We start from the raw sequence: 71,599 nt of genomic DNA, 5'->3' as shown, positions 1-71,599 counted from the left end.
ACCACCTCCATTTGCCCATTCTAGATGAGCAACAACATTCAAGTAAGAAAGGACAGCCCAGGGGACAGATGTCCTGGATGTCAAGAGCTAGATGCTGTGTCGACTGTGTATTATTGTAAATAACTGTCACGTGCACTGTCATTTTAGGCTACAAATTCATATACAACCCCTCATTTTTGCCTCAATAAGTGTTCATGCTCCAAGAAGCCATTGCCACTTATGCATGTCCACAGTGAGCTTGAATGGAGGGAACTCTGTAGCTTGGCCAAATTTATCTTTTCCCAAGAAGCACTGTGTGTGCTACCCTTTTCTAGGATCCATGTAAGTATCAACGCAACTCTGTTGAACAAAGAGCTGAGACTTGCAAGCCCAGAGAGACTGGAGCAGTCTCTGGAACATGTGTATTGCCCCCTGGAGAGCCCACGGATGTCTACACAGATTATGTAACATAACAAGCAGGACTTGGGAGAGTGTCTTATTAATCTTCCAAAGCTATTAACTATCTCTTTAAACTGTAATTGCATCGCTCTTAATTGCTTTATTAGTTCCCCAGCTTCATTATTCATCTTGTCTCATTTCTATTCAAAGCAATGCAGTTGCTCTTCTTTTCTCCTCTTTTCTTCAAAGTGAGAGGAATCTCTCTGTCTCTACACCCCAGAGAAAGGAAAGGTGATGACATGCTGGCTCCACACAGACTTGCACAGGCCTTATGATGACAGCTCTCTCCCTCTGGCACCCTGGTGTCCACTGACCTGTCTCCTTCCCATCACCTCCTCGCTGAGCTAGTCACGGCTTGGTCAGAGGGAGATGTGCCCGGCAGCTCATCAATGATTTGCCCACAAACCTTGTTGACACCTAGAGAGGGGCCCATGTGTGCAGCTCCAGAATCTTCCCTGGCCTCTGAACTGGTGCTGCCTGCCTCAACTTCCTGGATGGCACTGGACATCTGTGAGAGCCCCGCCCCAGCAGTCTCCCTGTGGCTGTCTCCTGCAGACTGAGGCTGGCAGGCTCAGCACCCACTCACTTCACAGACATTTCCTGTACTGCCATCAAAGCTGGGGGGGGGGAGGAGGGGGCGGGGGGGAGGGGAAGCACATTTTATTTTTTCTATGAAATAAAAGCTTATCTAAACATCTGGCGATTCTTGGTGACTCAAAAGCTGACAAGATGGCACAGGAGCCTGGTGTGGTGCCTGGCAGACGTGTGAGGCAGCTATAGTGAAGTGTCCCACCCCAGTGCCAACAACACTGGCTCCTCCCACTCCACCGCTCCACCTGGCCCTCCTCCCTGTCTGCGGCCCAGGAGGCACCAATGGTAAAGGAGTACAGCCGTCCAGAGCCCTGGTGCCTCGTCTCCCGCATGGATGAATAAGGGCACAGTCTCTGAATGCGGGTCATGTGGTGGGTGAAGTGCACAGTGAGGACTCTCAAGCCATGTCCGGACCTGTTTCCCAGACAAGGAGGTGACAGTTGCCTCTTGACCACTGATAAATGTGCTCAATGAACCCTGAAAGGCAAAGCACGTGGGTGGGAGCCCACAGACGTTTCCTAGTGAGATCTGAGCTTGCTTTACCCAGCAGGGCTGCATAAGGGATGGACTGACCACATGCATAGTTACCAGGTGTTTGGAAGGGTCTGCACTTGACTGTGCTAGGGGAGGTCTTTTGCTTCACCCCTTCACATTCCTTTAAAAAGCCCTTTAGAAGAGACAGAAGGGGCCGGTGGATTCGGATCCAGGCCCTCCCGAGGCTATCCTGTGCTTCTGTCTGTCTCTCTCCCCCCTATATTTCTATCTAAATCTCTTATCCCTCAGACCTCACGAGTACCCTGGGGGGAAGGTGGGGGCGGGACACACACACACACACACACACACACACACACACACACACGCAGTCAATGGGGACCTGCTTAAGCTGTCTGCATTAATGCTCTTGCACACCATGACTTCCAGCTTGCTCACTACAAACAACCTTCCAAAGGAAACAGGAGAGTCTCAAAGTTACACTTCAGGCACTTCTGCTTCCTCCTGAGCCTCCATTCTGCCCTATGCTGGGCCCCTCAAATCCACCCTCAGGGAGATGATTCACAGAGAACCTGCTGGTCCACTGCTACTGCTTAGAATATAATAGACGCCTGCTTTGTATGTACCAAATGGAACCAGAGTCCGGCTTCCCTCCTAGGAATTTAGAACATACTCCCTACACGGAGCCCAATTTACCTAGAAAGGAAGCCTTGCCCTCAACAACAGTGAAGGGAAAATAAGTTGTGTTAACTCTCAAATTCAGAAGCAGACTTCTTGACCTATTTTCACTCTTTAGGTTGGAACTTCTCTGGGGTTCTTTTTTCCAGAAATTGGGCAGAGCCTTGGCACCTGACACACCTAGAGAAAGATTACACAGGGAGATGTTTAGACATGAAACATCCAACATGCTCTATATTTTGAAAGGAAAGAAAAATTCTCTGTTTTAAAAAGGCACCCAGGGTTGGAGAGTTGGTCTGGCAGGTAAGAGTGCATCCCTTAGAGAGAACCAGAGTTGGGTTCCCAGAACTCTGGCTGGCTGGCTGGCTCCCAACCACCTGTAACTCCTGCTCCAAAGGATCTGATGCCCTCTTCTGGCATCTGTGGAAACTGCACCCACATGAACAACCCCACACAGACACACAAGCATGCATATTATTAAAAATAAAACTCAGGTCAAGTGTGGCAGTGAATGTCTTTCATCCCAGTGCTTGGGAGACAGAAGCAGGCAGGTCTCTGTAAATCTGAGTCCCACCTGGACTACACAGTGAGATCCAAGTCAGCCAAGGCTACATAGTGAGACCCTGTCTCAAAAAAAATTTAAAGCAGCCACCTTGATTAAGGTCATTCCAAGATGGAGCAGTTCCAATGTCCCTTCAACACTCTCTAGGGCGAGCATGGCGCTTCAACTGCAGTTATGGTTTTTGATGATTTTTTCCACAAACAGGTATGGTTTTTTATTATCACATGTTCACTAGCAAAGGTGAAACTTTTGGTCCTTAGTTTGTAGCCATCAAATTTCCCTACATTACCTGAACCATAATTCCTTCACTTTAGAAGACCTTGCAGATTGTTCTCTCAAGGCCAAGGAGGATGGGAAAGAATTGCATGATTCTAATAAACAGCCAACCATACAGAATATCAAAACGGCATCAATCTGCAGGGGCAGTGGAAAACTACATGATGCTTTTCAATATCACCTATCAGAAACATTAAGCAAACAAGTGATTTCTCCAGTAATTCTCAGCCCACAAACAATGTGGATGCACCTAAGTGTCAGCGTTACAGTCCTACAAATGCCCCTGAGTTGTGTTTGGAGCTCTCCTTTATTTATTACAGATTTTTAAAGTCTGACTTCCTATCATCCAGTCAAGTTAACCATCAGGAAATAGTTTCTACTGCCTCATATTCCATTATCAAAAACAACTTGCACAAAAGCTGGATGTTTCAATTGCAGTGTGTCTAGATCCACATCTAGACCCCACAAGAAGCACAAAGCATCAGTATGTGGTGGCACGTGGCTCTATAATCCCCGCACTGAAGAAGCTGGGGTGGGCAGATCACGGGCCTCCAGAACTGCGGGACAGGATCCGCCGTTCAGGAGCCACCGAGCCGCTGTTCTTTGGTTGTAACAGCTCAAATGAACGAACACATCATGAGGCCCAATCTTGTTGCTACAAAAAAACGAGCAGTCTGCCACACCCACACCAGCAGTGCCACAGAGTGTCTCCAGAAGCCAACTCCGTTCCTTTCGCTAATGCATTGTGGCATCCCAGAGAGACAGCTCACGCTTACGCTGCACAGAGCAGGCTAACTGGGTCATCTAAACCACGCTGGCTGTCTCTCTCCTTACCTTCTGTGCTACAGGGAAGGTTCCCAGGAGGCAGAGCTTTCACCAGAAAACACTGCAAGGCAGTGTTAAAGTGGTAGCCGGGGTCTGATGGGTCCTGGGCCCTGTTCTTTTGGTGACGGGTATACCTTCCTTCTTTGCTCCACAACTTGGCAAGGATCCCATCAAATATACATCTTTTCAGGAAAACCCCTAGTTCATGTTTCTTTAACCTCTGATTCTGTGGCCCTGTCCAGAGCTATGCCTGCTGCCCAGGGAAAGCTAAGGTCCACAGCCAAGCTGAAATTCTGTCCAGACTCAGTCATATCCCTTCAAAGCTCTGGAGAGAGCTGAGCTCCAGAATTCTGAGACAGAAGGGCAGGTAGCCAGCCAAAGGTGAGGCAGATTAATGACATTTTCCTAACTGACCAATCGGCTGCTTCACGCGATCCTGGGACCCGGAGGCACCGGGTAGACATTTGCATTGGCACACATAGGTTAGGATGCATCAAAGGCAATTCTCAGTCTGTGAGCTGGCCGGCCATGCCCACCAATCCAGTTCTCCCACACTATGATAAAGTCGACAGAATTGTGGACATGACAACGTCCGTGGTTCCCAGTGGCCCCTGGCGGAGGACGCTGACAGTGCTCGCTCAGTCCCGCTGGTTTTGTCAGGCTTCCACAGCCCGAGACACCTTCGACAGAACTTCCTTCTAGGTGTAGGATGTAAAGTCGCTGATCTAGAATCCTTTGGCCTCAGCGTTAACTCAGCTTTGGAATGTAACCCCTACTGTCTAACATCTTCCTGGCCTCTGTCACCACCAGTACAGCTGGGACACGGTCACTGTGCTGAAGTCTAAGCCAGGTCCCAGCTAGCTGGTTGGATAACAGGCTCCTCTGAAGCACAGAAACTGGAAGACACCTAGCTGGTAGCAGCCTGTGATTTTCCTGATTCCGGTGTTTCCTTTCCACCTCCGGGCACCAGCCTCCAGAGATGCCCTGCTCCTCTCCTCTGCTTCCAGCCCCATCTTCCTGTCCTGCTCCTCACTGGCCTCGTGGCATTGCCCTCTTAAGTCCCCTCGTTTGGGCCTCCCTTCTTCCATGCCTCCCCACAGACGAACCCACCTGCCAGGAACCTGTGGCTTGCTTGCACACACACAAAGCCTTTCGAGAGCTGTGTTACATAATTCCCAGCAGGCAGAGTCATTTCCTATATTCCTGTGCCTCTGCCAGTATTTTTCACACCCGCCTTAACTGTCAACAGCCAGCCAGTGCTCTCCTAAGACCAAGACTCCTCCTGACTTGTGTTTGTCCTCATTGTGTTAGACTGTTTCTTTTGAGGGACATACTAACATAATACACAATGCATACGTGTACATATGTAGGTTTGCAGGGAGATACATATCTCACAAAAATGATTTCCAGATCTCTCTCTAGACTATTTCCCAGATTCAATCTCTCCCCAAACAAACAAACAAAAACAAAAGATATAGTTACTTCTTCTGTGGAATCTTCTGGGGTGGGCTCTGTGTCCAGGCTGAGTTCCTCCTCTGTGGTCTGACAACAGAGACACAGGTTAATATGGTTAGTATCTCAAAATTTGCATCAGTAGCTTCTTATGTGTAATCAGCACAGCTGTAACTAGCTTGGTAGGTGGTGGGGTCTGTATCATGGCTCCCCTCACACCTAAACAGTCCCCTAACTGTGGAGACAGGTGTTTTACATCCAGGCAGTGAGCATTCATGTCTAAAGTCACAGACTGCTGAATCAATGAAGTGTATAACTTCCAGCACAATCCAAAAGAGGAGGCCTTTACATAGTCTTCAACCAGCCAGAGGCAGGAGACAAGCTCACACGGAGCTCCAACATCGGCATGGTGAGGGCGGACACAGCCAGGCAGCAGACGAGACTGTCATCATTCCTGTTTGAATGGAACAAATCAGGCTCGTGTCACCTCTGGAAGAAGAACTGGGCTTTGTGGTTTTGTTTTTTAGAGAGTGTCTTGTGGAAACGCTAGCAGCCTAAATTTTGCTATATGAACACATCCAGTCTCACAGCAGTCTTCCCACCTCTGCCTCCTGGGTTTGGGGATTACAGGTGTGTGCCACCAAGCCCAGCTTGGAAGGATTAATTAAATCATAGACAGTAGAACATTCTGGGCTCACAAAGGCCGGAACAACATCTGTGTAGCTCAGGGTTTAAACAGGAGGGCAGGGGCCGCATCTTTGCTCACCATGCAGTGGCACAGACAACTGCTCAGATGACCTGGTTCCTCACCACAAAGGTGACAGCCCCTAACGCCCTGAGATGCAGAGAGGACTCAATGAAACATTCCCACCCATCTCTAGCTCTCATGGGCTCTGATGCTCTGGGTTAGCTGCTGACATCACTAGGATTGCTAAGCCAGCAGCCAGGCTGGGTTAGAAATCACACTAACTTGACTCTGAGTTGCCAGGCGGATGTGCAGTGTTTGAAAACCAAGATTTTGCTTTCTCTAATGCACTGTGACATCCCAGAAAGCTCACACTTGCTCCTGCAAAAATAAGCTTAAAATGAGTCAGCTAAACCTCACAGATGGCTTCACACACTGGCTCTCTTGGTGCTGCTCACCGTCTCTCCAGAGCATGGCTGTGGCCACTGAAACCCTGCTGAGAACAGGCACCCTGGAGTCCTGCTTCTGATATATGCCTTTAGCCAGTGAGTACAACTCACAGAACACCACTGCCCCCCACTTCATACTAGTGTTCAGGGGTTCTCTAGAACCTCCAGTTTTTAATTACCCTGTTTTCTTACTCCATTCATGGGTAAAATATCATCTAAAATATCCAAAACCAATTCATAGTACCACAGTTAGTCTCCTTAGATGGGCAATGTGTTTCCTCTAGTCTGTGTGCTGGAACATTGCTGGTTCTATAAAGACTATACCACATTCTACTTGAGGGGCCTCAGAGTCCTAGATTTCTTAGGCCTGTGGACATGAGAACAACTGGGGAGAGGAAAACAAGTGTAGCCATGTTAGGCTAGAAGAAGAATCCAGGAGCACTGGTCTTCAGCCAGTGATGTCAACATGTTCCACAGACAAGCCTATCCATGCGAGGTCAGACTCCAGGTGTGTCCCTCCCAGCTCTGCCCACCATCTTGATCTGTGAGTTATTTCCATAGCATAGGACATAAAACACGGGCAAAACAAGACAATGAAGTCAGCTTAGGTATACTGTGACCCAGGGAAGTCACACTCGAGGGCATGGAATGTCCCTCGAGAGCTGGAAACTTCATGCTTTCAGTATTTCAGCTTTGATCCTTCTGTGGAAACAACTCTCGGTTCCCTTAGTTCCAGATTACTAGCAATTGAATGCCCCATCCTGACTCTGCATACTCCACAAGTTTCCTGTTCTGAAAAACTCACCAGAAAGCCTGAGGAAACGTCTTCTTTCAAGGCTATTTAGCCCATCTGAATCTCCTCATAGTATCAGACAGACTGACCACAGAAACTCACAATCCTCTCCTCTGCTGGACAGCAGAGCAGTGCAGGTGCGATCAACTCTGCTTCAAGGTTTTAGATTTGCAGGTTTTCTTGGGTGATGACATATTTTCATAATACTATGAGTCTGCCTGTGGCTACTTCAGAAATATTGTCAACACAAGCTGCTCTTAGAAGCCTCTGTCCTGGTGGTAGTGCCAGACTCAGAATTCTAGCCGTGCTCAACATTTCCTCCATTCCCGCCTCTCCCCATCAGTCTGGCTCTCCCCAAAAAGAGCTCTACGTTCAAGAAGCCAGGCAGATGGACATCAGACCACAAACGCCGGAGTCAGCTACAGGAAATAAGAGAATGTCTGCTCTCATCTTTTGTTCATTCATTAGTTGAATTTTTAGAAGAATCAAATATCTTTTTAAAAATATAGACTAGAGTCGTCATCTAGGGAATGAGTGGCTTTGTCTTCAGCTGCAAGGCAGCATCAAGTACCAGCAGAGTAATCAGCAGCAGCGGCAGAGCTGAGTGTCATCCTCGCTCACCAAGGCAACTCGCACCAATCCTCAGACTCTGGCTGCATCCACACAGCATCTGTGAAAGGCTCTACACTCTGTTAATACCAACACCTATTCCAAGCACTTAAAATATCTACACTCATTTATTTATTTGGTCTCTGCCTCTCTCTGTCTGCCTCTCTCCCTAGCCGTGTGTGTGTGTGTGTGTGTGTGTGTGTGTGTGTGTGTAGAAGTCAGAGGGCAACTTTCAGCGATCAGTTCTTCACTATTATCACATGAGTTTAGGAATTCAGGTCATCAAGCCTGACAGCAAACACCTTCACCCCACTGAGCAACCTCGAAAGCCCTATTCCAAGTATTTTTATGGGAGTCTAGCTGCTTAGGAAGTCTTCAAAGTAAAATACCAAATAAGCTGTCTTCTAAAACAAAATCATTCAGTTTAAAGATTCATTTATGTGACAGTCTCCATGTCACTCTGATGTGAAAGCAGTCAGCATGGAATTTATAACCATAAGGTTAGATGAGGCACAAATTAAGCCTGAGCTTATAAAACAATTATAAAAATTGGCCATTTCGGTTGCTCTTGGCACAGTACGTGTCCATCTAAAGATGCAGTCAGTCTTAACAACTTAGGAAAACTTTCAGGAAAATCTCTGATGGTCATGGGGAACCCAAATGGAGCAAATGAAATCCCTGGCAACGGAGGCTTCCACATGCCGAGGAGAACGCGTCACCCGCATCTTCCCCAGGCAGCCCCAGCACATCGGCGCCTTTCCCAGGCTCTCATTGCTCCCCGAGTCCATGACTGTCGGGACAGCACTGCCTCTGCGCTCTGGTCCTCCTAGTAGAGCTGCTTGGCCTCTGCAGCAGATGGAGATCTAGACCATGATCTAGACCACTTGTTGAAGGCAGAGCCAACGGGTGCCGACTAGTTGACAAAAGGAGTACTTCAGAGCACACCACCACGCTGCAAGAAGCGGCCAAAGGGCGTCTGTCAGCAGCAGGGCGCGCTAACACCACACTCACTGCCACGGGCACACAAAGGTGCAGGTCTGTGTGGCCACACAAGTGAAACATGGACCTAGAACGTCCATCTCTGCCGTGCTAACAGTCACTTGACAGTTGTGCATTTTTCTATTGAGTCAAAGTCCATTTGCTACATACAGTCCAGCGGGCACTGTGGGAAAGTGCATGCTTCCCTCTCCCTACTCACCTCGATCTCCATGGGTTCCACCTCGATCTTCTTCCATAGTTCCAGCAACTGTGCAATCGGCATTTTTTTTTTAAACTTTCCTTTTCTTCCAATCAAGTGTGGGTAGTAAGAAAGAAAATAAACACAGGCACCAAACGGCCGGCCACCCCGGAGGATCGGCTGACAGGATGTCAGAGGCGGGGGCCGCAGGCCAGGCTGGAGTGGAGAGTGGGAAAGAGCGCACCGGATGAGCCTCTGGGCCGCGGAGGGTCCTGAGGTCTGTAGTGTGGCGGCGGCGGCTCAGCCTAGTCAGCAGGCTGCAGCACAGCCAGGCAGGGAGACTGACTGCAGCGGCGGCGGCTGGGTGACTGTGCCTGTGCGTCTGACAGAGTAAAGCTTTGCTTGCAGCCTCCAAGTGCTTCCCTGCCTCCCAGCTACGTTGCCACTCTGCACCCTCCCCTCACTATTTTACCTTAATTGGCTCTAAATGAGGGTGAAAGTTGAGTCTGAGGATGCTGCTGCCATAGAAACTGCTTAGCAACGGAGGACCAGTGAGGGAGAAGGAGGGACGGAAGCTCAGGCTCTGCCCTTCCCCTCCTCTGCGACACTGCCTGGGACCCACACCACCACCCGTCAGGAGTTCTGCTGAGGCTGGCGGCCAGACGCAGCCCTCCACATCAGGGTTTCAGAAAGCCGCATTGGGGACTGTGCTGATGCCTGCAGCCGCGTGGTGCAGCGATTCCCCGCTGTCCCCAATGAACAGATCTGTTCAGGCATCGGGCAGGCGACATCCAGAAGGAAGGAGTACCCCCAGGCTGAAGGGGCTGGGCAGGTTGTGTACCTGAGAAGCCAGTCTTTGACCACACTTCTGCCCTAAGCAGGAGGACAGGACTGGCTGTAGGAACCTTACATGAGGCATCCCCGACCTCTCTGCAGGAGAGGGCAGAGACTGACAGTTTGAACTAAGGCAGGACCTGCGGAAAGCAGGAAAAGGATGTTTGGGGGTGAGGACAGCTGTGACTCCAAACATTGTGCATCGGGCACATATCTCATTTATTTTTTCCACCCAGCATGGGTATTTCAGTCCCATTTTACAGATGAGGAAATCCCATGGCTCAAAGAGAAGTAAAGTACCCACAGACACAAGGGTGAGATCAAAGTCAAGAAGCCCTGGCTTGTCTGCCTGAGGCTCAGAAACTCAGCTTCTCCGAGGAGGGAGTGTGTTCTAGGGTTCCTTGAGGGTGGGCCTTTGGTCTGTTCCATTTCTACCTTGGAATAAGAAACACATGCGGGAGATGATGTGTTCATTTCTCCACGCTGAGCCTGGATTGATTGGGTTCCTCTCTTGGGAAATAGTGTCCAAGACGAACAAAGTTTAGCCTTGCTCTGAGAGCAAGCATCTCCATTTCTGTGTGCCCTTCTCTTTGAGAACAGCTAAGGCAATGGCTCCCTGGTACAGAACGTTATCATGTCCTTTTCATCTTTATAAAATCACCAAGAAATGCAACTTCTTAAAGGATGGAAAGGGGCCCAAATCTGGCACACTTCGCATTTTGCAGCAGAATACTTCATCTGACATTAACAGGGGGGGCTGGGTGGCATTGACAATAGGCACTTCATACTCATCTTTTTACAAAATGAGGCCAGTGGGACCTTGAAAGTTAATTCCACTCAAGATAAGAATAAGAGCAACGTTGTTCATTTTACATTGGACACCCACTAACTGGCTGACAGAGCAGAGTGAGGGCATCCTGAAAGCTGACTGCAATAATAAAGTCATTTAAGGCACAATGTAAAAGGTCACAAGCTAACAACAGACAAAATGATGTGGTTTTTCTCTGTAATAAAGCCAGGAAAACCACTCACAAAAGACTTCTGAAAAGATGTGAAAAGCATTTCATCTGACCACTTAAGACCTGAAACTCCCACAGGCAATGGAAGGAGACACAATAGTTTTCTTGCTGTGTTTTTACAAAACCTCCCATTTCTAGAACATTCTACAGACACGCCAATACGGAAAGATGGAAAGGAAATATTGGTCCTTCCCTTTGAGGGAGGAACAAAGATGAAAGAAGTTTAGATCGGCCTTGGGGTGAGCCGTGCTTCCTTAGAGACTGGAGTGAACCCGAGTTTCCAGGAGGCCCTGAGTTAAAACTCTTGCCAGAACTTGCTGTCATCAAATGCAAAAGAATGAGTACTTAAGGGTGTGTTGGGTGTTGCCACAAATATGGCTCATAATTCAGCATCCCATCTCTTCTCAGTCCCTGCTCCATGAGCTGAACCCCATCCCGCCATCTTCTAGGTGAGGCAGAGAAGGCTGAAGAAACAGTGTGGGAGAGAGGGTGGGATCTGAGTGAGGCATGGGAGCCGGGCTCAGTTCACTGTCCACGGCTGCCTTTGGAACTTACAGCAGGTTACTCGAAGCAAACAATTCGGGCACCCAGGAGTACAGCAGAGAGAGGCTGCTGTACAGGAGCAGGAGAGGACTGGGAAACTGATCACTGAGGACCTAAGAATGAAAAAGTGGAAAGGGAAAGTTACAAGAGAAAATTAAGGACCCAAGAAGATGTTAGCCCCATTTATAAAGCTTTCACTACCCAGAATAGACAAATAAAAGAAGGAGCGGGACTTTTCTGGGAGAAATAATTACACCTCAACACCAAAGAGGGTCAAGATTGCAATAAAGAACCAAATTATTTTGGATGAGTGTTCAACTAAATCCCAAGAAAGCTCAAATGACTTGTTCAACAGAGTGACACTTTAAAAATTCAGTTTCCAAGAAACTTGCTTATAGACATCAGTTTGCAAGGAGAGATCGTAACTAGAGTGCCCTTGCTGAAAACGGTCTTCAGTGGATCCAGCTCTTCAGAGTAAAGGTGATGGGAAGCGCTGCTGGAGCCCCCAGCCACCGGATCACGGGGACCATGAGAATGATAAACAGGCATCGAATGCAGAGAACTCCAGCCCCACAAACCCTCAGCACAAAGGGAATAAAAGCACCAGTGCGCTCGTACCCCTTAAGTCTGAGAACATGTTTATTTGCTCACAGAAAGGAAGGGAATGAAGGGGCGCCTGCCCACCCCCTTGACTTCCAATAACTAAGGAAGTAGGCTCTTCCCTAGTGTGGAGAGGTCTCGGAGCCCGTGGTTGGTCCACCGCTGGCACTTAGAGCTGTCCTGCGTAGTTCAGCTTTCATCATGAAGCCACAGCATGCTGCATGAGCCGAGGAAAAAAGCCTCCACTGAATCTAAGCCACCTGGTGTTTGAAATAATGAGACACTCTTGGCCTCCATTTTGTCCTTGATAGTCATGAGTCAGATGACTCATGTTCTATCCCGTCATATTCCACCTTGTGGTTGACGATAACAAAGGACTTGGTAAAAATAAGACAAATTGCTCATTTCTAGTGGTGTGGTCTCTTTTGCTAGTTCCATATTCTAGTGTTTCACAGAATTCTAAAAAAAAAAAAAAAAACCCACAACAATAACAAAACACCTTAGAACCAAATTGATTGTAACAAAAAAGCAAGCTACTTCCTTGTATTAGCCGATTTCTGTGCCCTCAAGTACATCATTAAAGTCTTGAAGTCCTGCCTCCATCCGTTCATAACATAGAGTTAAAGGGCCATGCAGAAGCCACGGTGGAATGGGGTCACTGATCCTAATAACTGGAACCCTTCAAGGAGAATCTTTAAGTAGATGCAAACAGCATATGGAGAACACCGCACAGAGCTGAAGTCTTCCCACCAAAGGTCAAGGAACTACACATTCTCCAAGAAGCTAATGGAGACCTGGGGACCTCCAAGGAATACCACCATACTGCCACACTTGAATCTTGGACTTCTGACCTCCACACTGTGAGAGAATACACTCCTAAGCTGGTGCCTTGGTGTTGTGTCACAGGAGCATAGTGATGCCTCCACTGGGGGACTAGAGAGAACAGAACAATAAAGCAGATACTGCAATACCACCATCCCACAGAATTCCATAGAAAGAAACATGAAGATCTTGCACTGCCCTCCCTTGCACAGGAGACATCCTGTCGGCTGGCAGCAGTGAGACCTCAGAGCAGCCTCCAGAGGCTTCGAGACCCACTTCACGTACTGGCGCTCTCCGGTGGCTCCAGGAAGGTGCAGAGGCACTGAACCCAGGCAGCCCTTACAGGATGCTGTCGGAGCCTCATTCCCAGCACAGTGGCATCATGACATACTTTACAGAACAGCCACGTTTGTTTCTAAGAAAATTATAAGGAAAAAAATTTTAAAGGCTGAGCAGAGAGTAAACAGCTTCTCTTTATTGTGCAAAGCAAATTATAAGCTCAGGGGGATTTTTAAAGAAGGAACTTGCCAGCTTCCCAGCTGATCCTTCCATCTCATCGGTGAGAAGAACCATGGTAACCCAGTTGCCCAAATAGGACCCCTTGGTCTTTCCACCGGCTGCAAAGGCTGTCTTCCTCCAAGCAGCAGCACAGCTCTGGGCCAGCACTTCCAGTGATACCAACGTGCACACATGGGCGCACAGAAGGACGTGGGAATGATGCCGTGCTACCAAGACACCCATCTTTCTGCCTACACATATTTTCCAGGAATTAGTGCAGGTTCATGACATACACACCACACCACTGACCAGCCTTCTGTCGGAGTCCAACCTCACCGGTTCTGGAGAGATCAGTATCAAAGCTATACACTTCCCTGAAGCATTGCCATTGGCAATGAATGCCCATTAAGCAACTCCTAGGGCTTACTCAATTATCCTCCAGCGAATCATTTATTTCAGCCTTCGGGATTCTGATCATCCAGCAATGCAGCTAGGACATGTGAACAAGCCATCATCAGGAAGACTGGATTTCTGCAGTTCCCTGAGGCGGCGCTGAGAGATGCTACCCCATTCAGACACACCCGGCTGTCGAGTTGCAGGAAAGCATGCATGACTTCCGCAAGAGTTTCAACTCAAAATGAATAGAGTTGTAGAATTTTAAAATGTGTTCTCTACTGGACCAATTCAAGTTTTCTTTAAAATAAAAATATTTATGCATATATCTATGACCAAATGAGGAAATGCAAAAAAAATAATTAAAAAATATCAGTATGGTGCTGATAGAAGCTGTAGAGATAAAGTAGCTGAGAAGTGAAGTGTCATGAGCCAGGTTTGACCAACAGCACCATGTTTTATTAATCCTTGCTGCATCTTCATAATGGCTGAGTGTCTTTATTACAGAAGAAGTTCTCAGCAGTCATTAGTGCAGAACTGAACCTGGGGATGCAATTCAGCCGTAGGGCACTTAGCTAAAACTCGCAGCCCCCCACAAAAACTGACTGAAGAGGGCAAGAAACAAACACATGGAGTTGACTAAAGAGCGTACGGAGTGAATCGGAGACTGCTCTGTACTCACAAGGCTCGGAGTGAATTGGAACAAACCTTCACTGTAGTTGGTATTTACAATAGAAAATTAGACACGAGCACAAATGAGCCTTGGTAAATTCTCCAAAGCACAGCAGTTACGCTCTCAGAACATGAGTAATCGCTGAAAGCGTGGTATTTATAGTAATCTTCCAAATAATCTGCGGAATAAGTTATCTGCTCGTGGCAACAGCATCCGAGGACCCTACCAGGTTCACGGACTACAGAGTAACACCGTCAGTGGTACAGAATCCTCCCTGTGGAGGGAAACGTCTCGAGGGGGGCCTGCTACTTGACTCTACAAGTGAGTAGGCTTGAGAGAAGTCAAGGACAGGAGAGCTTCCAGAAGGAAATGTAAGCTGTGCCTCTGAGCCACACCCAAACACAGGTGCCAGAAGTCCAACCCTGGCCCTTCTCTTAGCCATGCATGCTTGTTTCTTTTTGATTTTTGACTGGTACATAAAACCATGGAATTTGTACACATTAACGAGTGCCATATTATGGCCTTATACAGGTTTGCCTTCGGTAAATTACTTAAACCCATTTAAACATATTTATTCTGAAATATTTACCATTTTTATGGCTAAAACCCGAAGCCCTTTCCTCTGGCTTTTGTAGTCCTATCGTGCACTATTGTTCGGACTAGGTTTCTCACGCTCTTGACTTTCACGTCTGCTGGTTTTAAAAAACAAAAAGCATCAACCCATCACGGTGGTGCTCTAATCCCAGAACTCAGGAGGCAAAGGCAGAAGGACCGGAAATTTTAGGTCATCTTTGACCACACAGCAAGTTCAAGGACAGACTAGAATGCATGAGACCAGGCTTCAAAAAAGAGAAGAGAAAGAAGAAAAAAAGATCGGTGCCTGCTTGTCTTGTCGGCAGACTAGGAACAGGGGCAACCTTGACGCAAGGCCTTGCAGGAAAACAGGTTTCTGTGCTTGCTCTTTCTCCATGAAGTGTTCTGTGTGGGAAATGCTTAGCACGGAGAGGTGACAGAAGCGCTGTGCATCGGTGAAGAGAGATCACAGAGAGGCGACCACAGAACAATAAATTAGCAAAACCAGAAAACGGCAGCCAGGCAGCGAATGTGCTGTTGCCGGCAGGACCACTAAGCAGGAATTGTAGTCTTTTTACAGAAGAAGCGGGCCAGGATACATGGGGTAGATGTTAATCCCTGAAGCAGTGTCCAGGCAGTGGAGGGAACCACAGAAGGCCCTCCAGACTAGAATGGCAAGATCCTCACCAGAGTGTGTGGGAGGAACCGTCTGCCCAGCGTTCACACTGGTCGTGAGCCAGACAACTAGCGTGTAACTTCATTTCACCTCTGTGAACTGTTTACTTTACTGACACAAGTGTCGATAAAGCACTAGAGGACAAGCCGTTCAGTGCTCACTAGAGCACCCAGTGCAGGGCTGAACTCAGTAAGTACTTAAGAATCAGTGGGGAGGAGGGGTGCTTGCTCACGTGCGGTGTGGGCATGCACACACCAAGGCATGCTGGCGGAAGTCAGACAGCCTGCGGGGGTCAGCCCTCGTCTGTCCCCCTTGTTTGGGATGGGGTTTGCCATCAGCACTAAAGCCAGGCTGGCCCGGGGGCGCCTAGCGGCTCTCCCGTGGGCTCCTAGCGGCTCTCCCGGCTCTGCCTCCCCTTTTGCTGTAGCAGTGCGCTAAGACTGCAGACTCTTACATCACTGCATCTGGGTTCTGTGTGGATCCTGGTCACCTGAAATCGAGCTGTTAAACTTAGCCGTCCAACACTTGTACCCACAGAACCGTCTCTCCAGGCCCATGAGAGATTTCATATGCGTCTCTGTGTTTGCACACATGTGTGAGGGCATTTCCTTAAAGACAATAAAGGTTACAAGAATTTTCCCGAGTAGAGCTCAGTGGGAGAGAGCACCTACCTAGCATGTAAGCGGCCCGAGGCTTCATCCCGAGCACGACAAAGACTACAGTAGTCCACAGTTCTCTACCCACTTTGGATGATCAATGTCCACACAAAAAAGTAGGTGCTCGAGCTGTGCCTGCCACCCAGTGCTGGCTGGGGCAGCTCTGAGTGTTCCTGATGTCTCGCCAGGGTCAAGCAGACACCGGGTTCAGTCTTTGGACACATCTGCTAAACAAGGGGAGGTTTGAAAAGGGGGTGCTGGAGAGAAGGCATAGGGACGATGGTTAGGGCCTGGCAGAGATTCTCCCAGTGTGAATTCATCAATTTCAGGGACGATGGTTAGGGCCTGGCAGAGACTCTCCCAGTGTGAATTCATCAATTTTTTATTTTCTCTAAGTGTCATAGGGGGAAAAAGTAGTTTATAAAAAAAAATGCTGAGGGATTAATATTGAGCATAGTATTGAGAATACTGGAAACGGAATTATTGTAGCAGATTCTTTAATTCCCTGTAATATGACTACATTGTTACTTCAGAATAGTTTGATGTAACTTGGAATTTTTAGGATCATTTAAAGACTGAAATTAGATTTCTTTAAGGAAAAAAAAACTTTTCCCTTCTTTCAGAGAGTTAAAGGTTACACTGAGGAAATCTTGGGGAAAAATACTTTTGGTTCCTCCCTAAGGCCCCAAAGGACCCTTCTATACAGCCCAGTGGGAGGCCTGTGGCCACACCCCCGATAGAGCAGATGGTGGCTCCGAGAGTGTCTGAGAAGGCAGCTGTGGCGCACGCCTTCAATCCCAACACTCGGAGGGCAGAGCCAGGAGGGTCTCTGTGAGGTCAAGGCCAGCCTGGGCTACAGAGTGAGTTCCAGGACAGGCACCAAAACTACACAGAGAAACCCTGTCTCAAAAAGAAGAAGAAGGAGGAGGAGGAGGAGGAGAAGAAGAAGGAGGAGAAGATGAAGACGACAGTTGTGGGATCCTGTAAGGAAGAGTCAACGTTGAGGCTGTTCTACATCAGACATTCACATTTTCTGTCGCCTCTTGTGCCAGGTTCCTCTGCCCTGGAGCAGGAGACAGGGTCTGAGAACAACCTGTGTGGCCCCACTGCTCTACATCACACAGGCAGGACACCGTCTAGGGCTGCTCAGGAGTCTGGGACAAGATGGACCCCTGTCCTCCTCTCAATTAATGTGATTTAAAAGAAAATGAATGGAGGAGGAGGAGAGTGGAGAAGGGGAGAAGATGAGAGATGGATGGGGGAGAAGGAGTACAGTGAGGGGAGGGCAGGAGAAGAGGAAGAAGCTGGACCGGATGTGGTGTATCCACCTGTGACCCCAGAACTTGGGAAGTAGGCAGAGGGAGCATGAGTTCAAGGTCAACCTCAACCACACAGAAAGTTGGAGGACTCCCTAGGCAACATGGAGACCCTGGAAAGATGAGTGACAGGAGGTATAATGATGGCTTTTAGCGCCCAACGTGTTGGCAAGAGTTTCCACCTAAAACCTGAGTAAAAAGTTTCTAAAACGGAACTAAAAACAGTTCCTGGTTGTCTCCTTCAAGTTAGGAGCAGCCTGCGTGTTTGAGCTACTATGACGGGTTCCTGGCGTGTGCTCTACCTGCAGTATGTCGGGAATGAGGCATCTGCAAGTGGCACATTAAGCTGCGTGGTGGATTTAGCCTTTGCTGGTACAAAACAAAAAAAAAAAAAGAGGTTTCTGGGCTACACGCTGCTTTGATAGAAACATAGACCCACTATTTCTGAGAGTTGATGGCTCCCAGAACTGGTGGAAAATGTACCACTGCCATGTTGGGAAGCTGAAGTGGGCAGAACCAGCAGCCACAGCTCTGTTTCAGTCTTAAAATGCTGCAGTTTAAAGCAGTAGGTTCAAAGTAATATAAAAAATAAGCCACGTCAGCAATTAACCATGCAGCTCACACACGTTTGAGCCGGTATGATAATGAGTATTCAGAGATGGGTAATTCCTGGGGGGCACTCACCAACCTAAGACAGAGCACCTGTGTGGCCTGAGCAGGTGTCTCCATGACGGGTAAGGTGACCTGCTGACGTCCCACGCAACCCAACTCAGAAGCTCATTTTTTAATAAAAGGGGAACCTGCAGGGCCCTGGCTACCATTTTGGGTAACTGCTGCCTTGCTTGCGGACCTTGACCTTGATATCCTCCCAATGCTAATTCCCTACCAGGTTCCACCCTCCTGAATTCTTAAGGGAAGTTCCTTGTCTGTGTATCCTGAATAATGGGCCTTAACAGCTTAGATGCAAGATTGTAAAACATCAGTAGCGAACTTCTGCCCTCCGGGGTCCTCCCATTGTGCTGTAAGCCTGTAATTAAGACCTCCTACCCCCTTTAAGAAATGACATTCGACATTTAAAATTATATATATATATATATATATATATATATATATATATATATATATATATATGAATGAATACTGCAAATGTATTCTATGAATACCACAAATGTGGTTAATATCATGAGTGTAATTTAATAAATAAATAAAAATAAGCCACGTAAAGATGGCTACCACACAGAGAATATGGATTATGTTCTCTTTGATATTCATAACTGAAGAAAAACATTTGATTGCAAAAGCTGTTGAGTTATGCCAAAATGTATATTTTAAAGGTACCTTGACTTCAAAATTTGGATGTAAGGATATGTTGCTTTGGAAAAGAAGCTCTGCTTTTGTTTCCACAGAAAGCCAGAGGCTATGGATTTGTTCCAGATTAAGACACATCAGGTTTGACCAGTCAAGACCCCCTGAAAGGTCTCTGATGACACCAAGGCCCAGATGATCCAATATCCAAAACCAAAGGCAACTGGCTCAGACGATACACCCTCACGAACTACTCCATAATCCTAAAATTTTCTTTGTGTCCCCATAAGATACAGCACCCCCCTCCAGCAGGAAGCAGTAAGAGAAGCTACGCCCAAATTCCCAAATATACCAAGCTGGCTTTGGAGATGTGTAAAAGTTAAAACCTTCCTTTAAAAAAAAAAAAGAAAGAAAGAAAGAAAAGAAAAGGGGAAGTGCTGTGGGATGGTCTGTATGTCAAATCTGTTGCTCTGATTGGTCAATAAATAAAACACTGATTGGCCAGTAGCCAGGCAGGAAGTATAGGCGGGACTAACAGTGAGGAGAATTGAGAAAACAGGAAGGCGGAGGGAGACACTACCAGCTGCTGCCATGACAAGCAGCATGTGAAGATGCTGGTAAGCCACGTGGCAAGGTATAGATTTATAGAAATGGATTAATTTAAGATGTAAAAACAGCAAGAAGTCTGCCACAGCCATACAGTTTGTAAGCAATAAAATTCTCTGTGTTTACTTGGTTGGGTCTGAGCGGCTGTGGGACTGGTGGGTGACAGATTTGTCCTGACTGTGGGCAAAGCAGGAAAACTCTAGCTACAGGCTTTTGTCACAGTGATAAAACAGTGACCAGAAGTGACTTATGAAGGAAAAAATTTATAATCCCAAAGGAGGAATCCATTATGGTGGAAGCATGGAAGAAGGTGTAAGAAGCTGAGAGACCACATCTTCAACAACAAACGTGAAGTAGAAGCTCAAACTATAGCAGGGTGAGGCTGTACACTCTCAAGGCCAGCCCTGTGATGCACTCCCTCCAGCAAGGCTCGCCCACCTAAAGCTCCCAAACAGTGCCATCAACTAGAGACCAAGCATTCAAGCACATGAACCTAAGGAGTGGGGCATTTCTCATTCAAACTACTGTATGAGGTGAGAGGGGGAGGAAAATGGCCGACAGGAGTTGAGTTTCCTACCCACAAGGCAGCAAAGTGAAGTAGGTGTGGTGGTATTGTGGTCCTCAAAATATTGTGCACCCTAATAAACTTATCTGGGGTCAGAGAACAGAACAGCCACTAGACAGACATAGAGACCAGAAAATGGTGGCACACATGCCTTTAATCCTAGCATTCCAGAGGCAGAGATCCACCTGGATCTCTGTGAGTTCAAGGCCACACTGGAAACAGCTAGGCATGGTGACTCACGCCTTTAATCCCAGGAACTGATGGCAGAAAGCAGAAAGGTATACAAGGCGTGAGGATGAGGAACTAGATGCTGGTTAAGCTTTTAGGCTTTTGAGCAGCAGTTCAGCTGACATACATTCTGGATGAGGACTCAGAGGCTTCCAGTCTGAGGAAACAGGATCGGCTGAGGAATTGGGGAGGTGAGGTGGCTGTGGCTTGTTCTGCTTCTCTGATCTTCCAGCATTCACCCCAATACCTGGCCTTGGGTTTGTTTTTATTAGTAAGAACATTTAAGATTCGTGCTACAGGTAGGTGTCGCTCCCTGGAGGAGAGGCCATCCTTGCCCAAAGGAGACTCCATACATAGAACTTCAACCTCATCCCCATGCGAGCAAACCTCAACCAAATTAACATGTTCTTGTGACAAATCGGGAGACTCTGCCAATCATAATGGTGGAACTTCTGTCAACTGCAGGCTGCCAACTGACCCAACCTTGCCCAACAAGGACAATGCCCAACTGTAGCCAACCAGACTGCTTCTGTCTGTCACTTCTGATCCATGAAACAAACAAACAAAACAAAACCTGTGATTCTCTCCATGTAGCCCTCCCAAATCCTACTAACCTTGAGAAACGAACATGTGTCAATCATTGTTTGTCCAAATAAACCATGCTAAACTTAATTTGTTCTAAGTTTTCCTTATAGTGAGCATCTTCAATAACAAAATCACATGTGAAGCTGAGCAAATTTGACCACCCTTGATAATCATGAAGAAAGTGTTTTTTCTATTCTGGCTAACTCTTCCCTAGCATGTAGTATCCAAACTGTACTTTAAATGATGTCTGCTTAAGTGAGCATCTCCCCTCTTCCCAGCTGTACTGGAAAATAGATCCACATGGAACTATGATTGCTAGAGCAAAAGCATTCACACTTTCTGTCAGTGACTTCACTGTGCATCCATAGACCTGGACTTCTTTCACATAAAATACTCAAGACTTAGCTATTTAGAACAAGCCAAATAGCCTTCTGATTTGCTCATTTTATCCAGATCTTGATTTCCCTTGAAAACAGCATTTTTGTCTCTTGTCAATCTGTTTTCCGACCCACAGCTGGTTACCATCCTTTAGATGCGCTGTGCCAGCTGAGATCACTTCCTCCTCAGTAAAAATAGATGTCTGCTGGTTGGAGCTAGTGGAAGCTCTCTGTGCCGTCACATGCTGAACGCTTGTCAGCACAAATCTTTTCTTTTTTTAAGGGGTGTGTGTGTGTGTGGTGTGATGTCAGAAGACTATTTTCAGAAATTGATTCTCCCCTTTCACCTTGACTTCTGGGAATCTAATTCAGATCATCAGGCTTGCACAGTAAGTAGATTTACCTGCTGAGCCACCTCACCAGCCCTTAAATGTTTTCTAACTGAACGTGGAAAAGCCAGAGGAAAGGGAAGTAATGGACATATGGGAATGCATTATTTTTGACCTATAGAGTGTGTGTAAACCATGTCTGAAAGAAATGGCTAGCGTGAGGCACTGAGATGATTGGCTTTCATTGGCCTTTGACTGGATTTACAATTCCCTGGGACACACACCTCTGGGTATGTCTGTGACAGCAAGCTGTGGAGGTTTAACTAAGAAGGATTTAACTGAACTTAGGTAGCACCATTCCAGAGACTGGGGTTCCAGGCTGAATGAAAAGGTAAAGGGGGAGAAGGAGAAAGGCGAAGGACTCTTGCATTCCCCTTTCTTGGCTTCCTGTTCAAATGAGGTGTCGGCCAAAAAGCCTCCCCCCCCACAACGAACTTCATCTCCTCAAACTATGATCCAAAACAAACCTGTTTAGCCCTAAGTTGCTTGTCAGTATTTGATCATGATCACGAGAAAGGCATACAGGCACCTGATGGAAGGAGGTGACCAGCATTGTGTCTACAGAGGCCACATGACACATGTGAGCAGGGGGACTCCATCTACAGTGACCTTTCCTCTTTGGTATCATCTTTCCCCTCGCCTCAATGATACAAAGTCTACAAGCCTTGGGCACATGACTATGAACGTGAACTATACTAGAGAAGGAAACCTGATTTATTTCCCAAATACACAAAGTTAGTTAGGGATGATTGTAATCATTATCATAAAATGTGAAGAGAGGACCGGAAGACAGCTGAGCAGGTAAAGATGTTTGCTGCCAAGCCTGATGACCTGAGATTGATCCCTGGGATCCAGTCCATAGTGAAAGGCAAGAACAAATACCTGCAAGCTGTCTTCTGACCCCCATGGACATGCCACAGTAGCTTCCTCTGCCCCTCTGTTCATGCACAAACAGAGTAAATGTTAAAGTTTTACAGTGTGAAACACAACAACGAAGAAGAAAATACAGGTAACTATCTATGTGACTTAGAGAATAACTTCTTAAGCATGCAGAATTAGAATTTGAAAAGACTACATTAAAAGGCGTATCTACATACAAAGTATCTTAACTAACAGCAAAGGGCAAGAGCAGTTCCCCCCTGGTGTCTTCTACTGGGTAAGATTTGACAGGTAGACAGGGCTGGAAAGATGACCTCGCAGTTGAAGTGGGTACTGCTTTTGCAGAGGACTCAAGCTCAGGTCTCAATACCCACGTCAGACAGCTAACAACTGCCTGCAACTCCAGGGGACCTGACACTTCTTCTAGCCTCTGCAGGTATTGCACTCACGTGCACAAACCCACGCACGTACACACATAATTAAAAATGGAAAATAAGATAGGCAGGCAAATCATCATGAACATATGCATGAAATCTTCCTTTAGCAAGCTTAGGATGAATGCTTCTTCTACCTTTCTCCTTATTCGGAGTAAATGACTTTTAAAACATGAGTTCTAAGTACTATGCATAGATTTTATTATGTGTCTGTAACACTTTTGATATTTTCCATTATGTTTTAATGAACCATCTGTCTAAAATTTATTTTCAAAAGTTGAACCATTAGAAATTGGGTAAATTATATTCTTGTTAGTGCTTGTATTGTGGATCATGGTTTAGCTGTGGTCATCTAAGCTAACTGCTCTGAGAAAACGGGATGCAATTATGGATTAAGCAGAGACACAAGATAAGCAGCTTGAGAACCAGGCTCAGTGCAAGTGTGGACATCCAGCCCATGGCTCCTCTCACAAGACAGAAATGCACATGGCTGTGTAGCCGTAAGGAAAATCTCTGAGGTGATAAGAAAGAAAAATAAGTAAATAAAAGCAGATTCAATTGAGCAAGAGCTGAAGGAAGAGAAAACTCCAAATAAGGTCAAGACTCAGGGAGAGGTGGGAGCCATCTCAGCCCATGACACCAGAGGCGGTGTGAGTAAAGCCCAGTTACAGAAGGACCAGGACCCCTGGAGGGAGAGGGACTCCTTTATCTTCTGTCATGTGACCAGATGGACTCTTGTGCTTAGTCCACAGAACCAGGGCGTTTGTCATGTGACCAGATGGAGTCTTCTGCTTAGTCCACAGAACCAGGGAGTTCCCTTTACCACCAGCAACAGTAAAGCTTGGGAACGTGTGTGTGTGTGTGTGTGTGTGTGTGTGTGTGTGTGTGTGTGTGTGTAAGTATTCAAGATTCCCAACCACAGAAGTGGTTGAATTCTCCTACCTCTGGGGCAGACAGGAAGAACAATCTCCCACTTAAGCCACAGCATGGGAGCCAGTAATTCAAAAACCCAGAGCCAAAAAGGGAGCATTTGCCAAGCTACAAGAGACAAAGCCTCCCAGCAATGGTGTGTAGAGCAGGGTCAGGGAGCGTGGGCAGCCGTGGGGAAGAACGGCTCACCAGGTCAAAGCAGCTGTGTTCTCAGGAGCGCCACACACCTGCTGCCCCCTTGTGGGTGGGCATTGCCAACTGGGATAGGAAAGAGGGAATTGCTACCTCTCTCAATCTCATTACATCATCGTGGGTGTTCATAGGTGCTGCAGCTGGGTAGGACTGCTCAGTTGCTTCCTCCCTTGGCAGCTTATATAATATTTTCTGGAACTGTGGAAGCTAGACTGAAGGAAAGAACGCTTTCAGGTCAGATCCAGCTTGAATCATCCACGTCTCCTGTCCGGAAGAGTTCAGTGTATTTAACAACAGGGCCCACCCTCAACCCGAGAGGCAACTTGGAGCTATGTCCATAATTGATACTGTTTTGAGAGTCATTTGGACTACCCTGACCAACCAGGCGGTTTCTTGTGCCTGGTACTAATGGTTTTTTGTTAATCTGTGGTTCTTGTGGGGAGCATTGCTGGCCAAGTGGCTTAACTTCCATATATATAAGTTTTATAATTTAGAATATATATTGCAATTTTAGGTAAATATAAATTATGATTCCTTGAGGCTTTAGCAAACAACCTTGGTGTTGTCTGTCATCACACTTCGGTATGGACTTACCTACCTACTCCCTCCCCAGCTGGCCACCCCTCCCTGCTTTTCCATTTCACGTGATGATAATGATAATAAGAAGCAGATATCAACTGAGGCGGGAGGCATGGGAGAGGCTCAAGAGGGGTGGTTGGGAGGGGCTGGGGGAAGAAAGGGAGAGGGGGAAAGTGATATAATTATATTTTAATGTGGGAGTCTGTGGGAGACCAGCTCCTACCTGTTCCCACCTTTCAAGGGGTTCTTGGGTGGAGGAGAGAGGAGTGAGGAAATATTAAGTAGAAAGATAGAAAGACAGAGACACAGGACAGCTTCGGGAGGGCCTGCATCAATACCCAGTCGTACCAGGCATTTATCCCAATTGGCTTTTTATACAAATGCCAAGGGGAGAGGAAAAAGACCTCCCCCTTGCTAGATCAAAGCACACCATACAGCCAAATGTAGACCCTTCAAGACACCTGGTAACCACGCCTGTGGTCAAATCATCCAATTATGCAGCCTTGCTGGGTAAAGCAAGCTCAGATTCTCTGACCCTGAGTAAGGTCTCACTAGATAGCCTCTGTGGGCTACCACATTTCAATTAAAAACATGTTTTAAAAGTCAGAAAAAAAAATCTAAGATTTTTGGCCATATTGTTATTGATTCTACAAACACTGATTTTTCTATCCTGTTAGCAAATGGTTGGTCATCCTCTCCCCAAAGTTCTTGCTTCTTAAGACATCCCTGACTTCTCCCAAGGCCGCAGTGGGCTGTTGTCCAGATACAACACTAGAGAGCTCAAGTCTGCAATGTTAGGAGTCACCAGTACTGCCTTGGGTGCAGCCTGCGTGGCTGTGAGCAGCAGTCTGCTGACTAGATCTATCCAGGACTCCTAACCCCACGTGCCTTGTTAGGCCTTTATGACAATGTCCTCCGTGTGTCACATGACTTCCCGTTTGTCCCCTGGGGCTTTGCCTCCACTTGTTCTCTTTCCTCATCAAGAATTAATGTGGGGAGATGAGTTCTCGGCTTTTTATCCCTAATGTCCTCAGAGTGCCTAGAAATTTGCTTATAAGAGTAATAAAAAGGGTTATTACGTATTATATCATGAGAGCTACTCTTACTGCAGAATACGAAAATCCCCTTTAGGGAGGGACTAATTGCCAAGTTGTTACAGAACTCCACTGAACAAGCAGCTCAGCAGCTGAACAAGACGGTGGGAAGAAGCCACGTGTGTTACCTAAACCCACAGCTGTCAACTTTCCTAACCCCGCAACCCTTGAATACAGTTCCTCATGTTGTGATGCCTAACCATAAAATCATTTTTGTTGCTACTTCATAACTGTAATTTTGATTACTATAAGTTGTAATATAAACATCTGTATTTTCCATGGTCTTAGACGACCCCTGTAAAAGGGTCATTCGACTCCAAAGGGGTCATGACCCACAGGTTGAAAACTGTTGACCTAGATGGAGTTCAACTTTTAAAACACTCAGAGTGATCAGGGACATGCTTGAAATCTCAGCACTAGGCAGCCTGAGGCAAGAGGACCAGTCCAGTCTGAGCTGCACTGCAAGATCCTGGAGGCCGGTGTGTGTAGATAACAGCACAAACCAGAAGGGTGAGAAGGTATTTGTACGGATCTGAATGGAAAATATCCCCCATAGGCTCAAGTAGCTGAACACTCGGTCCCCGGGTGGAGGCACTGTTTAGGTAAGTGGTACGGCCTTGCTGGAGGAAGTACACCACTATTGTCCAGGCCATGATACAAATGAGTACATGAGTCCAAGTGAAGTTGATGCACACCTCTGACGTGCATCTTGCTGAATGCCAATCTTAAATTTTTATTATAGCTTTTACTTATTTGTGTACACGTGTGGACGTTTTGTGTGTGGGGGGGGTGTACGTGTGGAGTTTAGAGGACAACTTGTAGAAGTCAGCGCTCTCCTTCCACTATAAGGGGCCCAGGTCTTGAACCCGGGTCCTCAGGCTTGTCGACAGACTCCTTTATCCACTAAGCGGTCTCACCAGCCTTGTTGGATGTAAACTTGACATTAGGAGTAAAAGGCCAAACAAGATGGAGATCCAGTCAATGACAAGACGGGGTGTACTTTGTTTAAGTGTAGACGGGTGGCTGGAGGGATGAGTAAGGACAGATGTATAACCAAAACAAGTATCACCTGGTGGAGCCAGGGGGGCATGCTCAGAATGTGTGGGCTTCCATCGGCACCCTCCATGATGGCTCAGAAAGTCTACCAATCTCAATCGGGATTGCCTCAGCATTTGTCCAGTTTCTAGCGCTGCCCTATAAAACTCCTGGACAAAGGAAATCCAAGGGCTTCTTTCCTTCCTTGAAACCCCTCCCACTCCTGGGAGTTGCTCTCACTTTTCCTCAGTTTTCCACTTTCCTGTAATAATTCTTAATAAAGCCTGCTCTCACTTTGCATAATACCACTATGGCCTGAGTCTCTAATCTTCTTTGGTGTGAGACACAAAGAACTTGGAGTCACTGCTCACGGTCTTTCTTTGATGATTCTTGAGTGTCCAGCATTTCAGGTCTTCAGGTGGTGCACTACTAGGCCACAAAAGGGCCTGTCACTCAAAAACCCTGCATCACACAGATGGAAGCCTTCCTGTTGCTGTGTTCCAGCGTTGTTGAGAGGAAGTACAGCATGATCGTTTTATGCGAGTGTCTAAATTGATCCTTCTACATCCTCTGGGTGCTTTTCCCTGTTTCTCATGATCACTCTCAGCATCAAGCGTCCTTCAGGCCAGAATCAAGGACATTTTTCTTAAGCACAGGGAGTAAACGCTCTTGCTAAGCCTGACAATCCGAATTCAGTCCCCAGGATCTACATGGTGAAAGGAGAGACTCCCAAAACCTGTTCTCTGACCTCCACATGCATGCCATGTGTGTTCACACACATAAATTAATACCTACACAGCAGATTTGAGACTCCGTGTACTCATTTTCTTAATGCCCCTCTCCCCTGTGGCCTTTGTGCTGCCCCCAGCCACATTCTCTGCTTTCCACTCACAAATGCCAACTTAGTATCACTAACTTTAAAATGGCCCTTATGAATTCCTATTATTGATGGCATTATTAGTTGTCATGGGTTTTCTTGACACAGGAACATCCAGAAGCATTCATTTGTTCAGGATTTCCTGAACTTCTGTTTCTGTCCACGGCTTAACCATCCCAATAGAAAGCACATGCAACTTTAAAAGGATAAAACCATGTCTCGGAATCAGAGAGAAAATGGGGACGTGAACTGTGGCTGGAGACTAGCTTTGGTATCTGCTCTTGGTCCACCAAACAGCTTACAGAAGACACGGCACAGCTGGTGAGGGGCTGAGGTCAGATTGGTGATGACTTGGTAGCACCTTGGCAAAGTCTTGCCTGGGTCCTGGTACATGACCTAGTTTCACCAGAGACCTATATAGGAATCGTGTTTCTTTTACTGGCTTCTCGTTTGGGGAGAAGACAATAAGGCATGGCGCACAAGCAACCAAACTGAGATACTGACCATGCAGTAATTGTCCATCATTCTCAAATTTGGCTTCCTCCATCTGCTCCTCAGAAGTCTGTAGCAAGTCAAAGAGGAGGGGGTCTTAGAACATGTGGGAGCCCACAGAGTTTCCGTAATGAGATCTGAGCTTGCTTTACCAGCAGGATTGCGTAAGAAGATGACTGGACCATGGGCCTGGGTACTAGGTGTTTGGAAGGGTCTGCACTTGGCTGTATCTAGCAAGGGGTAGGTCTTTTGTTTCATGGCTGTATCTAGCAAGGGAGAGGTCTTTTGTTTCACCTTGTGGCATTTTTATAAAAAGCCCTTTTGAATAAAGTCCTAGGCCATTGGGTATTGACCCAGGTCCTCCCGAAGCTATCCAGTGTTTCTTTCTTCTCATTAGCTAGGCCTATCGTTCTGCCTAATATTTCTTATTTGTTTCTCCTCAGGAGCACCCTGGAAAAAATGGGGGAAGGTCCCTACAAAGGCAACCACCACCTACCATAAGGAAGGTCTAAGAGGAAGGGTCACCATAGAGCCATCCTGGAGAAGAGTATGCTGAATGGAAGATTCAAACTTCACCCACATGTGAGGAGGCCCCAGAGCTTGGACATGAGTAGTGTGGCTGTGCTGTGCTAAGAGACTCCGAGTACAGACGTCATCACAGCAGCAGCGTCTCTCCAGCAGCTCAAGGCCGTTTCTCTCCTGCCAGCTCTTGACAAGGGAACATTGCCTGTTAGCTCGGCCTTCCCTTGAACCCTCCCTGTTCCGCTGACGAGCTCTGTTGTGCTCTGCTGCCGGAGGCTGCCTGGAGAGCGGCTTCCATCTTTCCACGGGGTTAGGGAGGTACACAGTCCAAGAGGGCTGGGAAACATTAAAAACAGCAGGCAGAAGGTAGAAACAAGTTATGTAAAAGATGGTATTGAAGCATGGTAAAAACACAGGGTCAAGAAACAGGTCATGTTCCTTCAGCTCTGCAGAGGAGGGAGGCAACAGCCCCAGTCCTCAGCCTCCAGGGCTTCTCGATGTGAACTCCACCCTAGAGTCCATCTACGTGGGGGCAAAGAAATGTCCAATGCAATCTTCCTGCACTTATCCCTCTGCAGAAACTTAGAGCAGGGTGTCGAGACAAATGTTCAGCTGAGTACGAGCTCTTAGGGCATATCTAGTATTGCTACACATGTACCGTGCTCTCTGATGCTACTGCTTGCATTTTACATCTGCAAGAATTTTAGTTCCTGGGGATGCACGTGATAAACTCTACAGGTTGTGAAAATGAAGCATTGAAAGTTGGTAACATCTTCCTTCCTTTTCCTGGGTATCAGAGACTCGGGATGGTGAAGGATGAAAGCAGCTCAGTGTGGAGTCAGAGCATCCTCATCTACATGGTGTGGCAGAGGTGGTCAGTGTGGAGTCAGAGCATCCTCATCTACATGGTGTGGCAGAGGTGGTCAGTGTGGAGTCAGAGCATTCTCATCTAATGATGAGGCAGAGGCGATCAGTGTGGAGTCAGAGCATCCTCATCTACATGGTGTGGCAGAGGTGGTCAGTGTGGAGTCAGAGCATCCTCATCTACATGGTGTGGCAGAGGTGGTCAGTGTGGAGTCAGAGCATTCTCATCTAATGATGAGGCAGAGGCGATCAGTGTGGAGTCAGAGCATCCTCATCTACATGGTGTGGCAGAGGCGATCAGTGTGGAGTCAGAGCATCCTCATCTACATGGTGTGGCAGAGGTGGTCAGTGTGGAGTCAGAGCATCCTCATCTACATGGTGTGGCAGAGGCGATCAGTGTGGAGTCAGAGCATCCTCATCTACATGGTGTGGCAGAGGCAATCAGTGTGGAGTCAGAGCATCCTCATCTACATGGTGAGGCAGAGGCAATCAGTGTGGAGTCAGAGCATCCTCATCTACATGGTGAGGCAGAGGCGGCAAGCAGGAGCTTATCTCTAAGCAGTGGATCCATCAAATAAGCAAAGACACCAAAGGGACTAAGAGCCAGGTTTACTAATAGAGAAACGGGGGCTGAGACGGAAAGGGAAATGATCATAATAATCCTCTTGCTAATAGATCAGAATTGGAACTGGCATGAACTTGTGGTTTGCTGCATATGCAGGTCAATTCAGACATAAATGTGTGTGAAGAACAGTGCCTGTCTCCCTGGAAAGACAGGATCTGGGAACACATGAGAAGCAGACACAGACACCAGCTGGGGACTCCCACTGGAACAACCATGAAAATAATGGATCTTAACTCAGAATGAAATAGGACACCTGAGTCCACTGACTTCCTAGGAAATGAATACAGACTATGATGAGGAACATGATATTTACATAACTTCAGAGCAAATGCAGAGGTTGAAAGAAATCTTAAATGAATACTCATTCATGGACTCCAAGGGGAAAACGATCTGCTGGACCTCATCTCAAGTCTCAGTCGGTCAGGGCATTAAAGCCACAGCGAGAATTTTCCCGGTTATTGGAGCAAGTGTGTCCCAGGCCATCCATGGCAGGAAGGTGCATTCCGGTATAACCCTTGGTGGGCACCAGTGGGGCCAGTGGAAAGCAGTGAACTGTAGGCTGAAAACCCATCCTCTGGGGGACAGGTGTCCAGAGCGGCATTTGCAGTGTGAACACGGTTAAGCTTGTAGAACAGCCCAGGTAACAAACTGTGAGGCTCTGAACTAAGTTGGTGAATGGGACACAAACATGTATGATGCTTTGCCCTTTCAAACAGAGCGGGTGTGATGTTCAGCTGATAGGTGGGGAGAGCCATCAAATGCCAGCTCTGAGAAGGACGTAAGGCGAGTTCCGATCACTCAGCCCACATCATGCAGTTACCTGAATGGGAGGCGCTGCTCCAGGGCTGGGCAAAGTATCCTGGGTAGGATACACACACACCAAGGCAAGAGGTGATGGCAGTGTAATTGTGGGTGGGAGCTAGTTTGGGGGACAATCTCCATGCGTCTGTTCCCTTCAGCGTCTACTTTCTTACCTTTAACTCTGGCCATCCTCCAGGTCCAGCTTCAGGGTCTTCCTTTCCCCGATGCTCCAGGCAAAAGGACCGTCCTTCCCTGAACAGCTGCCTTCCTTCCACACCCCATAGGATGGACTGGTCCCAGGCTCACAGTGTATGTGCAATCCACCCTAATGTAGGTTCCCACCCACCTGCGGGCCTGTCCTAAACATCCCTGTCAAGTTCACAGGGAGAACAAGGAGGTCAGAGGTGCTTTAGTGAGCTCATGTTTCCTGACTTCGGAAACCAGCATTTGGAACTGGTCTCTCCACATCTCCCCTGGCTCATCAAATCCCACACTTACCTGACTTGGCCAAGGCTATGGAAAACTTACTACCTGGTGCTGTGCAGGAGGCCAGAACACAAACAGGAACAGGAAATGGGAGCACTGGTCTAGGACAGCGCTGAGACCTGCTGTGCTATCAGCAGGACTGCATTGTGTTCAGCCTGCAGGAGGACCACAGGACTGCAGCACATGCACTTCACATGACCCATTTCATTTCACAGCCCACACCTTCCCATCACGCCAGCCTATTTGAATTCAGGCTGCTCTTAAGAAATATGCCAACTAGAATTACAAATATGCCCCTTTTGAAGAAGGATGACTTGTTTCAAACAGAAGCAGACTAAGGTAGAGTGTGGGGGAAACTACAAGCCCTGCCTCTCTGGCTCCTCCAAGAACACGAAAACAGTTGTAAAGAGGAGAGACAATACAACCTCCTGCAGAAACCTTTTTCTACACAAGACCAAGGCACACAATTCCCCCACAAAAGGACACCAAAGGAGCCAGTCAGTCCAGACAAGAGACAAGCCCCTTACTTACCCATGTTTCCGACTGGGCCCTCCCCACAGAGAGCAATACACCCTCTGAAGCACCAGTGAGGGGCACTAGAAACAGATATGCCCTTGGGAGGGGCAAAGGCACAGGTCAGGAAGAGGGGACTGCGGTAATGTGGGGCACAGCATAGGCCAAGGCCCCAAGGCCATATCCCTATCCCAGCAGATAAGCAAGGCCAGCCCCTTCCTCTAACACAGAGAAGCTGAAGGACCGCTTCTGATCAAATCCTCGCTAACGCCTGGTCACAGAGCAACCGTATAAATTCACATCCTGTGCGGGGGAGACTGGGTCCTGCAACCCCCCCACAGTGACGGCTGTTTACCAACCCATGCACCAGGTGAATCCTGCTAAACGCACTGCACTTCAGGAGTGTCTCCTAGAGACACCAAGTCTTCTGAGCCAATCTGAAAGCCTTTAATTGGTAGAGACAGTCACATGGATCGACACAGACGTTTTTAATGATGCCGTTTTTGAAAAGAGTTGTTCTGAGGATAAGCAAATGTAAAATGTTTTACCACTCTACCTGCACCACTGTCTGTTACACAAGCAGGATGGATGGGGCCAGTGCAGCGGCTCCGTGGAAAAGTGCTTGCTGCACTGATCAGGACTGGAGTAACGGCTGATGTCGAAAGGACTGAGCACTACACTTGCTTTGGAAACATCATGTTACAAAAAGGAGTCTGCCTCTGACCTAACTCAAATATAAGTGCCGTACCGGCCACACTTGTCAGAAACTTTAGGAAAACTGCGTCTCTGACACAACTGAAGTTTAGGTTCACTGAGACTATGTTTCTGCTAGGATCTGTTCACTTAGACGGCCACCTCCCATTAGTCCCTATTCCCAAAACAAAAAGGACAACCTTGGCACACAGTAGGTCATCAGGCCCTATTTGCTATCAAAAGAACATCTCTACCATTCAGGTCAAAGGGGTGTGGCACTGGAAAACAGCTGCCTATAAAATCCTGGCCCTCTTACGAAGAACATAATTCTGCCAGACAGGCAGATGACCCTGGGTAGCAATTACTTGCAAAGAGCAACATTAATCTATTTCAAAAATAACTGTATCCTTGCACTGTAAAATGACAGTATCCTTGCTCTGTAAATCTACTGTCCCACCAAAATGGCAAAACTTGCAGTGTCTGTCTCTATAAAACATGTTTAATTGCTCAAAGTTAACTCACGCAGGGACTTAAGGGAGGTTTACAGATGGCAATGTATGCGCCATGTTACAGCCCAACATCTATATAAACTGTCAAGTATTTCTGCCCATGGTCAGTCTCTTGGCACTAGCCAGGCTCCCAGACCAGACACACACTTTATTAAAGAGTGTCCTTATAAAGAATGTCCTTTGTCCTTATTCCCTGAGAGTGTAGAGTGATTTCTCACTGGGGAGTGTTATTTCACTGCAACATGATGACCTGGGTTTGATCCCCCAAACCTATGCTGGAGAAAATGATTCCCCAAAATTGTCTTCTTGTAATAGGACAGGCCCATAGGGTCGAGGAAATTGGTTCAGACCAGTTGCCAAGGCATGTGCATAATAAACTTCCTTATGAGCCACCTGGAGTCTGCCTGAGGACCTAGCAACAGGCGCTGTCAGAGTTCCTGAACGTGCCCAGCCAATGAAGGACGACCACACAATGCCACCAGACTGGGACACAGACTGGGTGCTGGGAGGAGGGAATATAAATCCTTCCCCATTATTAAATAAACCAGTTTGTTGTCTGCCTTCAACTGACTCCCGGTGTCTGTGCCGTTGACACCATGCTTTCTCAGCCCCACCCCTGAGGGAGCCGTTAGGATCAAGCAACATATATCTGACCTCTATATGGGTTCCATGGTATGTTCACACCCCATACACACGTCATAAATCATACACACACACAAAATAATAAACCTTTTTAAATTTAAAAAAAAAAGAAACAGAATAATTTAAGCTTGACCAAAATAAAAAATTGTTGTACCAAGACTTCCAAGTTCTTGTGAATTACCCGTGTGAATCTAGCTACTTCAGGACAGGAAATTAGGCCTGACACCAGCTGCTGGCAGCTGGCAGGAAGAGCACAGGAGCACCTACTAATTAGACTGCACCAAAATCAACTCATTAACACGCAAGAAAAAAGCCAAACGCATTTTAAGAAACTTTTGGGTGGATTTTTAGAAAGCAATAATTGGTGACTTGTTCTTCCTTTGTGGAACATACAATATTTCCTAAACGTGAACATCAGTGTTGGGGCTTTGCAGGCGGAGGATAGAAGATTGGACCATCTTCACAGACCATCATCCCGTGTGTGGAGGAAGCGCCCATGGCCGGCCAGGCATCCTGGTTGGAGGGGAGCTGCTCACCTGGCTCAGTACAGTTCCGCAAACGGAAGTCCTCCTTGGTGAAGCATAACTCTATCTGACCAACGGTTTGCACCTTCTCTCCCTAAAACAGAAAACGGCAGACACCTCAGAACTCAGAAACAATGGGTTATTACCAATCTGGGGGTCACAGTGGCAGACACCTCAGAATTCAGAAACCATGGGTTATTACCAATCTGGGGGTCACAGCGGCAGACACCTCAGAACTCAGAAACAATGGGTTATTACCAATCTGGGGGTCACAGTGGCAGACACCTCAGAATTCAGAAACCATGGGTTATTACCAATCTGGGGGTCACAGTGGCAGACACCTCAGAACTCAGAAACCATGGGTTATTACCAATCTGGGGGTCACAGTGGCAGACACCTCAGAATTCAGAAACCATGGGTTATTACCAATCTGGGGGTCACAGCGCTTCAGCACTTGACAATAACAAAAGCAGCGGCTCCAGACCAGAGACAGAGACAGAGACAGAGACAGAGACAGAGGAGGGCTGGTGCTCAGGGGGGACCTGGGTGGAGGCCTGTTCCTCACCGTCACCATGGCTCACCTCTGCTGGCCTGCAAGCCTGTGGTGAGGAGGTGTTTTCAGCTTGGAAGACAAAAAACAAAAACTCACCAAGTGACTCTAAAGATGCACACTGACCCAAATGTGACCAAAGCTCACATGGGGACCCTGGCAAAGTCAATGTCAAGAGAGTTCCCAGCAGCCAGAGGAATCTCAATTTTATTTATTTTTTATTTTTATTTTTTGGTTTTTTGAGACAGGGTTTCTCTGCGTAGTTTTGGTGCCTGTCCTGGATCTCGCTCTGTAGACCAGACCGGCCTCAAACTTACAAAGATCCACCTGCCTCTGCCTCCCGAAGTGCTGGGATTAAAGGTGTGCACCACCACAGCCCAGCTTCAATTTTATTTATAAGCTGGAAAAAAATACAATTTTGTCTAGAAATTAGACAGTATGCTACAATTAAAGTGATTAAGAGTGGCAACATAAAAGCTTAGAAACTGCCAGGTGTGGCGGCACACAGAGGGGCAGGTGATCTCTGTAAGGTGGAGGCCAGCCTGGTCTATACAGCCAGATCCAGGTCAGCCAGTTATAGAATAGAGAAACCCTGTCTCAAAAACAAAACCTAACAAATAAGTGAACATACAAAGCAAAACAAAAAAATCTTGAAAACTTACAAACGCTTAACTTAGAACTATATACATGTTACATGCCCAAATGTAACTCTGTCCCAGAAACTCCACAGTGGAGACTAAAGCACCAGAAAAATGAAATCATCTTTTCCAGGGAGAGAGAGGTGACAAAGCGCAAGTCTGACCTGTTCTGGCAGAAGGCACTGGATTTTAGGCACCACACCATAGATTCTGGTAAGTGCATCTTTGAAATCTGCAAGCTGATATTAAATAAAAGCATTAGCAATGAACTTCAACAGGAGAATGCTCACACACTCACTGATTTTTTTTTTTTATTTCTAAAGAGCACCCCCCACATAGAGGACCTGGAGTAAAGCTTGAGGATGTCCTGGAACCATCACTGAAGGACAAGCCACTACCAACTTACCAGGCTCTACCAGGGAGGTCCGAACATCCCCAACAGTTTCCTCTCTGCTCATCTTCCTCTCCACTGAGTAGCTTGTTCTTCCCTGTCTCCAGCCTAGCCCAGCTTCTCTCTTCTACGCTACCTTCCCCAAAGCTACCCTTGCCAACTGACTGCTGGGATTCCCCAAAGCTTCACCTCAGGCCTACCAACTCCTCAAACCTTCACCCCAGCAGCTCCCTTCCCTGCAGGGGCACAGCCGCCACCACAGGAAAAAAAAAAAATGGTCCCTCAGAGCACCCGCCTTCTATCAGGGAACTACAAAATTAGACCATGTGTGCTGCAAACTTGTCCACCATAGGGTCAACACCACCCCTGCCCCCCATCACGCTCCACTCTGGAGCATGCTCCTCTCCCTCTCCTTCCCTCCCAGGAGGACATCTGCAGTCCTCAGTCTCTGTGCTATGGCTCCTCTAACAGATGCTTCTCTACCCACGTCTCGCCGTCCTCTCTGCTGTGGACTTTGACTTGTTTTACAGGACGCTCCTATCCCCTTCTGCTGCCTCATTTGATCCTCGAATTCACACTGTCTGGTTGCACCTATCACCCTTCCCCTTACTGAGTCCCACAGAGGCCAGGGCCTGCCCTGCAAAGCCAAGTCTAGCAGCTACCACATGGCACAACCTTGGCCCTCCCTAGAGGTCATGTCTCCCTTTGTCCTTGGTCTCTAGCACCAGGCAACCAGCACACTGTTCAAGACACAGGTTCATTAGGAACTTCTCAGTGCTGCCTAAGTCTTACAGCATGACATGGCTCTTACCACCCTGGTCCCCATGCCATGCACCCTCTACTCCAGGGTCTCCAGAGACCTGCTCTCACCTTCCAGCTACATCTGTGCTCCCTATCACCCAAGGACCTCAGGACCCATGCAAGCTGTGGACTGCACCCCAGCCACCAACTTCTGGAAAATGCCAGGTCACCAGTTCCTCCCAGGGCTCCAGCAGCACCAATGCACCATAGAGCACATGAGCAGACACAGGCTTGGATGTTGGATGCAAAGCTAAAAGCCTGCAGATACGTCAGATGCTCTTAGATGAGGAGTTTTCCAAGTCACTGTCTGGTATTCCTGCCACCTTACCAAGTGTATGAGGCAGCTCGGCAGCAGGCTGTCATTCCCATCACCATGGATACCATCTCTGAACATCAAGCCAGGTGAAACTGTAAAAACCCCCCACCCCACCTCCCGCTGCCCATCAGCTTAAGCAGGAGTCCAGGTGAGCTTGGGGAAGCCTTACAAACCCTCATGCCCAGAAGGCTGCCCAGAAGGGTCTAACTTAATTGGCAGCCAAAGTTCCTTCCTCAGGGCCAGGGTCCAACTCCCTACTGTCCACAGAGGGAGAGCTACACATCACCCAGGAAAAGGAGCACACAGTCCTACAGACAGTCCACACACTGCAGTGACTGCAGTGTCCATCCCTGTCCCAAATGGTCCTCTGGAGCTGTTTTTAGAGCCACACCTTACAATAAACACAAAACCACCTCAGAGAATCGCTCTAAAGCAACAGTCTTCGAACTCTCCTGTGAGCCTAGGTATATTTCAAGCTTTTGAGGGACATCCCTCTAAGGCAAACAAACAAACAAAAAAGATAATCCAGAATTGAAAGCATCTACATTGTACATGTCCTTCTTAGTCAATAAGACGTGACATTATTTCCTGTGTCATGTAGTTTACATGAAAAATAAAAAGCCAGTTTGTTTACCCTCAAACACCATGACATTGAATGTACCCTGTGCTGAGGCCTGGAGGACTTGGCAGAACCACAGATCTGTGCCTAGAGTCAGTGGCCTAAGCAGCCTTTAGTGTACATTCATACGCAAACACAAACACTTCAAGGAAAATCCATTTCAAGTAGATTGTGCTGGGTCACTTTAGGACCCAGGTGGGGCTCACAAGATGAATGGATCCTTCCGAATGTCCCCAGGGACAAACACTAGATTCTAGACGAAGGCTAAAGGTAAGTAAGCCTTACCTGGTAGTAATTGATAGACGGCTTGATCCCAAATTTTAGCAGTATGCTGAAATAAAAAATTAAAATTAGCTGCTTTATGACAGTACATTCACTTTGTTCTTTTCATTGGATTTCACAGTGAAAATTAAGAGGCTTTTAAAGGAGTCTTTTCTGACTTCCAGCAATAAATCCACTAACAAGAAAGCCAAGAGGCAGCTCCCAGCCCCTCTTTTCTGGCCCTGGCACACACCACCAACACAGGCATGGACAGAACCTGACGCTGCACCGTGGTATACTCCACACCACCCCATCCACAGCAACATACCCTGTGCAAGCAACTCTCCACATGGGCTCTGCACCATAGATTACCCTGTCTCATGCGACTCCAGGCTTATCCTGAAGAACTGTGCTGGCCATATCTTCCAAGAATTTAAATGCTTAGAGCCTAGAATTCTATCAGTTTCTCATCACAAACAAAAATACTGGAGGCACACTGTAAAAGTCCCTCGACCACTCACTGCAAAGGAATTCTCTGTGGTCCCACAATTTCCTGGGTGGTTCAGGATTGTGACCCAAGGGGGTGGGTCTGAGACTGCAACTTTTTCTCTCATCATCACTCGTCATCAGTCTGTGGCAGCAAGGGAAAGCAGGAAAGGTCCCTGAAACCCCAGAAACACCCCCAAATCCATGTAAGTGTGCCACTGCCTGCCCTGGCTGCCAGTATATGATCAACACTGAGCTCCTACGAAGTATAAAATATTCCAACTTCAAAACAATATTTATTACAAGTTATAACTTTAGTGCTTTGGATAAACTGAGCTTAACATGTTATTACAATTTTTGACTAGATTGTTTTACTGCTGTTTTTAATGGCATTACTGGAAAATGTTGCTCAGCACCTGTGGTCACATACTGTTCCACCTGATGCAAGAGGCCAGGAAATAAGAGAAAGATGGGCCACGCTGTGTCGTGTCCTCTTCTGAGTGAAGACAGCCCAGGGCTAGCCCATGTCTACACTTGCAGATGCTCTGAGAACTGCCCCACGGCTCTGCAGCTTCTCCGACTGGCTGCCTTTACATTATGAAATGTGTAGCACCCTTTACAGTTAGGATACCTTGTTTATGTTATGAAGCAGACAGGGATTCTCCATTTGTCCTGGAGGAACTGGAGAGAGTAATCATTCTTCTACAACTGTTCTTTGACATTTTATGCAAGCACTACCCACCTGGGAGTGCCTTCCAGTTAGCAGGCCTCTGGGCTCACTTGCTGACAGCCAGTGAGTGGCTGTGTCTAGACAGCAGTGTGTCAAGGGTAAAAGCTCTGTGTGTGTCTCTGACAAGAAGAAACTACCAGGCTTCAAAGGCTGCAAAGAGGAGTTACTTAGGCCATTTCCAGCTCCTGACAATCGTTATTCTTCTTTTCCTATTTGGTTAGGTGAGTTAGCCTCAACTCATACCACAGTGTGTGGCTCCCGGGCCGGGACCACTCTCGGCAGCAGCAGCTCTCTGTGGGTCTGTCTGTCAGCCTTTCTGGAATGGCAGCTTCTCTTTAACAGCCACCTGCCTGTGCTCCAGAAGTACACGATGGACCTTCCTGCAGGGATTCCTCATAGTGGCTTCTTAGTGCCCAGCAGGTTTCTGGAAAACCTACACTTTTGGCGTCAGGGTTTCCAAAGGTGTTATCCTTACTGCAAGAGATAGTGTGTTCTCAGAAAACCCCACAGGTTAAATAAACTATACACACAACTCACGATGCTGGGGGTCTGTTACCGTCACTGGTATGCAACTCCTAGGATATGTACTTAATAATGCAGATATGTGGATGTTTTGTTTTGAGACAGGGTCTCACTGTGTAGCCCTGGTCAGCCTGGAACTTGCTATGCAGAGCAAGCTGGGCTCATCCTTACAGAGATCCACCTGCCTCTGCCTCCAGAGTAGAGTGCTGGAATCAAAGGCATGTGCCACCATACCCAGCCTAATAATGCAAAAATAATAATAATAATAATTTTTTTTGAGACAGGGTTTCTCTGTGTAGCCTTGGCTGCCCTGGAACTCACTCTGTAGACCAGGCTCAAACTCAGAGAGATCCGCCTGGCTCTGCCTCTTGAGTGCTGGGATTAAAGGTGCACACCACCATCCACCTTTTTCTTTTTTTAATAACACAAATTTTTACAAGACAAAAGGAACTTCCAAAATCTGAGCACTGACCAACCATGATTTTTGTATCATTGGGATAAGATCTAAAGAGGTCTTATAACCAAATTGCACAACTTATGTCAGAAAGGGTCGCAAGGCCTCTCAACCCTGTGCTTTGCTGGCTGGTGGCTTCCAGGCGTTCCAGGGCATTCTTTGGATATTTCATCTCTCCAGAGGCACCTGCCCCTCCTCTCCCACTGCCAGATAAACTGATTCAAATCCCAGCTGTGTTTTGATCACAATGACACAGAAAACTATCTGTGCGAGACGGCGACACACCATCATGAGTCTTTCTGTGTTAGCGGCAAAGCATGTGTGCAGAGAACCAACAGAGGTTTATTGATCTTGTGAGCAGATTTAATTCATGAACCTTAAAGATGATTGATGAGCAAAGGATCTCGGGTTATTCCCATCTGAAGGAGAACTGCTCTGACTAGAACAAGCTGTACAAATGAAAGCAGTGTGTGCAGACACCGTAAAAGCCTTCCTTTTCGGCAGACGTCTATTCCCCACATGTCTAGAAGCCGGGGAACCTGAAGATCAAAGCTCTGCTGTCTGGTGATCTCTCGTTCCTCACAGCCTGCATTTCCCTGTCCTTACATGGGGGTGCGGGGCTACCAAGCTCTCTAGCTCTCCAGGGTCTGGGGTAAGAGAACTAACTGCACTCCTGAGAGCGCCACACTCCTGGACCACCTGCCTGAGGACGAAGACTTCAGTCACACATTTTGGAGGCTGTCTACACTCAGCCCACTGCAGGCTGAGCTCCCCACTGATGCCCTCCTCACCCTTCTCAGACTTCACTGGCTTATGACGCTCAGTCACAATGAGAAACACTCAAGAGCCAGCAGGACGGCTCCGCAGGTGAAAGCACTTGCTACACAAAACCAACAGCCTGGGTTCAATCCCCAGAGCCCACCGTGTGAAGGTGGACGAAGAGAAGCATCTACACACACACACACACACACACACACACACACACACACACACACGAAACTAATAAACACATAACAAGTTCAAACAATAAACAAATAAGAAGCACTTAATACACTTGGCACAACAGAAATGTCTAGATGAAAAGGGTCAGGCCAGACCACTAGCCTTGCAGACCATGTTTGCCTTACATATTCACTACCTTGGTATGGTGACAATATATTCCCCAAGTCCAGAACTGAGGTCAGGACAGGCCATAAAAATCTACATGGATTTGGCTCATTCTAGGGCTTAAAGGACCCTTTTCCTCCACCTCACACTTGTCCAAGGAGCGCTACAACCGATATAAAGATCTATTGTCTCTACGGAAATGATCTTAAGGCAGCAACTTTTTCAGAGGTTATAGCATGCCTGTCAGTCTTCACTTCCTAGGGGCTGACTCATTAATGACAAGTCAACACCAGGAGGCAGCCTAAGTCTGTGCACTCTATGGTCTTAATCCAGAATGGTCAAACATTTCAGGGGCTCAATTACTGCCCAGGAATGAGCCCACCACACCACTTTCAGGGACCATAACACACAGGTTATTAGCAGGAGTGTTGCACACTCATTCCCAGTAGCCTGGCCTCAGGTCAATGACAGAAAGCCTGCAGTGAGACGTGTACACACCTGTTGAGGTCAAGCTGCTTGTACAGGTCCAGGCTCTTCCCAAAGTACTTCTTCTCGGAATTGAGGGCATCCAGCTGCGCAGCACAAGTGCCGTGCTTATCCCATTCATGTTTCCTGTGAGATTCACCGTGAGAATGCTCAGATGAGTGCTCTAGAACGAGCTGTCACATGCACTGAGCCTGTCACAGAAGACCCAGACCCCAGCAACATCCAACCCTCTCCAGAGAGCACTGCTCACTCCTGTCCTGCTTCCCAACACAAACACTTCCATGGCATCTCTACAATCACAACGTACTCCAGGTGTGGTGGCGCACACCTTTAATCCCAGCACTCAGGAGGCAGAGGCAGGAGGATCTCTGTGAGTTCTAGGACAGCTAGGATTGTTATACAGAGAAACCCTGCCTTGGAAAAAACAAACAAAACCAAAACCAAAACAAACAACCAAACAAACAAAAGCCCCAATATACTCAAATAATAACCAATTAACTGAGAAAGAAGGAAATGTCACTCTTGTGACACCTGCCACACCGCACAACAGTGTGTGGTCCTCTGCAGAGCCAATGCGTGAGCCAGGGAGTTCCAGAGAGGGGCACAACCCAGGCATGACTCTACCCAAGGAACAAAGAGGAGGCAGGGTGGCTTGTCACCACGGCCACCTGAGCCCATTCCCTGTCAGCCTCTAATAAAGGATTCTCCTCAAGTCTGAAGTGAGGACTTTCCACTCAATTCAATTCAAAAACTAAGTTGAAAGTTCAAGCTTGCCTGGGCTGCAAAGTGAGTTCAAGGCTACCCTGAGCAACTTAATGAGCCGCTTTCTCAGAATTAACAACAATACTGGGAGTCTAGCTCAGCGGGAAAGCATCCAGTGTGTGGGACAACCGAGATCCGATCTAGTAAGCTATTCATCACCCAAGCTTCACTGAGTGTTCTGTTTACCTACACATTATGGTTCATGAATCCTAAAATAGCACGCACTCAAGAAAAAGTCGTACTCAACACTATGATCCAGGAAGGGGTATCATTTACATTCTGCTGCTTTAAAGCATTTTACCAAACTTAAGCTTTTTATTCCTCTAAAAATTCTACACAGAAATATTTCTAGTCTAAATTAAGATATCTGGAAAGATATTATTAGCAGTAATATGAATAATTTTCACATTGGAAAAAGATGTAGAAAAAAATTACCTTCAGTTGAATCGATTTTATCTTCTTTTAAAAAAAAAACAATACTTTTCAAACAACTGGGTTAATTCCAGGTTCAGCTCCTGCTGACCTGGAGGAAGACTGTCCCTGTGAGACTCTCACCTTGTCTCTAACCAGGTCACCATGAGATCACTACCTTTAAGGCATTCTCTCATTTTTTCTCTCTCTCTCTCTGAGTGTCTAATTTGGATTGATTTTTAAATATGCAAGCATTTGATTTGTTAAATTTTGGGAGACTGGACTTTTTAAATGAAGCAATGGATAAAATAACAATAGATTAGAAAACAAGCTCCTAACATAAATTCCACCTGACCTCATTTTTAACCCACTGGAGAAAGGCATTCAAAGCTACATACCAGAGTCATTTCTTGACAAAAAGCAGTGCTCAGCCTCTGGAGACAGGGTCTTACCTGTTCTCTGTGCCTCCCACAAGCTGCCATCCAGAACACCCTTAGAAATTCTTCACACCTGTGCTAAAAATGCATACGGCCAACAGAAACTCAGACTTACCAGAATCGGCTGCGATTAGAAGACGGGTGAATCACATCGGGCCAGTAGATCTTCATGTCTAGCAAAAGGTCCTACATGTGATTTAAACAAAAAGTTTACCCAAGACCTAACAAACTCACATACTAAACAAAAGCACTCAATCTCTGGTCATTTAACCGAGCCAATGATTCTGTGCTTGTTCTGCACATTAAAGAGCTGCATGTGAGAACACAAGCTCTTAAAAGAGAACACTAAGGCCGAGCATCGGTGGTGCATGGCTTGGATCCCAGCACTCAGGAGGCAGAGGCAGGCGGATCTCTGTGAGTTCGAGAATAGCCAGGGCTTCACAGAGAACCCCTGTCTTGAAAAAAAAAAAAAAAAAAAAAAACAATAAAATAACATAAGAGAATGATGAAGAAAGAAATGGCCTCTGAACCCCAGAAACACGTGAGGAACTTTAAATGCACTGCCACGCGTGAAGGCAGCAGTCTGGAACAGAGCCATGTACTGTGCAACACCAACCACAAGACGTTCTGGAAAAGGGCAGATCTTGAGACACAAGGAGACCCATGGTGACCTTGGATATCAGGAATGACAAGAGAAGGTGGGGACAAGTGAACACGGGACTTTAGGCAGTGGCACCTCTCCCCTGGGTACTTCCCTGAGTTGTCAAGACCCATAAAACTACAACACAAGATATGCACTCTAATGTAGGCTGTGTGCTTCAGTTAACAATACGGTATCAATACAGGCTCAGTTGTGAAAATCGGAGTGTGGACGGACAGTGACCATGGGGGACACTCAGTGTGAACTCTGCACTGTTTTCCTGTAATTAGAAAACAGCTCTAAAACAAAGGACTGTGCAACAAACAAACGTAAGACCCTGACTTCCAGAGGAGCTTTTGAGTAAGGCAGCCCATATATACCCTCTTAACCTGGCAGGCAGTAACTCCAGGCCCAAAGGGCTCAAGCTCATTTTTTCAGGGTCTACACAACCATCAGACAAAGAACTCAGTGTAAAGGATGCAGATGAAGGAACATGAAAAGGATAACCTGGCTTTCCCCTGCTCCCCACATGTCAAGATCCCGCCGGTCAGCCTCCCTGCCCATGTAAGCACAGCCCTGCCTGCCTCCTGTCTGCTGTCCCTTTCATGTGCCCTCACCTGCCACTTCCCTCAGGCTGGCTTCACACACACACACACACACACACACACACACACGCACACGCGCGCGCACGCGCGCACACACACACACATACACCTGTGAGACCTCTGGGGAGAGCCCAGGGTGATGATGTAACTTACAGCCAAACTAGGGCACTTTCCTGTTGGAGACACACCACACTGGACACTAAGGCTACACAAGAAAACCAGGACTTTCTGGAAGAGACACTGTAGGGCATGGCTACTACAGACCTGCTGGACCCGCAACACAGAGGGCAGCTCAACCCTGCTGCTCTGGATCGCCCTTCCTTCGGGGAATGGTAACTCACTGAAAGTACTCTACCCCACCCCCTTTCTCCTGGCCTCATTTTCACTGGTCTCTTTCCCATCACCTTTTCAAGGCTGGGTTCAAGCTTTATGCAGCAACAGCATCACTTCCAATGCAGTTTACCCAAGGTTCAACGTTGCTAACTGAAAACTTTGCCTGGTACTTCAATGTCATGACTTGCAATATAGTGGCTACTGGCACCTTTTTACAATCTCTACAGAAACTGAGTAAACTTGGTTTTAAGAAAATTGAACTTTTAAAAAAAATATATAATTCATTTTTATTTTATGTCTATCGGTGTCTTTCCTACATGTGTGTCTGTGTGAGGATGTCAGGAAGCCCTAGAACTGGAGTTACAGACAGGAGTGAACGGCCATGTGGGTGCTGGGAATTGAACCTGGGTCCTCTGTAAGAAAAGCTGCCGGGCGGTGGTGGCACATGCCTTTAATCCCAGCACTCGGGAGGCAGAGGCAGACGGATCTCTGTGAGTTCGAGGCCAGCCTGGACTACCAAGTGAGTTCCAGGAAAGGCACAAAGCTACACACAGAAACCCTGTCTCGGGGGAAAAAAAAAGCCAGTGCTCTTAAGCATTGAGCCACCTCTCCAGCCGAACCCCCAAAATGTACTTTTAATAAGTTACAGTCGGCTACTATCGGTAGTCAGCTACAGTCGGCCTCATTAGCTACTTTCACCTCAACACGTTTCCTGGGGGACCTGGCCTGACAGACAGACTTGGCATCTGGATTCTGGAGAAACAAGGGAAGCCTGAAGTTGTCTGTGCAGTTCTCCTCCATCACTGGCCCCAAATCTTCGGACAGCACGGTGAGCACCCGGTGACGACTCAGATGACAGCTGGAGCGTGTGCATGTTCAGACACTGGGCAAAGGACAGCTCTTCCCATCCCCCAACAACAAAACCTGCGGCTCTCTGAATTCACCTGTCGGGCCTGCCACACCCCAGGCACCGTGACATGTGACCAAACACAGGAACTGTCGGTGCCCCCTAAGGAGAGTTGAGCATGTAGGGGTAGGTTCAATATGCCACGAGGATCTCAGGGGCACTTCCGTTCAAATCTCATGAGCTCACAACTTAGTCCTGACCTAGGACCCCATGAGCCGCTCTGTATCAGGACCTTTGATACTGAAGAGGCCTACCATTTCCCCCTTGCTCCGAGTTCCTGCTTAGAAACTCGTGCCATCGGTGGCCAGAACGACCAGCCTGGGTACCAGGTGCCTGCTCTCCAGCTCACAGCTGTCTCTCACCACACAGACCCAGGGCCCACTGTGACCCGGAGGCCCAGGGCTAAGGACTAGCTCCACATAGGATCTGCCGCCCCCTGAGCTTGCTTCAACACCCACTCAGACTGAGGACAGGGAGGAAAAAGTGGTTTTGGTTTTGGTTTTCCTTTTTGACTTTTTGGGGTTGTGGTAGATAGCAGTAATTACTGAACAGACCCAGGGCCTCAGTTCTAGGGAATTCCTTCCTGACCCTGTAATTTTTTTTTTTTTTTTTTTGGTGTTTTTGAGACAAGGTTTCTCTGTGTAGCTTTGCACCTTTCCTGGAACTCACTCTGTAGCCTGTAATTTTAAACATGACTGTGAAGGTACACTTTTGAAGAAAAAGTTCATTTAGTTCAACATTCTATTTGCAATAGAAGTACAATAAAAAGATCAATACCTGAATCTCATTTAAGTTAAAGTGCCAGGATTGGTTGCAATCTTCTGCTTTGTCAGGCCTTGAAATCCAAATTTTAAGAAAAAGAAGAAAGATTAGCCTTGGTTAGGAAGCCTTGACATGACACTAGAAAGCATTTCCCTTAAAATCTGCATATGAAAGACAGATGCTAGTCAGGAACGCCTCCCTCCACCCCAGCCAGTCAGCAAAGATGGTTCTGAGCAGCGGGTCAGTCTGACTTTGTTCAGAAAAAAAAGGAGCAAACGAGTCAGACACGTCCAGCTTGAAACAAACAGGCTGGATTGCCAGTAGAGGAAACGTAGGAAACAGCTCTGGACGGAGTCCAGTCTCAGCTCTTTCCTCGCAGAGGGTTCTGAGGTGTATGGGCCCCATCCACTCTGAAGGTGGCAAACACTTCAATACCACAAGTGTATGCACAGGTAAAGAACTACTAAAGAGAATGCAGACATGGTGGAGAAGCTGGCGCTCCTAAAGTGTGTGAAACAGATTATCTGTATTTATCTACGGATCTAACATCTTAGTTTTAAATATTTATTTGTAATAGGTCCCAAGAACAAAGTAAGAAAGGGCCTAAGATCCTTATTTACCTTTGATAAGGGGAGCTGGAGAGATGCTCAGTGCTTAAGAGCACTGGCTGTGCCGGGCAGTGGTGGCACACGCCTTTAATCCCAGCACTCGGGAGGCAGAGGCAGGCGGATCTCTGTGAGTTCGAGGCCAGCCTGGTCTACAAAGTGAGTTCCAGGAAAGGCGCAAAGCTACACAGAGAAACCCTGTCTCGGAAAAAAAAAAAAAAAAAAAAAGAGCACTGGCTGCTCTTCCAGAGAACTTGTGTTCAATTCCCAGCACCTGCATGGTGGTGCACAACTGCCTGTAACTCCAATGCCAGGGGCAATGCCCACTTCTGGCCTCTGCAAGCACCGGGTACACACGTGGTGCATGGACATACATGCAGATAAAACATTCATACGCACACAAAAGTATGAAAACATATATATGAATCTGGTCAACTGAATAAACTTCTAACAAGAGTGACATGTCTAATCATGGTGACTGGACTCAAGCTAGCTTTCCCAACTACTTCTTTAGGTTTTACTGCATCAGATGCTTGCCATAGTCCATGAATTGTCCAATAATCCAGAGTGTCTCGGCAGCTGTTAACTTCCTAGAGAAAAAACAGATAAGGAAAGTGGTTGGTTGTTTAAATATTTATCAACTCCATTTTCTTTTAACGTACATCAACCAGACATAGGTACATCATTAGAAGGTAAATACGGTGTTAGAATTGTGTAAGTCCGTTCTAAGCATCACACTCATGAGGAAATTTCAGGGCTGGGCATGCTAGGTCAGTCCTCAGGCAACTGAGCAGACAGAGAATCAGGTGGCTAGTTTTGCCCTTTTTGTACATTCACAGATATGGATATGTGAATTTGCCTATGAACAATCTACTTACCAGAGGCAAATGTGTAAGACAACCTGATTCTCTGAGACTCTCAAGCCTGCTCTGGAACCAGACCCAAACACACCAGGAAAGTAGTAAGTACTGAACACTTGAAGCCAAGTGTAATGGAGTGAAAATAGGAGTGTATCCTTGACTTCAATCATAAAGATAAAATCAGAGATAAAAATCTCAGTAAGATAAAAACCTTTTTAGGGCCCTCCAAGTGGGCTAAGATGAAATTTTTCCACAATAAATGATAATAGAAATAAATATACTTGGGCTATCAGATTGGATGAAACAGAACAGAACTTGGGATACACACGGATACACACACACACACACACACACACAGACACACACACACAGTAATCAGGTAAATGTAACACTTGGGACTCAGTTACTACAGACGGACATCGTGCGCCTCTTCTCCAGACACCTCCCCATCACGCAGACTCTTTCTATGGGCAGTCTAAAGAGTCCAGTTCATTCACGTGACAGGTCACTAGTGAGAGCTGCCTGCTACTGAATGTCTAGAGGCTGGGGCAACAGGCCATATACTAAGCCTCAGCCAGTCCCCCAATTCCACCCTTAAGGAAAGCTCATTTCCTGCAGGTACACAGTGACTGAGGGGCCATACCAGTGCTGAAAGGCCTCTGCAGAGCTCCACGGTCAGGCCTCTACCTGCTTTTAGGACGGTAACTCAGACAAGAGGCAGCTTTTGTCCGCAGTCAGCAAACGCTTAGGTCTCACGGTGCCTCTTGAGTTCATGACAAGTGTGTCTCAGCCTACTTCACGTCTGTCTATCACACTGGGGGAGCGGGGAGACCAGAGGCAGCACCCGCTGCTAGAGACAGCACACTCCGGCCAGAGCCTTCTCATCACGGTGGGCCACGGTTTGAAATACACTGCTCAACAATGACAACTTTCTAGTGACTGATTTCCTTTTTGAATTCCTAAAGCTAAGGCAGGAAGGCACTTCCACCCACATTCGCAGCCCTGCCAGGGAACAGCACACCCATGCGTCCTCAGACAGGCCCGACCAGTCCTGGGCCTCCAGGGCAACTCCTCTAGTGCTGGCCTGGAGCAGAGCTTTCTTTTCACATGGGCCCTGCAACAGGAGCCACGGTGTCTAGCCACCCCTGCTCGGAGAAGAGTCAATGAGGTCCTAGCCACCTAAACACCCTCCTACCCCCCACCCACCCCCCCACCCCCGTCCTACAGCTCCCTTTCACACTTTCCCACTCCAACCCCCACACCAGAGCCAGGGAACCACACTGGTGTGGTAAGAGCACTGCTCTAAGCTTCCAGGTCAAGCGTGTGACTTGGCAAAGACAACTGAAATGTCACCTCATTGTCAACGGGAAATTAAGACGGGGAATGAAGAAGAAAACCCTCGAGTACTATTCCGTGCTCAAGGAGAGACAAGAAGCAAGAATGCTCTCAGCCTAGCAAGAGATGATGAAACTACATCAAAGCCGCTGGATACGTTGTGCATGCTGAAGAATTAAGAGTCCCCAAATTTTAAACTCAAACAGGCTTTCAGAAAAACTATCAACAAGACTGATGCCCAGTCAGCAATATGACAAAACACTCTGGATTTCACACAAAACTCCAGGATCAGCTTTATAAGCCACCCACAAGGATGAGCCAGCCCAAGACCCCCAGCTGGCGGCACTCGGACAGAAGAGCCTCAGTACTGACAGCCTGAAAAGACACAAGACCTCAGTAGCACATAGGGAAGAAATCAGTGCAGGCCTATTGAAAGCAGAACCATGTCCCCCAAAAGATATATAACTCTGTCCAAAACTGCCTATTTGTGAACATAACCTCATTTGGAAATAGGGTCTTTATCGATATAATCAAAGTAAGATTGTGGGAGCTACAATCACTCAGGGTCAGAGAGTCTGAGCTGGCTTTACCCAGCAGGGCGACGTAAGGAGATGCTTTTGCCAAGGGCGTGTTTACCAGGTGTGTGGAAGGGGCTACATGTGGGAGCCCACAGAGGTTTCCTAGTGAGAGCTGCGCTTGCTTTGCCAACAGGGCTGCATGAGAGGATGACTGGACCACGGGCCTGGGTACCAGATGTTCGGAAGGGTCTACACTTGGCTGTATCTAGCAAGGGGGAGGGCTTTTGCCTCACCCCATGGCATTGTTATAAAAAGCCCTTTTGAATAAAGTTCCGGGCAGGTGGATAAGGAGCCAGGCCCTCCCGAGGCTATCCTGTGTTTACTCTCTCCCCTCCATATTTCTATCTAAATCTCTTATCCCTCACTCCTTAAGAGTACCCTGGGGGTAAAAGGTGGGGACAGGTCCCCCACAGCTACACTTGGCTGTATAGTGTGCTTTGATCTTGCAAGGGGGAGGTCTTTTGCCTCTCCCCTTGGCATATTATAAAAAGGCCCTTTTGAATAAAGCTCTGGGCCATTGGGTATTGACCCAGGCCCCTGCGAAGCTTTCTAGTGTCTCCTCGTCGTCTAGATCTATCTTTCTACCTCATGTTTTCTCATTCCTCTCTCCTCCACCTAAGAACCCTCCATAGGTGGGAGCAGGCCAGAGCCGGACTCTCACAGACTCCCACATAAGATGAGGCCCTACTAGGTCAGGCTGGCCCTAATTCGAATTAGTGTTCTCCTGAGAGACGGGGGTGCTGTGTGTAGTAGTTTGAATGAGACTGGCTCCCATAGTCCCCAGCTGGTTGTATCTAGCAGGGAGTGGTCTTTGCCTCACCCTTTGACTCTTTGGGAAGGCTCAGGTAAGGGCTTTACTGAAGGAGGTTTACTGCTAGAGGTGAGCTTTGAAGTTTCGAAAGCCCACGCCATTCCCGGTCTCTCTCTCTCACTCACTCTCACTCAGCTACTGCTTCTGCACAGCGCCCGCCGGCCGCCTGGCCACCATGCTCCCCTCCATGACGGTCATGGACTCCAACCCTCTGAAACTGTAAGTTCAAAAAAAAAACCTCTTGCTTCTACAAGTTCCCTCGGTCATGGCATCTCATCACGGCAACAAGAAAAGTAACTTAACACGCCACGTGAAGAAGGCAGGCATTAGAGCAGGGCATGGGTAAGTCTAGGACACCAAGACCTGTCACCTCTAGTAGGAGCTGGGCAAGAGGAGGGGACACAGGATCCCAAGAAGAACTAGTCCTACTGGCCTCGTTTCCGGCTTCCAGCTCCAGTACTGAGAGGGAGCGCACTTCCAGTGTTCTAAGCCACCACCACCCCCAATCCAACACATGCACGTCACCTGTCAGGAGGTCCAGCCACACTACAGCCACTGCAGATTTAATAATACCCCTGACATACAAGGTGGACACTTGTGCATACAAAGCAACTCACACAGGTTTACTGGATCAAAAGAGCCAGTCCAAACAGTGCTCGCTCACCTTGCAGACTGTTGGGGGCCAGTGCTGGGTCAGAATTAGTTTTTTCCACTCGTGGCTGCCTCTGTGAAAAGACAAACACGTTTTTCAAGGATGTTTTAAAGTGGCAGAAGCTCATCCATCCCATCAACCACTCCTTCAGCACAGAGAGTCTACGGGACTAGACATCCTACCAGGAACACAGTCCCCTACCTCCTGAGGTACATACCACATAGGAAGGCAGAGAACACTCTAAGAACATGTATACTTGTGAGTAAGGGAGACCATACACACAATGGAAGAGGACAGGTGGGCCAGGGGTATAGTCAGGAAGGCCTGCTGATGGAAAGTAACTGAGCAATAAGCTGTCCTTTTCAGGATGCTCAGGTAGTTTATACGAATACAGACTCATAATCCCTTAGCGTCTTTGTGAACTACCGAGGCTCTAAAACTTTACACCACCACCTCCACCACCTCCTCCACCACCACCACCACCACCTCCTCCTCCACCACCACCACCACCTCCTCCTCCACCACCTCCATCACCACCTCCACCACCACCACCACCACCTCCTCCACCACCACCTCCACCACCACCCCCCTCAATCCATGTGGCAAAACATGACCTGAAATAGCACAAAAGTACTGTCAATATCATATTCGACGGGGTGCTACCTCAGAGACCACTATGGATATGTTACCTAGAGCCTGGCCTGGGCATGATCCCCGGTCATGTGCGTTAGCCACAGCCTAACGGGGGAAGCAGCCTTGTTACATGTTATCTAGGGCATGGTATGTGTTCTATGCCTTGTCACATTACCTGGACCAAACTGTTTATATCACCAGGCCTGTGAATGGAGGCTCTCCCAAGCCAGAGACTTCCCAGGGGGACTGTGGAGCTGTAGTGTGGTTGTCCCCAGGGGTCCACGTGTTGGAGGCAGAGTTGAAGCAACAATGAGGGAGTTTTCAAGATATGGGACCGACTGGGACGCATTAGGTCACCGGTGGTATGCCCCTGGACAGAATTACAGTAGTTCTCCTGGGATCCTGACAAATGCCATAAAAGCCTACACGGATGATGAAAGCCTTCTCCACAGAAGAGACGGAACACACTGAAAGTTAAAGCTCTGGCCATGCCCAGTACAGAAACTTTGTTTGCAAAGGGTCACACTGAGCTGGGGAGGTAAGACAGCAGGCTTAGAATAAAACTCAACCCAACTACCTCTATCTGTAAATCAGACAAGAAGGTACATCTGTTTAATAAGAGTTCGCAGTACTCCAATACTCCAGGAGGACGTCACTGGGAAGCTAAGGGAGACTCACCCAATACAAGGGATTCTCCTGGCCTTGGGGCTTACCTTAACCCTCTGCCTAACCATTCTATCAGCTGCATCCATGAGGCTGGTTAAAGGAGAACTGAGCACTACAGTCTAAGGTCTGCAGCTAACCCTCACTGCGCCAAGTACTTTTCTATTTTCTATTATCTTAGCTGCTCACAGGTACCAACTGTGCTGCGCGGGGCAGGTCTCCGAGGAGCGGGGCTCCAAGACCACACTCTTAGATAGGGACTAACTTTTGCCTGCACGCACACACACACACACACCCTATACACACCGCAACCACGCCCCGCACCGATGAAGGGGCCCTACTTTAGATAAATATTAAAAACAAACACTTGCAGCTGGTTTTCAGTAACTCTCTGGGAACACGGTACTTCGCGCGAGCAACTAAGCCCTCCCTTTTCCGCTCCAGCGGTGTACACACAGAAAAACTTCTACTGCTCAACTGCTAACGCAGAAGAGTGGGGGAAAGTCAAAATGTGTCCGGGGATTAACCTGGCAGGGCTGAAGCAAGCAGACAGATTACCAAGAGCTCGCCCGCCCGTGTGTCCGTCCCAGAGAGAGCTAAGGGGCGCGTGAGAGCGCGCGGGGGCGGGGGCGGGGGCAGCCCCCAGCTGGAAGGCTTCAGAAAGAGGAAGAAGGGCACCACCGTTCCTTCTTGTCTAGCCACCAGCCTGCAGCCCTGCCGGCCGGCTCTGCACCGCGCCGGCGCTCACCTCCACAGCGGGCCCGCCCCGCACAGGCACCACAGCGCCAGGCCCCAAGCCAGCACGGGGAGCCGGCCCGGGAGCGCGCCGCGAGCCGCCGCCGCCGGTGCCATCGCGCCGCCCAGGGCTCCGCAGCCTCCCAGCAGCCTCCGCGCGCGCGCCGGCTCGACAGCCCGACTGACGGCGGCGGCCGCTCCAGCCCGGCTTCCGCCCGTCGGGCGAGCACCGCCCGGTAACCCCCAAAGCCACGCCCCGCCGCCCAGGCGGACACGCCCCCAGGGGTCCAGACACGCCCCCAGGGGTCCAGTCACGCCCCGCGGCCCCAGGTGGACACGCCCCCCAAGGGCCCAGCCACGCCCCGCAGCCCCAGACGGACACGCCCCCCAAGGGCCCAGCCACGCCCCGCAGCCCCAGGCGGACACGCCCCCCAAGGGGCCCAGCCACGCCCCGCAGCCCCAGGCGGACACGCCCCCCAAGGGCCCAGCCACGCCCCGCGGCCCCAGGCGGACACGCCCCCCAAGGGCCCAGCCCGGAAAGTCCCCAAGCTGCTTGCAGCTCCGGACGCCTCCGGACTGGCACGACCCCTGTGCCGTGTGACCCCCTTAAAGAGAACAGGTCTCAACCGGTTCGGCCACGACAGACACGCACCCCACGCTCCGGCTCCCACAAAGCCACGCGCTCTACACTCCCACTCCCCCAACCTCCGCACCCCCACCCTCACCCCTAACTCCCGCACCTGAGGCTCCATTGCTTTAGGAACGTGCGTGCGTGCATGCAAGCCTCCAGCCCCAGGCACACCGGGCCCACGAGGAGGGGAACGCGCGAGGGGCCATGGGTGGTGGGCTGGACACGTGGACCTGTAATGCTGCTCTCCAGGCCTGGACCTTATGGGAATAGCACCACTGTTTATAAAGTTAAGATAGCTAATGATTCAGGTTACTGTCTGCCATTCCCGCCAGACTGAAGCAGCACCCATGCCATTTTGTCCCCCTTCCCCCCCATTGCTACTGGGGGCGCGGGAAAGCCCTGCTGCGTCTGGATGGGGAGGGCCAACCAACATACCCCTTCTGTTCCTCGTCTCTGCCTTGTTTAATTCTTTGCCAGGAGTGTCCAGTTCCGCACCCGTGGGCAGCACACCGCCAAGGATAGGCACAATGTGGCTCCACACAAAATCAGAAGCTGACTTCAAACATGAGAGTTTTGGGGGGTTTCTTTTTTTCTTTTTTTTTGCAATTTTTTAAAAACAATTTCATGATTCCCCTGGATAAGCATTGTGGATAATAAATACATTGTGTCACACTGTTAAAAGGTTGGACACCCAAGTCTAGATAATGCAGGCACACCCACAGTTCTGTTTTCTCTCTCGTGGATAAAAATAGCTATTTAAAGAAAACACACACACACACACACACACACACACACACACACAAACCCCAATACCCAAAATCCTACTTCAACCTCAGCCCTGTCTGTTTAAACATCTCAGAGAAGCCTGCTTTGGCACTTCCTAAGGCCAGGCGTTATTAGGGAGGGTTGTAGCAGGGGATCCACTCCCCGCAATCATGGGAGGGATGATGTATCGTTTATGAGAGTCTCCTGGCAAAGTACAAAGTGTTGGAGTGTGGCACTAGCACTGTACCGGGGACCAAGCTCTTAGAGAGGGTGAGCCAACCTCCTCTGCCTGGGAGTGCAGAGCTTAGCCATGGCGTGGGTAATGGGGGATTTGTTCCTTTGGACTTGGTGAGGAGCGGGAATTCACAGGCACAGCATCTGGCCTTGGCCTGCCTTTTCTTTTGTTTTGTTTTGTTTTATTTTGTTTTGTTTTTGTTTGTTTGTTTGGAGACAGGGTTTCTCTGTGTAGCTTTGCGCCTTTCCTGGAACTCACTTGGTAGCCCAGGCTGGCCTTGAACTCACAGAGGCTCTGCCTCTGAGTGCTGGGATTAAAGGCGTGTGCCACCCGGCACACAATACAATAACACATAAAACTGCCTTTTATTTAGGTCACTGGGGAAGGAGACGGTGCTTGCAGTAAGCCATTGTTCAGGACCCAAGGAGTGAGGGGTTTGGTTTTGTAACATCATTTGGAAGGAGCCGCCCATCTACTTCCTTCATCTCAGCACAGGTCTCTCATCCCCTGAGATTCACATACCACCTATTCTCACTTCCCTCCGCAAGTGACCTGACCAGAGCACCGGGCTCCTGCTTCCCCTCCCCTCTCACTCGCATGGAGCCTTCAAGTCCCTGTACTTCGTTTTATGATTATAGTTTTGTGTCCCTGAGTGGGCGGGTTGTTTTTGAGACAGAGTCTCAGTATGGAGCTATGGCTGACCTGGAATCTACTATGCAGACCAGACTGGTCTCAAGCTCACAGAGATCTGCCTGCCTCTGCTGGATTAAATGTAAGGCCCCAGCTCATTCTGGTTTTTAAAAAAGGAGCCTCCAAGGTGTGTAAGTTCTCAACCTCCCAAAGGCTGCATGTGAACCTGGAATAAGTGTCCAGCAGGATCCTAAACAGCCCCATGCAGCGTGATGACCAGAGAAATGTTTGCAATAGGAAAGGGAGAGGGGCTGACTGCCTTACCAGGAGGCCAGGCATCAGGGAGGTGGAGAATCTGGGGGGCGATCTTATTGGCTCCCATAACACAGTGTGAGGGGGACAAATGATGAGGTCTAAGGGGTGGAGTTTGCATGTGTAGCTTCCGGTCCTTGGAAGAAGTGGGGAGCAGGCAGTGATAGTCATGTCCATGAGCAGATGTCCTTAAATCTATTTAGACCCCAGAAACCAACGTGCTTTCATGGCATGACCTTTTAGTAACCCCCCAGTTTTTTTTTTTTTTTTTTTTTTTTTTTTTTTTTTTTTTTTTTTTTTTTTGGTTTTTTCGAGACAGGGTTTCTCTGTGTAGCTTTGTGCCTTTCCTGGAGCTCACTTGGTAGCCCTGGCTGGCCTCGAACTCACAGAGATCCGCCTGCCTCTGCCTCCCAAGTGCTGGGATTAAAGGCGTGCGCCACCACGCCCGGCCGTTTTTGATACATGCTTTTTTTTTTTTTTTTTTTTTTTAAGCTGAGGATCGAACCCAGGGCCTTGTGCTTGCTAGGCAAGTGCTCTACCACTGAGCTAAATCCCCAACCCTGTAACCCCCCAGTTTTAACACCTAGATTTGGATTCCCATGGCAGTTTTTGTTAGATTATACTGCAGTAATGAACTGCCTCGTTTCCTTCCCACATGCATCTATAGCTTAAGGGTTTTTGTTGTTATTGTTTTGTTGTTGTTGTTGTTGTTGTTGTTGTTGTTGTTTTGATGTTTTGTTTATTTTGATCTGGACCCAGCCTGGGGAAAAAATACAAAAAAAAAAAAAAAAAAAGCCCCAAATGGCAGAGTTATGTTTTTGATGGCCCAAACACATTGTTCTGATGCTTCATCATCCAGTGGAATTCTTTTGGTCAGAACAGTCCAAAGAGAGACTGGAAGTACAGGACTAGCCTGGACCTGATTTACAACTGGCTAGAGTGAGCAGCATCCATGAGTACGAAGGTGTCAGTTGTCAGCAACTAGCTGAGCACTGTACAGCAATCTAAGGTGCCAAGTGTGTCAGAAAGCAAACTTTTAAAACACCACATACCCTGATACTTGGATATTCTCAGGAAATCAGACCCTGGGAATGTGGCGGGCAGGGGCAGCCACCAGCCAGAACAAAGAGGGAGCAAGCCGGTTGCGTTCAAAGCGTACACTGCTGGATGATTTCCAATGGCAAGGCTGGGCAAGGGTCAAGGTGTGTAAGATTAGGCCCCTTCAAACAAGAAGGGCAAACACCAGAGCTCTTGGTCTGAGGCCCGAGCACCTGGACTGCGTGAGGAGAGAGAGACAGGCTTTAGAGCTGAGGGCATGTCCTGTTAATAGGAAGAACCTGGGCTTCCGTTCAGATTTTCCCAGGGACGAGCACTGTGAACCAGGCAAGTTAACCGGCTTCTTTCCAGCCTCCTTTGCACATTTGAGAACAGGAAAGCCACAGTCTGAGTACCTGCCACGTGGTTTAGACAGAAAGTGTCAGCAATGGTGTCAGGCGCCATTACACCCAATCCTCCGGGAGATCCCATGGTCGTTTTCATTTCCTAGGACAGAGGCAGGGGACCTTGTAGTTGGGACAGGCAAATCAAGGCTTCCTGGTGGAAACTGCCTTGGACTTGATTGTAGACTTGTGTAAGTTCCTTCTTATCCCATCAGTTGTGGATTCGGAAGAGCTTTGCCGATCTGTGGGGAATCTTATTTTAAAACTCCTTTGTGGTCTGCGTCTTGAGAAAGGCCAGCTCTGGTTGGTTCTGCCGTTTCTCTTCTTGAGGCACCTTGCCATCAGGCTGGCCATTGTGGGGCACATTTTATAGAATTGCTGTGTTCTGAGTTACGATTTGACAAAATGGGGACAGGAGAGAATGGAAGAGTCTTCTCAGGTGTTTCTTGAAATGCCATTTTTTTTCTTGTAGACGTCACAGAGATAACTAGAGCCACAAGAAAGAAGCAAATTAAAGCAAACACCCTGATGCTCTGTCATGTGAAGTGTGTTATCTCTGTCCTTTAATATTCCACAGTCGAGCTTTGCACCTCTGACCAAAACGTCATCTGCAAAATTTTACCCTAAAAACCTATTATCTGTATATTTCTGACTTGTTTTACAAAAGATATTTACTCTGGAAAAAAAAAAGAGAGAGAGAGAGAAGAAAATGAGCTTACTCACACACAGTCACGTGTACAGACACCCACGTGCACCTATAAACACTCCTACGCGGGTATTATGAAAGGCTGTTTACTTGAGCTTTTTAAAGCCTCATCTTGAGGGAAATAAGCCAGCCCTAGCAGACTCAACATGAATGTGGGGGGTGGGGTGAGCACCCAAAAGCCATGTCCTGCACCTCCAGAGGTACTGCAGCCTCTACTTGGTTTCCTCTGTCTTGGGACCCTCCCTGAAAAGTAAAAGCTGAGCATGTACAGATGACCTTTATCAAGATCCCCACTAAAGTCTGACCTACCTAAAGGGACCCCCACTGTTCTAGCACTCAGTCTCTGACACTCCCAGCTGTGAATCTGAATGTTTGCCCCTCAGACACTTGTTGAAATTTGACCTCCACTGTGAGGTATTCACAGACTAGAGATCCAGCCCTGGATTGTAGGGGTGGGCTTATGGGGGTCAATTAAGATTGAACAAGGTCACAGGCAGAACCTCCCACTTGTATCTGTGGCTTTAGAAAGAGAGAGAGATATTAGAGGATACAACACAAGATGGCCCCTGTCTCAAAGTTGGTACTGCCCCACCTTGGGATGCTATCAACAAGATAACTGTCAATCACCAGAGAACTGTCAGTCACCAGAGCCAGCAACAATGTGTGGGCTTTCAGCCTCCAAGTGAGACAAATAGACCTCCCCTCTTCTTAACTTCCTTAGTCTGTAGTAGGGTGTTTTCAACAACAGAAACATCAGGAAGCAGCAGTTAAGTCGCCCAGATGTTACATTTCTATCACTGTGATAAATTATCTGAAACAATTAAAAGGAGGAAATGTTTATTTGAGGTCAAGGTTTAAGATGTATCAGGCCAGGGTCACTTTGTTCTGCTGTTCTGTGGTGAGGCAGAACATCATGTTGGAAGGGCATGCTGATAGAAACGGGAGTGTGAGGGTGGGAGAGGGTGGGCTTCAGATCTAGGCCCCAAGAGGACACACCCAGCTGCCTAAAATAGAGTTGCCATCACCTTCCAATCAGTTAGAAAGCTCCCCGATGAATAAGCCATTGATGAGCTCAGAGTTCCCAGGATCCAATCAGAAATCCCATTGGCTGGCAACCAAGATCTTTTGGATGCATTTTAGGTACATACTATAACATTCCTGTCAAGCCGGGCGTTGGTGGCACACGCCTTTAATCCCAGCACTCGGGAGGCAGAGGCAGGTGGATCTCTGTGAGTTCAAGGCTTGCCTGGGCTACCAAGTGAGTTCCAGGAAAGGCGCAAAGCTACACAGAGAAACCCTGTCTCGAAAAACAAAAACAAAAACAAAACAAACATTCCTGTCATATTGTTAGTGGTGGTCAGTGTTTGGACCATGTGTCTCCGGGCTCTTGGCATCTTATTCAAAGAAACAAAAGCTCACACATTTTGCAAAGTAGCAAAGAAACTTTAGCCTAAGCAAAGTAATAGTACAGGTCGAAGAAACGCCGTCAAGATTGACAGTAGGTCACATGAGTGAAAGTCATCAAGGGCCCCAATTGGGGTTCAGAAGAGCGGGTTTGGCTACTAAGGGGCAAAGCAAGGGTGGTCGTCTGTTTTGATTGACAGGCTTTTAAGTTATATAACCTTTACCACGCATGTCCCTTCCTATGATGCGTCTGATTTTAAGAATACATGTATCCAACTATGCACAGGCATGAGGTAGTAATAGGGGATTCTCCCTACAGGTTCACTCCGAAGACAGTTTGCTTTATTGTACGTGTTCCCAAAGCTAGAGGTCAGATCAGCCCTCACACCTTCAAACCTGGACATAACTGGAATGCGACAGAATAGAGTCTAAGTTTGAGGGTGGTCATGAGAAGAAATCCATTGTTTCTTCTGTCCATTATCTCCACTGTTCAAAGAGGCATGTGCATGCAGTTCAATGCAAATAGGGGACCGAGGTCACCACAGGTTCTTAGATGCCTTGTTCAGGTCTTGAACATGCAGGTCAGGTTCTCAGGCTGCAGAGACAAAGCCAAGTAGAATCCCATATTGTTGAGCTGTACCCTGTTCTTGCCTGCTGCGAAGCCTTGTCTAACTTGGCACCCCACAGAATGTATGAACATACTCAATGCTTGTGCATGCCACTAAGCTTTGGGGGTAACTTGTTGCATCACTATGGCAACTGGAGGAAAAGATTGTCAATGGAGGAACAGACAAATGGGATGGGAGACACATTTCTTTGTGATTGTTTTGTAGACTTGATCTTGGCACGGTGTTTACATTCTTTGTAATTATGAAGCAAAATTTGATTCTTAAAATGGCAACCCCTAATAACAACAACAAAAACAAAACAAAACAAAAACAAAGTAGAAGGGCAGCGCGGAATTAAGATGTGGGAAGTTGCCACGTGTCATAGTGGGATATTTCACCAGGAAAACCAAAACTAAAACTAAAACAACAACAACAAAAAAATGTAAAAGCAATCCTAGACTGTTTTCGTTTTCCATTTTGTTAATGATTGCATAGTATTGTTACTGGGAATCCAAATACATAGAGCAGATAAGTAATGACAGGAACGGTGGGGATGTCTGATGCATAAAAGCACGACAAGAATGACAACTGGAGACGCCAGGTGGCTCAGAGGGAAAGGTGCCAGCTGCCGAGCCCAGCAAACTCGAGTTTGAGAACTGACTCCCTGGAGCTGCCCTCACCCTCATGGGCAGGCCGTGGCACACGTGCGCCCACACACACCTGCACACACATACACATAGAAACAAATGAACAAATGTACAAAAAAAGGTTTAAAAAATAACGATAAGGTAAACTAATAAAGGAATTTTAAGTTAATTAAAACTCCAGGGATAATGAGCACCTCAGGGCCATAAACTCTCTTAAGACAAGAGCATCTGAGTACACATCTTCACTAAAAGGAGCCAGGACCTCTTAGAGAAGCCTCGTCTTTGGGGGCAGCAGAGGAGCCAGCAGAGGAGGGAGACAGGCTGTCGCCTGAGAGCTAGGAAGCCCCAAACGCCATGGGCCAAGGCAGAACCTGGGAAGCTAATTTCAAATGGTGCTTATAGCCAGAATGGACTGTTTAGTTCAGTACAAAAAGATTAGCTGTGTCAGGTCGTGGCGGCGCCTTTAATCCCACCTGGGAGGCAGAGGCAGGTGGATCTATCTCTGTGAGTTCGAGGCCAGCCTGGTGGACAGAGTGAGTTCCAGGACAGCCAGGGCTACACAGAGAAACTCTGTGCTGTGGAATGTTTTGTATGCTGTGAATATGTGTAGCTCTGATTGGTTGATAAATAAAACGCTGGTTGGCCAGTACCCAGGCAGGAAGCGTAGGCAGGACAAAGAGACAGGGAGAGTTCTGGGAACAGGAAGCCTGAGTCAGTAGATGTGAGCCCACTGTAATGGCACACAGGTAAAGTCACAGAACACGTGGTGACATGTAGATTAATAGAAATGGGCTGAGTTTAAGAGTAAGAACTAGTCAGTCGTAGGCCTGAGCTAATGGCTGAGAAGTTTTAATTAATATAAGCTTCTGTGTGTTTACTTGGGTCTGAGCGGCTGCAGACCGAGTGGGACACAGGAAAAACTTAAGTTACAGAAACACTGTCTCAATAAAACAAAGCAAAACAACAACGAAAGAATAACTGTGACAGATAGAAAGATCCATATATGTAAAAGTATGTGAACATACAATAGAAAGAAAGGAAGGAAGGAAGGAGGGAGTGGGGGGAAGAAAAGAAGGAAGAAAGGGGGAGAGAGGGAGGGAGGGAGGGAGCGAGGGAGGAAGGGAGGGAGGGAGGGAGGGAGGGAGGGAGGGAGGGAGGGAGGAAGGAAGGAAGGAAGGAAGGAAGGAAGGAAGGAAGGAAGGAAGGAAGGAAGATCCTCATTGATCACCTTGGGGCATGCATGGGAATAGTTCTGAATTCCAAAACTGTGTGAGCGGAGGGTGGTCTTCATTTCACCTCCTGCTCTGTGTCAGCTGCTCCTCAGGTTAGCCAAGTAACCTGAAGTCCCCATCAGCATTACACCAAAAGAAGTAGCCAGGCATGGACACACACACACACACACACACACACACACACACACACACGCACACACACGCATGCCACCGCCCCGTGGGATACAGCGGCCGCGTAGCACAGCCTCAAGCAGCTGTGAAGTCTGGCGCTGTTCTGCCTTTTCTGCTGTTGTTTGGGGCTGTAGCTTCAGGTTTTGTGACACTTTTTGGTCATTTGCAACGTGAGCCTTTTAGCCTCCAGTTCCACAGCCACGGCTACCATGCTGTCACTCCAACCAAGCTCCTTCTGTCAAGGGAGCTGGGCTTTGGAATTCTGTGTGTAGCAACCACAGTCAGGGTGGACCTCTTGCCACTAGGCTCATCCTTTGGAGCCCTGCTTGGAAGATAGAGGTGGGAGACGGCCCTGCTGGCTTCTGTGTTAAAGAAAACCCACCATGAGTTCACAGTGACGAGATTTGGAGATCACACTTCGGCCGAGGGCCTCTCTCACCTGGGCTCTCCCACTTCCCTTTAATGTCTCACAAGCATTTGGCCACAGGTTAACAAGGGGATTCTGTTTTGTCTAAATGGCACCCTGCTCCATCTTCAAAATATAACTAGTCATTAAAGTAATTTTCCCCGGTCCCTGGGGCAGACTCTGTTTTAGAACGCCGGTTAAACCACAGAAAAGCCTCCCTGGACCAGATTGAGGTGGCGACACTCAGCTGGTCTCGGCTAATTTAAAGCCAACACGATCCCATCCCATCGTAATTTGCTTTCATCAGTGCTTTAGAAGCCTGGCGGAGGCGGGGGCCGCCTGGTGCATCGTTAATATCAACCTTCTCGCATGTAGGTCGGGACAGACTTCAAAGTGATGTGTAGGGGTGGGGGGAGTGTGAAAATCGTTGCTGGGGGAAGAGAGAGGAGGCTACGCTACCTCAGCAGCCACAGAACACAGTGTGAAAACACTTCAAGATGCAGTCAGCCGTGCGTGTGTGTACGCTGTAACACTGGAAGCCTGCTTTCCTGGGGACCGCTGGGTGTCCCTGTTACAACACCAGCCGCTCTCAAAGCAGCTGCCAGTGACACTGTCGTCCCACCTGCTTCCTCCTGTTCGTGATCTTGCACGCTGTCACTGTCCCGTGACTTGGAGAGGCATGTGGTGACACACGTGGGCTTACTCACTTATTGTTTCGTTCTTCCTCCAGCCACTCAGTCCAAAACACTCTGTCCACAGATGTCCAACCATAACGCTAAGAGAAAAGCAATACAGCAATTCCTGGGTCAGCACAGACTTGATTTCATTATCTTGTTCAGTTTTCCTAAGATACCTGTGTCTAGAAAATCAAGTGTCTGTGCCCCCTCACTGAGGCAGAAAGTGATGAGGCTTGGGGTGTGTCAAAGCAGACACCTCTAAGCATGGTGTGCCGGCAACAGCCCAGAGCCCCAGGGCATTGGTAGCATTTCTTCATAGTATAGTAGCTCCAGCAAACATGTTTTTAAACAGTGTAATTGAATACTTAGCAGTAGCCCAGAGGGGCTATTCATGTCCTCCCACCATCATCCTGGTGTTGTGGAATATTATTTTAACGTGTGTTACTTTTGTTTATGTTGCATTTGTTTAACTCTGTGAAGCTGTGTTACTGTGCCTGTCTAAAGCACCTGATGGTCTAATAAAGAGCTGAACGGCCAATAGTGAGGCAAGAGAAAGGATAGGTGGGGCTGGCAGGCAGAGAGAATACATAGAGGGAGAAATCTGGGAAGAAAAAGAGGAAGCCAGAGAAGGAAGAGGACTCAAGGGCCAGCCACCCAGCTACACAGCCAGCCATGGCAGAAGTAAGAGGACAGGAAAAACCCAGAGGCAAAAGATAGACGGGATAAGCTAAGATAAGGAAAGCTGACTAGAAATAAGCCAAGCAAGGGCTGGACATTTATAAGAAATAATAAGACTCCATGTGATTTATTTGGGAGCTGGGTGGCAGGCCCCCAAAAGACTGAAAAACAACACTATCCTGGAACATCACCTGGCAAGAGTTAACATATTCTTTGTGACAGTGGTCCTTAAAGCACTAGGTCCCAAGCACCCTTTATACCCCAAAAACCTATGTTTCCTGCCTTTGTATTTAAGGACGTCTATGGTAATGGTGGTCAGGGTATGGGGCACATGTCTGCAGGTTCTTGATGTCTTCTTCAAGACTGAAGTAAAGCTTTAAGCAAATTCAAGATTGCAAAGTGGCAAGAACACTTCATGCCAAGCAGAGTGCAGATGAGAAAGAAATATCCCGTCAAGAGTGACAGTGGGCAGGCTGGCGCAGGGGGTCAGCAGCTAAGAGCAGAGGATGTGCTTCCAGAGGACCTGAGTTCAATTCCCAGCACCCACATGGCAGCTCACAACTGTCACTCCAGTTCCAGGGGACCCGGCACCCTCACACAGACATACATGCAGGCAAGACACCAATGCATATACAAATAAATAAATCTTTTTATTTTTAAAGTGACAACAGGCCACATGAGCGAGGGTACTCATGGACTCCAGTTATCTTGAGAGTCTTTATAGGGTTCAAGAGAGGGAGTCTGATTGCTAAGGAGCATATCATAGACGGTTCTCTAATTTATTGACAGGCTTGTACTGCTTAAGCCTTAGCTTACTGTGCATTCCCACAAAGCGTCTGATTTTAATCATATACATGTCGAATTATACAGACGTACAAGATGATAAGTAGGGAATTCTCCCTAGAAACTCACTCAGAGGCCACAGTTTGCTTTATTGCACATGCACTCAAACCGGTTCAGACTAGTTCAGCTCCCCACCCTGCCTACCCTTGGGCCTGACATAACTGGAAAATGACTGTATAAAATCGATGGCCATTAAGAGGAGGAGAAACTAATCCCATTGTTTGGAGCGGGGTACATGCAGCTTGAAGCCGGTGGGGGTCCTGGGTTGCTAATAGGTTGCTAGGTGTATTATTAGGAAAAGGGCATTGCATTGCCCAGGCCAATGAGTCCCAGTTTGCTAAGCTATTCCATGTGTCCACATCTACATTATTGCAAATTAAAAACTGAGAACATTTTAAAAACACTAATTAAAAATAGCTGCAACAGACCATTCAATTACTCCCAATTGCCCACCACGTAGGTTCTAGGGGTCAAACTCAGGTTGTCTGCCTTGGTGGCAAATGCCCCTACCCACTGAACCATCCCACCAGCCTTCTGACTCTTTTCAGACACCATGTTTGTTATATTTTATTGCTGTAGCTCTGAACCTGACAGAATGAAAGAAAGATATTTATTTACACTCCCAGTTCTGAAGAGTTCCGAGCCCACTGTCATAGGAAAGGCGGGGGGGGGGGGCTGTTTAATCCATCTGGCAGTGGTACAGTATGGGGGTGTCTATCCACACCATGGCAGACAGGGAAACAGGAAGTAGTAGGAAGCAGCAGCTGACGGTGACCTTCATAGCCCCTGGCTCAATGGACCTGCTTCAGCCAAGCACGCCTCACTTCATGAAGGTTACTCAGCACCCCAAAGCTGGAAACGAGCCTGTGGGGGAACATTTCAGATCTAAACCATAATGGTGTTGATGGAAAAAAAAATATAGAGATTACCTCAAAGGAAATAAGAGACTGTTTATTCTGGAACCGGACATACACAGTCATACCTGGGAACTGGGATTCAGACTACCCCAAATACCATCTTCTCGTGCAGTAATAGTTTCTTGAAGTTTTCAGTAATACAACAACAACAACAAAATCATACATCAAAGTACTTTTCAAATCCATTGATGTAAACATTAGGCAGGTGGGTCTCAGCAAAGCAGGAAATCTGTATTACAGACCTCATGTTATCTGAGGACATTCTAAGCCTTTGGGATTTGCCTGCTCGTCACAAGGATGGAGTGAGGCAAAACACAGGGGCGGGCAGTTGACTGGCTATGGGTGGGCTAAAGGTGGCCCCAGAAAATTTGGCTTTGGACCAGCAAACTCCACAACCACAGAAGTCCCAGCCTGTCAGTCAGTCTTGTAGAATTTCTCCCAAGAAATGTCCCTGTCCCTTCTCACCTCTCCATAGACTCTATAACATGTAAGTAACTCTCTCTCTCTCTCTCTCTCTCTCTCTCTCTCTCTCTCTCTCTCTCTCTCTCTCTCTCTCTCTCTCTCTCTCTCTCTCCCTGCTTTACTTCAATTCACAACACTTAACTTTCTTTATCCACAGATATATGAAAGTTTTGAGTGGTTATATATTTTTTCTAAATTTATTTATTTTATGTGCATTAGTGTTTTGCCTGCACGTATGTCTGTATGCCATGTGCATGCCTGGAAGAGAGCATTAGATATCCTGGGACTAGAGTTATGAATGGTTGTGAGCCACCATGTGGGTGCTGGGAATTGAACTTGCGTCCTCTGCAAGAGCAGCAAGTATTCTCAGCTGCTGAGTCAGCGCCCCAGCCCAACTTCCTCGATCCACAAATATATGAAAGTTACAGGAGTGGTTATATTTGAAATTCACTGCTGGGGGCTGGAGAGGGCGGCTCAATGGTTAAGAACACTGGCTGCTCTTGCAGAGCGTCTGGGTTTGGTTCCCAGTACACAGTTCACGACCATCGACCATCTGTGACACCAGTTCCAAGGATCTGGCGCCCTCTGCTGGCCTCCTCCAGCACTGCACATAGACTGGTAGTTACCAGGCCTACCTGAAGAAGGCAAACCCTCACACGTAAAATAAACAAATCTTAAACGACATAAGATTCATTTCATAAAAAAATGACCTTTGAGCCAGGCGGTGGTGGCGCACGCCTTTAATCCCAGCACTCGGGAGGCAGAGGCAGGCGGATCTTTGTGAGTTCGAGGCCAGCCTGGGCTACCAAGTGAGTTCCAGGAAAGGCGCAAAGCTACACAGAGAAACCCTGTCCTGAAAAAAACAAAAAAAAAAAAAAACAAAAAAAAAATTACCTTTGAATCCCACAGACACCTTATTGCCATTCTGGGAAGCCTTCTTAAGTGTTTCACGATAATTTCCTATTCAAGGTCAAGGTTTCTCCTGGTCTCTCTGGAAAATCCTGCTCCTGAGATTTGATTCTTGATTGAATCAGGGGTTCTCGACCTTCCTAACGCTGCGACCCTTTAATACAGTTCCTCATGTTGTGGTAAACCGTCCCCAACCATAAGATTATTTTTATAACTGTAATTTTGCTACTGTTATGGATCACAATGTAATGATCTGTGTTTTCCAATGGTCTTAGGTGACCCCTGTGAGTTGTTCGAACCCCCAGGGGTCGAGACCCACTGGTTGAGAACTAAATTTTAATCATAATTGTATTTGTTATCCTGCAGCTTGTAAATGTACCCACCTTTGTAGTCCACCAGTCCACCGAAACAGTTGCCGTCTGTCTTCTGTGTGTAGCATAGACATTTGACTGAGGAATACATTTCAGCACCGCCCATTTGTGTCGTTTTTACATCTTATTTGTTATTATTGGTGTGGGGATTGGGGGGGGGTACAAGAGGAGGTCAAAGGTCAACTCTGGGTGGTCCGTTCTCTTGCTCCTTGATATGGTTTCATGGATTGAATGCAGGTCACTCACTTGCACAGCAAGCCCTGACCAGCCGCCTCACCAGTTTCTACTTTAACATTTACCAGATGTTTACATCCAGGAAAGCCTGCCCCTATCAAGATACAGAACCTTTCCTCTCAGCCCCAAGAGTGCCCCCGTCCTCAGTTAACTCCTGTCCCATCTCACAGAGCACCAACGCTCTGACTTCCAGCAAATGAGTTTTGCCCATTATTGAAAAATTCACAAATACGAAACCAAAAGTGTGCACATTTTTGTGTGTGGCATCTCCTGCTCAGCACTGTCTGTGAAATCCACCCGTGCCTTACCTGTCTGTTGCTCCTTCCTTTTTATCAATGACTACTGTTGCATTGTAAAAATATCACAGTGGTTTATTTCTTCTCTGCATTTGGATGGTTTCCAGGGTTGACTATACTAAATAAAGTCACTATACACATCCATGTATGGTTCTTTTTAAGTCTCTGTTTCTTTCCAGTAAGTATTCAGGAGCATTGTAAGGACACGGAAAAAGCGTTGCCTAGTGGGATTGTCACGGTGGGGCTGAACCTATAGGGTCAGATGCAGATGTTCCCCACCTGTGGGGACTGGTTCTGTGTGGACTGGCCGGGACTCTGTCACCTCTACGTTCCTACAGGCTGCCTGGAAGGTATTCCCTTAGATGGGCTTATGACATAACCAGGTAGAATTTGAGGTGTGGCTGAGGACACTAGGAGACAGGCCTCCAGTGCAGGCCGCTGGCGCTGAGACGCCGTATGCCGTCTCTCCAGTCCCCCTTTTCCGACTCTTTTCTACTTATCTACTTTTTCAGCTAATGGTGCGTTGTCAGGAGAGAGTGGATTTTGCTTTAAGAGTACCGAAGGCTAGCGCCTGCCCGCTTCCCAGAGTTCATCATCGGCAAACTTGACTCCAGCCGCAGAGCTGTGCCCATAAAGACGAAAGCAGCTGTGGTCTTCTCTCGAGCCCCGTCCTGTGGCCCCGGTAGCTCAAGTTTATTTTCTCCACTGTGCAGGTTCACTTCTTGGTTTTTGGTTCCACTTCCCTCTAGCTTGGTTTGGAAAGTGTATGTTGTCATTCTCTCGAGGCCACAGCACGGTGGTGGGTCTAACGTCGAATAGAGTGGCCTTCTGTGCTGTGTCCTGTTCTGCTGTGATTCATTTTTTTATTCACCTTCAGTGTGAGGTGCTGGACCCTTGACAGCGCTCCTGGATCTTTACAGATACGTACCCCGTACAATCCTCCCGTCCCTCTACAGCTAGCACCTTTAGAAAAAAACAAAAAACTGTCCTGACTTGTATGGCAGCCGTTTATCTCTTTGTAGTTTTATTATCAAATTGGCATCCTTCAACACTACAGTCTCACTGTTTTTTAATGTCTTTTAAGCCCATTTTAAACTGTAGCTTCCCATACCTCTTCTCCTCACCTTGAGACTTCCTAAAGAGTTCCCTTAGTCAAGGCTTCCGTCCTTGCTTTTCCCCAGTGGAGATTACAATGTGATTCTTCTGCATTTCATATACATTTGTAGCCAGACGAAGACTTAAGGTGCAGGTTTTTGTGATTCGGCTATATCATAGGTGTTAGTCTCTCCTTCCTCAAAATGAGTATGTGTACATGTGTGTTGTTATGGTCTTTGGAGTTTAATGACCAGCCCTTGAATGGTTGGGAAACAGTAATATTTTAATTCTGTGGGTTCCTTTTAAAAAAGACTTTTATTATTGTCTGTGTCTGCGCACATGAGTGCAGGTGCCCATGGAGGTTTTAGTAGTGTGTGTGTGTGTGTGTGTGTGTGTGTGTGTGTGTGTGTGTGTGTCTGCACACATGGGTGCAGGTGCCCATGGAGGTTTTAGTAGTGTGTGTGTGTGTGTGTGTGTGTGTATGCACATGGCTGCAGGTGCCCATGGAGGTTTTATTAGTGTGTGTGTGTGTGTGTGTGTGTGTGTGTGTGTGTGTGTGTGTCTGCGCACATGGCTGCAGGTGCCCATGGAGGTTTATGTGTGTGTGTGTGTGTGTGTGTGTGTGTCTGCGCACATGGCTGCAGGTGCCCATGAAGGCCAGAGCTATCACAGCCCTCTGGAACTAAGTCACGAGTGGTTGTGCACCACTTAACATGGGTGCTGGGAACCAAGCGTGGGGCTTCTGCAAGAACATGTGCTGTTAACCATGTCTCTTCAGCTCCCTCCAAATACCCCTCCCCCTCTTTGAGAATGAGTCCTATTTCATAGCTCAAGATAGCCTAGTCTAGGACTCACCAGGTAACCAAGGCTTGCCTCACATTCATAATCTTCCTGCCTCAACCTCATGAGTAACTGAGATTATAGGTGTGCGTAACCCCCTGGCTTGTCATTATTTGTCAAAAAAAATTTTCTATGAATTGAAATTTCTCCTGGTGATCTATTTGAAGACTCACTAGTATAAATTGAATGAGGAAAGCCTTCTCTCTCTCTCTCTCTCTCTCTCTCTCTCTCTCTCTCTCTCTCTCTCTCTCTCTCTCTCCCCCACCCCCCACCCCACCCCCACCCCTGACCCCCATTCAGGGGACTGAACTTAGAATCTGTGCAGCACTAGGCAGGCATTCTGAATTACACCCCAGCTCTCTTTTTACTCTTATTTTGAGGCAGGGCCGTACCAAACGGCCCAGACAGGCCTTGAACCCCTTCTGTCTCCCACACAGGCCTTCATCTTCCAATCCTCCTGCCTCACACTTCTTTTTTTTTTTTTTGGTTTTTCGAGACAGGGTTTTTCTGCGTAGCTTTGCGCCTTTCCTGGAGCTCACTTGGTAGCCCAGGCTGGCCTCGAACTCACAGAGATCCGCCTGGCTCTGCCTCCCGAGTGCTGGGATTAAAGGCGTGCGCCACCACCGCCCGGCTCTGCCTCACACTTCTAAGCAACTGGGCTCAGACCTGTGACACTGGGTCCAAAATCAATTCTCTTTGTTCTCCTTTTTAAACAAAGAGTTAACTCACAATATTCTTTTACAATGCTCTGACATTTTTGATGGCATGTAGGTGTGTGTGTGTGTGTGTGTATAGCATGTACATGTTCATGTTGGGAGGCCAGAGGTCAATGTTGGGTGCTCTTCTCCACCTTGTTTTTTTTAAAGATTGGTTTATTTTATTAGTTTATGAGTGTTTTGCCTGTATGTATGTCTGTGTGCCACCTGTGTATCCGATGCCTTCAAAGGTCAGAACAGGGTATCACGTCACCTGGACTCAAGTTACAGATGGTTGTGAGCCACTATGTCGCTGTTGGGAATTGAACCCAGGTCCCCTGAAAGAACAGAGTTCTCTTAACCACAGATCCAACTCTCCAGCCCCCACTTTTTGAGTCACAGTGTCTTCTTTTTTTTTTTAACTAAAAAAAATTTTCCATTCATTTTACACACCAAAGATCCCCCTCTTCCCTCCTCCTGCCCCCCAGCCTTCCCCTCCCAACCCATCCCCCACTCTCCCCCACAAGAAGGCAAGGCCTCCCACGGGGAGGCACACCCAGTAGAGGCCAGTCCAGTGTCTTACTGAACCTGGAGTTAGCCAGCTGCCTATACTGGCTGACCAAGGAACGTCAAGTGTCTTGTCCCAGACCTCCCTCCCTCCCTCCTCCCTCCCTCCCTCCCTCCTTCCTCCCTCCCTCCAGTGCTGGGAACACTCACACCTATCTCCTCCCCTAGCTGTGTGTGGAATCACACTCAGGTTCTCATGACTATAAGTGACAGGAGCCATCTCCCCAGCCCCCACATACAAACACACAATATTTGGAATAAAATTACATAGATTTTTTTTTATTAAAATACTACTGGCAGGTGACTGGGGGGGGGTCTATGTCAGATTTAGTGTGTGCTTAGCACACAGACTTCAAAGTCCTC

General features: G+C 47.7%; 2 protein-coding genes across 2 annotated transcripts in view; both read right to left on the bottom strand.

Moving 5' to 3' along the window:
• Window positions 1–9,300, bottom strand: part of Rps6ka2 (ribosomal protein S6 kinase A2) — a 295,100-nt gene extending 285,800 nt beyond the window's left edge. Inside the window, exons 1-2 of the mRNA XM_015994842.3 lie at window positions 9,049–9,300; window positions 5,345–5,404 (exon numbers count right to left, since the gene is read on the bottom strand). Of these exons, the coding sequence (XP_015850328.1) occupies window positions 5,345–5,404; window positions 9,049–9,111 (123 nt within the window). The 5' untranslated portion in view covers window positions 9,112–9,300. The remainder of the gene's footprint in view (window positions 1–5,344; window positions 5,405–9,048) is intronic.
• Window positions 9,301–34,174: 24,874 nt separating this feature from the next.
• Window positions 34,175–53,673, bottom strand: Rnaset2 (ribonuclease T2). The gene is made up of 9 exons (XM_006975944.4): window positions 53,480–53,673; window positions 51,448–51,508; window positions 47,737–47,789; window positions 46,610–46,667; window positions 43,463–43,533; window positions 41,750–41,863; window positions 37,977–38,022; window positions 35,729–35,803; window positions 34,175–34,470 (listed from the first exon to the last, which is right to left on the bottom strand). The coding sequence occupies exons 1-9, from the start codon at window positions 53,581–53,583 to the stop codon at window positions 34,267–34,269; spliced, it is 786 nt and encodes a 261-aa protein (XP_006976006.2). The 5' UTR covers window positions 53,584–53,673; the 3' UTR covers window positions 34,175–34,266.
• Window positions 53,674–71,599: the final 17,926 nt, after the last annotated feature.

Source organism: Peromyscus maniculatus, chromosome 16, assembly GCF_049852395.1.
Source record: "Peromyscus maniculatus bairdii isolate BWxNUB_F1_BW_parent chromosome 16, HU_Pman_BW_mat_3.1, whole genome shotgun sequence".
Classification (NCBI taxonomy): domain Eukaryota; kingdom Metazoa; phylum Chordata; class Mammalia; order Rodentia; family Cricetidae; genus Peromyscus; species Peromyscus maniculatus.
This window is presented reverse-complemented; position numbering and strand designations above follow the sequence as displayed.

Bases quoted from the DNA above. Each gene is read 5' to 3' on its own strand.
- Rnaset2 (XM_006975944.4), bottom strand. From the start codon at position 53,583: ATGGCACCGGCGGCGGCGGCTCGCGGCGCGCTCCCGGGCCGGCTCCCC. The intron at 41,864-43,462 runs GTAAGTCTGAGT...TGAATCTCACAG, and splicing joins TCTAATCGCAGCCGATTCTG to GAAACATGAATGGGATAAGC. The intron at 34,471-35,728 runs GTCAGACTTGCG...TTTCTGTTTTAG, and splicing joins AGTGCCTTCTGCCAGAACAG to GGAGAGAAGGTGCAAACCGT.